The sequence below is a fragment of the Capricornis sumatraensis genome, chromosome 1 (assembly GCF_032405125.1).
Source record: "Capricornis sumatraensis isolate serow.1 chromosome 1, serow.2, whole genome shotgun sequence".
Taxonomy (NCBI): domain Eukaryota; kingdom Metazoa; phylum Chordata; class Mammalia; order Artiodactyla; family Bovidae; genus Capricornis; species Capricornis sumatraensis.
The window spans coordinates 148,863,275-148,935,363 of NC_091069.1; the positions used below are offsets into that span (position 1 = coordinate 148,863,275).

General features: G+C 41.0%; 1 protein-coding gene across 1 annotated transcript; it reads right to left on the minus strand.

Moving 5' to 3' along the window:
- Positions 1-5,422: 5,422 nt before the first annotated feature.
- Positions 5,423-51,611, minus strand: GABRR3 (gamma-aminobutyric acid type A receptor subunit rho3). Its single transcript, XM_068983245.1, has 9 exons — positions 51,487-51,611; positions 42,531-42,643; positions 34,021-34,088; positions 31,779-32,002; positions 26,044-26,126; positions 24,588-24,728; positions 19,305-19,457; positions 11,278-11,474; positions 5,423-5,716 (listed from the first exon to the last, which is right to left on the minus strand). The coding sequence occupies exons 1-9, from the start codon at positions 51,609-51,611 to the stop codon at positions 5,423-5,425; spliced, it is 1,398 nt and encodes a 465-aa protein (XP_068839346.1).
- Between the last annotated feature and the right edge of the window lie 20,478 nt (positions 51,612-72,089).

Here is a 72,089-nt window from a genome sequence, read left to right on the forward strand (position 1 = left end):
GAGTGAAGAGGAAATAAAGAGCCTCTTGATGAAGGTGAAAGAGGAAAGTGAAAAAGCTGGCTTAAAACTCAACATTTGAAAAACGAAGATCATGGCATCTGGTCCCATCACTTCATGGCAAATAGATGGGGAAAAGTGGAAACAGTGTCAGATTTCATTTGCTTGGGCTCCAAAATGACTGCAGATGGTGATTGCAGTCATGAAATTAAAAGACACTTGATACTTTGAAGAAAAACTATGACAAACCTAGACAGCATTTTAAAAAGCAAAGACCACTTTGCCAACAAAGGTCCATGTGGTCAAAGCTATGGTTTTACCAGCAGTCATGTATGGATGTGAAAGTTGGACCATAAAGAAGGCTGAGCGCCGAAGAATTGATGCTTTTGAACTGTGGTGCTGGAGAAGACTTGAGAATCCCTTGGACAGCAAGGATATCAAACCAATCAATTCTAAAGGAAACCAACTCTAAATATTCATTGGAAAGACTGATGCTAAAGCTGAAACTCTAATACTTTGGCCACCTGATGCAAAGAGCTATCTCACTGGAAAAGACCCTGATGCTGGGAAAGATGGAGGGCAAGAGAAGAGAGAAGCAGGCAACGGAGGATGAGATGGTTGGATGGCATCACTGACTCAATGGACATGAGTTTGAGCAAACTCAGGGAGATAGGACAGGGAAGCCAGACACACTCAGTTCAAAAGAGTCAGACACAGTTTAGCGAGTGAACAACAACAGGGCTTTGAAATTAGGCAGGACTTTACAGTTTGATGTAGTGTTTTAAAACAATGTTTACAAGGAGAGAGTGGGTGGCTCCTTCACAAGTGAGGTAGTTGGGAATGTAACTGACTGTTTTGCCTAAGTTCCTGCCAGGAAATAACAGGAACACCAGGTATAGAATTTTAGTTGAAACAGCAATTTCCTTACTACCTCCTTCTCTTGCTTCTTTGAGGATGTTACTTAATCTCATTGAAATTTTGACCTTCAGCATAATAGAATTAGATATAATTATTTTCCTCATTAATCTTCATGTAAAAAAGGTACACGTGCATTTATGTGTGTGTTTATGTGTATGATTTGCACAGGCTTATGAGTGGCACAAAACAAAACAAGAAACCTCATTCATGAAAACTCACCCGCTTGCAAGGATTAAGACAATGTACCATAAAATATGATTTTGTACCAACTCATAGGCAACTATTTGTAATCTCCATTGTTTTCCTACTTACAAAGATGGTTTGTGGCAGCAATAAAATCGTGAAAGGAAGCCAGATTCCAACAAATTGGACTGCTTTGATGTAAGTATTTTATATAATACTGAAACTTATTTTATACATAGGGAATGTCAAGGGATATATGTTCATATATGAGGGCTCTGCTTTGGGGGAAAAAATGAACTAAAAATAAAAAGTTCCTTCAGTGACAGTAATCTATACCCGAGAGTTCCCAGATAGATAGGTGAACCTGACATGGCAGATTCTAATAGCAAACAGGGGTTCTACAAAGAGAATAAAAGCTGACACTTGGATATGGCTAGAAACTTCATTTGTTTCTAAAATAATGTCACATAAATATTTTTTATGTTGCTAATTGCAACCCATCATAATAGCATACAGTGGAAAATAAAGCAAATGTCCCATAGGAGATGGGTTAAGTAAACGGTGGTACACTCATTCAGTGAATTGTTCTGTGCGTATAAAGATTAGTTTGGCTGGCGGGGGGTGGGAGTCGGGGAGGGGGGAGAATGGCATAACTGTCAATGATAAAAATCAAACAAATTGAAAAAAATATTGCTTATAATCCAAGGAAGAAAACCTAGCTAAAAACAGCACAGTTTAGACACATTTTCAAACAGAATGTATGTTTAATAAGTCAGGGAGTATCCCTCTTCAGTTACCGTATCCCCAACAAGTGTTTGGTATGAGGTAAGTGAGTGAAAGTCGCTCAGTCGTGTCCAACTCTTTGCAACCCCATGGATTCATGGGATTCTCCAGGCCAGAATACTGGAGTGGGTAGCCTTTCTCTTCTCCAGGGGATCTTCCCAGCCCAGGGATCGAACCCAGGTCTCTCGCATTGCAGGTGAATTCTTTACCAGCTGAGCCACAAGGTAAGCCCATGACATAAGGGTTTACATTAATAAATGAAAATACATACAAAATATTTTGTTAGAAATATATAATGTTATGCACAGAAAAAAATCTAAGAATATTCATTAAAATAAAAACTGTTTAAGTGGATTTTGTTTGCTGATTGGTATTTTTAATTTTTATAATAAAATTGTATTTCATTTGTAATCAGAAAAAAAACAATAAAGTTAAAATATATCTGCTCATAGGTTTTTTAGCACAATCCTTATAAAATAGCCTGTTTCTATATGTAGTCAGTTTATAGAGCTGGCTGGCTTTTTCCTAAGCTTGGAAAGCAACTTATTTTTGAAATCCTCCTATTTTATCCAAGCTTATCCCTCAGCGAACAATCACACACAGTCTGCTCCAGACTGTAATCAGTAAATGAAGTGAAAATCACAATGAGGTAACCATTGTTATGCTGTCTGTCACTCACAGATTTCCCAGGTAAGTGTGACTTCATTCTTCATGAAATAAGAACCAAATCCAGAAACCCTGTTACTCCCCAGCAGAAATGAAACTCACAGGAACAGCTCTGTCCTCGCTGTTATCAAGAAGTCACTGATCTGAAAAGAAAATGAGCTAAAATCCTAGCAGCTTACTCTGAATGCTCTAATAATTCTCTTGAGCAGCAAATATATTTTAGACATTTATTACTGAAAAATAAAATGTCTGTGTTTCTAGACATTAACAAAAGTTACATTCGGTTAGCCAACAATCGTGTATTAATGGTCCTCAAGAGGAATGCTGCGTGTAAGTGTAGTGTGATAAAGACTCATTTTTCTAGTCTAGATTGCCAAATGTATTCAATGATGCATTTGACTTTAAATTATGAAATGAATATGCCCAAGGGAAGCATTAGATGTCCTGAATGTTACAGTTCAAATAGAAGAAAGGAGGCAATATCTGAAAAACCAGAGTCAGAAGAAGGGAACTGTGTAGATCTGCTTTGTTCATTTGTAGATTTGTCTCTCTTTTTTTTTTGGCATCAATTATATATAGAGCGTATCAGAAGCAGAAATGTTAATCCAGCTATAGTATTTTGCTTAAATAATAGCTACAAATTCTCAAAGACCCACTTAGGATATTAATCTGTTTTACATTTGAAAATATAATCATAGAAAATATTATCCCTTTTAAGTCACACTTAAAAACTATTTAAATTTTATTTATTTTCTCTCTCCAATCAAATAGAGAAAGTTTTAAAATAAATTAAATTAGCTCAACTTTGGACAGTTTCCTACAAAAATATAATCCTTAGAAAATTTTGAAAGAATTGGAGAGTTTTATTAAGAAAATAGAATGATATATCCCCAAATTAGCCTTTCCGTGAGGGAAATCATAATAGAGAAAGAATTTGCCTTTTGCACCCAAGAGGAAAATAAGTTTCTAGAACATTATGTCATTTTCTAGAGAATCAAAACCAATGTTATTGGTAAACAAGTAGGACGTTATTTGTCTCTTCACCTGGCATGAAATAATTCAAATTATTTTATTTCACTTTATGGTAAAAAAATAAATGGCAAGACACCTGAAAGCAATACACTGTTTATTTCCCTTAATTCAATCCCAGAAATCAAAATAGGATGAGAAATATTTCATACTTCCTATCAAGAGCTTATCTCTAAATGGAATCTTTTTCACAAATACTTAACACGAAAACATGCACACTGTCAATCTACAAAATGAATGCTGATCACTGGAGTTTTTTTCTACTTACCAAACATTTACTTAATACCCACCTGACCCTGTTTACTTAGTTCCACCAAAGTTACTAAAGATTGCTATGGGATACATAAATTTTCCACTCAACCCCATGTCTGGAAGTATCTTTGTTTATAAATTAAGAGCCCACATCCCATTGTGGATGTTCCTTTCCTTCTTTTGGCATCCCTTTTACAGAACCTCGGTAGCACGGTACACATACTCTACTTTAACATCCATTACATTTGCTGTTTACTATAGCTGCCATTTCACCGCTCCCACTGTGCTGTGCACTGACTGATGGCAGGAATGTCAGTTTGTATTCATTCTTTCAGTATATCTAACACCTAACAAAGTACCCAGTACATGTAGGAGGTCAATAGACATTTGGTAAACAAAGGCAACTCATTAAATACCTCCAAAAAGGTATGAAAGCTACAAGATGCTATTATTGAAAATTAATGTATAATATCAACTTAATATTAGGATGGGAAGACTGACGTTTAGATTTTTTGTCCTGCTTGGTGTCAGTAATGCATGAAACAATAGTAAAATAGGATAAAAGACTTGATTGGAGACGGAAGAAGGAAGCTCTTCAGGAGGATCTCAGCTGTGTGAGAGTCCATGGTGCCACCCTGATGCTAATATTCTTCCTCAGAAGGATCCAGTGCTGTCAGGGAATCTGACAGCTGGCTAGCACTAAGGAACAGAGTCGCCCTGAATTATTAGCATCGAAAAGTTTTTACTGAAAGTGAAAATCAGTCGTGTCTGACTCTTTGTGACCCCATCGACTGTAGCTTACCATGCCCCTCTGTCCATGGGATTTTCCAAGCAAGAGTACTGGAGTGGGTTACCATTTCCTTCTCCAGAGGATCTTCCTGACCCAGGGATTGAACCTGGGTCTCCCACATTGTTCAGTTCAGTTCAGTTGCTCAGTTGTGTCCGACTCTTTGCAATCCCATGAATCGCAGCACGCCAGGCCTCCCTGTCCTTCACCATCTCCTGGACTTCACTCAGACTCACGTCCATCGAGTCAGTGATGCCATCCAGCCATCTCATCCTCAGTCGTCCCCTTCTCCTCCTGCCCCCAATCCCTCCCAGCATCAGAGTCTTCCAATGAGTCAACTCTTCGCATGAGGTGGCCAAAGTACTGGAGTTTCAGCTTTAGCATCATTCCCTCCAAAGAAATCCCAGGGCTGATCTCCTTCAGCCACATTGTAGGCAGATGCTTTACTGTCTGAGCCACCACGAGCATAGTTGAGCTTAATTTTTCACTCAAATGCAGATAATTTACATTTAGAAACCAAGGAGAGTCCAGATAAAGTAGGCACAAAGCCCTTCCCTATGGAAATTGGTTTTCCGTACTATGCATGCCTGTGACCCTTAATGATAGAGCCAAATTCTCCTAAGACCTTAAACTCTTTCCTTGATGTAAATCAGTCAACTTTCACATTTTCTTTAGGACAGGATAGGTGATTGGCTGACTCCAGTTTAGTCTGGTACCATTCAACTTATAGTTAAGAGTTGGTGGTTTTTGTTGTTGTTTTTAACATAATCTGACTCCAAACACATTTTATCAATTGGGATTTCCTCTTCAAACATAAATACTCCAGTAGAACAAATTAAACGTAATGTACACAGTGGGAAATAAAATCCTTGAATAGGTGTCAATGACATGGTTGTTCTCCAGAATGATTCTACCAACCTGCTCTCCCAGGGATTTTCTCCTCAGTGCAGACTCACTGAGATGGCCTATGCATCTTCCTTGCAAGGCGTCCTCTTCTGAGTGTAGAGAAAAGGAAGTCTGGTCCATGTCAGTCTTACAGTCATGATAACAACCATCAAAGGCCATGGCTTCAGTTGCCTCAATACTGTACATTCTAGAAATCTAACAAAAAGACTTTGTTAGTAAGTCGTGAATATGGTTTTAGGAGAAGGAATTACAATCGAAATCTAAACAATCAGATTTTTAAAACAGTTTTAATAAATACTAAGAATGCTTTGCTTATTTTAAAGAGTAAAATTCTAGTTTTGCTTCTGGTGTCTGATTAAAACTCATTGTCATAATAAATGGAAAATGTCATCTTAGACATCCATTTTTAATATGGATTTAAGGAGCAAGCATTATACAAATATTTGAGCATTATACAAATAAATGTACCACAACTATAATTGAAAATGTTTTCTAATTTAGTCCTGGCCTGATAGACTGTACCACTCAATGTTTGTTTCCCCAAGAGGGACATTGTTTCACATGTTCCTTTCTGTTTTTGAGTGGTGTGAATTGTTTGCTCTCAGTTTGTGAATTGAAATGGAATATGACACATCAACTAAACGGACTTGTTTTTCAATGTAGTTTTCCTTTTTAGAAAAAACAGAGCAGTATGCTTAATCAGTGTTGTTGTTTTGGTTTTTTTTTTGGTCCCAAAACAGAATAATAGCATCTGGTCATGCTTTCCGAGAAAACAAAATCTCTTCTTGATCTATAGGGAGGTTTAAAAAGGAACAAATATACACTGGCTACTGTTGAATGAAAGTACTCAGAATTCAAATCGGAGGCTTCAGAATAAATTCTACCAAAACGTGTATTTCGTTTGTACTGACTCAAAAGCCTAATATTTTACTGAATTCAAGACACATAGGGACAATTTTCTGCAATCAGCAAACTAACCAGTGAACCATATTAGAGTTATGTTGTCCCTTTCTGTTTTAGTCCTGGAAACTTTCCATAGTAAGATGAAAATGGGTAAAATAAACATGAAATAGCATCAAGATTGAATTACTAACCAATAGCCAATAATAACATTAATAATATGTTCAACTCTGGATCAGAGGATAGAATAACTGTGTATAGTCCCCTTGGTGGTTTTGCTAGCCACTCAGAACACTGCTGAGTTGTCTCACTGAACATCCACACTTTTATCTTAATAAAATGTCACTGTGGTACTATGCTCAGTTGTGTCCAACTCTCTGTGACCCCATGGACTGTAGCCGCCAGGCTCCTCTGTCCATGGAATTCTTCAGGCAAAAATACTGGAGTGGGTTGTCATTTGCTACTCCAGGGGATCTTCCCAACACATGGGTCAAACATGGGTTGCATTGCAGACGGTTTCTTTACTGTTTTAGTAACCAGGAAGTCCCCAAAATATCATTAGCATGTTAAGAAAAGATATATTCTTCTTTGAAAAACAAGGGTACCATTCTCTTTCTCCATTATGATAATTTAGATCTCTAAAACTTATTAAGTTTTATAGTGCACAATTTACCAGCAGGCTGCTAATTTCCACAAGTAGGTAAGCTGGCTGTTTCAACAGAAATAGCTTTTGAACTAGTCTTTATTTTTTTCTCTCCAGCTTACAAATAAGCATATAACTAAGGCATATTATATCTAAAGTGTACATTTGACTGTCTTAGACTGAATTCTAAGTCCTAGAATTAGGAAAACATTTGGGTGAAGGAATAAGAAATAAAATATTGATAGTATCCTTTCTCCTTTCTGGGCAAAGGTCAACACTGGGGATGAATTTTCCATGACCCTTGCTGTTCTCCCAGCCCTCGGTGTCTGGGGGCTGCGATGGTGGGTGGTTGGGACAGGTGTGTGGTGGTGGTGATAGGAAATGAGCTTTGCTTGGTGCTAGTGGTGGTTTAGTCCCTAAGTTGTGTCTGAACTTGCAACCCCAGGACGGTAGCCCACCAGGCTCCTCTGTCTATGAGATTTCCAGAATACTGGAGTTGGTTGCCATTTCCTTCTCCAGGGGATCTTCCTGAACCAAGGATCGAACCCGCATCTCCTGCATTGCAGGCAGATTCTTTTCATGGTTTCACAGGGAGGGGCTCTGTAGCCTAACATTCCTGGTCTTTCCCATCATCCCTCAATCACTCCACCCGAGGGGTTTGGAGGAGGGAACTAGCGTGTGTGGCTTAGCCCCTTTGGAGTTACTTTGGATCTGCATTGATGTTCAGGTTTGTTCTCTGAAATGAGCTAAAGGAGACTGTCCTTACAGGGAAATCCTGAAGCATCAAAATTTGCCCATGACCAAGGAGAATAAGTACACTGAATACAGGGATGAACTATTAGTGGGCTCACAGATCTAAGGCACTTTTTCCAAACTACTTTACCAGTAAAGATAAGATCATCACATCCATCTCTCTGGCTGCTACATCTCTCCCTCAAACTGGTTTCCCAACTCAGGTACAGAGAGAAGAGGTATTATAGGTTAACCCCCAAACCTTCAGATATATCTTTCTTCCTTGTGTCTCACCAGAGCATTCCAGCCCTTTAAAGATCTCTTTAAAGATCTCAAACAGACTGTTCCCAAAACTGCTGCTCCTTCAGAGCATATGCTCTGCGCACTAGTCACAATAAGAACGTAACATTTGTGTAGCGCTATACAGTTTGCAAAAATTTCAGATGCATTTATTATAACATTTGATCTTCACAACAAGGTAATAGAGAAGAAATTCCACCATTTTGCAAATACAGAATGAGACAGTCTGGGATACTGAGCCAGGTTGTTAGGTTTGGCATCACTTTTGACTCCAAATCTGTGCTCTTTCCTTTGTCCCACAACCATATGAAGGGCAAGTAGGACTCTTTTTTGAGAAAACTGCAACTTTGAAGGAGGCTTAGAATGGTGGTTTCCAGAGGTTGGGTGGGGGGAGGGGAAATGGGGAGTTGTTTAATGAGTACAGTGTTTCAGTTCTGCAAGGTGAACACTTTCTGGGTTGTATACAACAGTGTAAATATTCTTAATACTACCAAACTGTACACTTAAAAACAATTAAGATGGCAAGTTCTATGTTATGTGCTTTTTACTACAATTAAAAAATATCTTTTAAAGTGAAAGCTGCTGCTGCTGCTGCTAAGTCGCTTCAGTCGTGTCCGACTCTGTGCGACCCCAGAGACGGCAGCCCACCAGGCTCCCCCATCCCTGGGATTCTCCAGGCAAGAACACTGGAGTGGGTTGCCAATGCCTTCTCCAATGCGTGAAAGTGAAAAGTGAAAGTGAAGTCACTCAGTCGTGTTCAACTCTTCGCGACCCCATGGACTGCAGCCCACAAGGCTCCTCCGTCCATGGGATTTTCCAGGCAAGAGTGCTGGAGTGGGGTTTAAAGTGAATAATGCTTATTAACTCAAAAGAATCTCTTCTGTGGTACACAGAAGATTGTTTACAATTTGACCAAGTGAAAAAAATTCAGGTTATGTGATCACAGATGTTTTGGTGGGGGTGGCTAGGGGTACGGGTGGGAAGACGAAGATGTAGGTATTTGGGAGTCAAAGGACTAGAAACAGGTGGCCAAAATCACTATCGTGCCTCTTTTCAGTTAACCACTCCCCATATAAAGACAGAGCAAATTAAAAAAGAACAAAATTCTCTTCCTCATCACAGTTTTCTCTTTCACTTCACAGCTTAGCTAATCATTGCTGTTCACAGTGTGGCTGTGGATCAGTGGAGTCTGGGCCATCTTAGAAATGCAGACTCTTAGCTCCCACCTAGACCTACTGAGTGAGAATGTTAACAAATCCCAGGTGAGGTGCGCATTCTGATCACTGCATGCTTGTCTAAAAGCTCCTGATTGTCTCACACCTGCATAGCAGTCACTGTGTATGTGACAGAGACGCCTACTTCCATGCTGTCGACAAAAGGAACTAAAGAATCCCCGATGAAGCAAAATCAGCTTCCATTACAGCTTTGACTCAAAGGATATGAAATTTAAAAAATGAAGTAGCATTATAGGTGATCTGAATTGCGATTGCAGGTCTGTTAGCTGTGGATCTTTTGGCAAATCACTTCACTCCACTAAAACTCTTCTGTTTCAGTTTAAAAATAGAGATAATAACCACTCTAAGGCCTACATCGTGGAGCCAATATGAGGGTTCAGTTCAAGAAGAGGATATAGAAATGTTCTTTTTAAAAAGGATGAAATACTCTCACGAGAAGTATAAAAAATATTAAATAATGTTTTGGTATGTATAAATACTCATTTAAGAATTTCTTCTTAAACCAGTGTGAATATATCACATTAAAATTATTGCATATATATATACATACAAATGAATATATATATACACTGTATATATATACACACACACACACGCTTTGGCCATATACAATACTTTGGCCACCTGATGCAAAGAACCAACTCATTGGAAAACACCCTGATGCTGGAAAAGATTGAAAAAGGAGAAGAGGACAGCAGATGGTTGTATAGCATCATCGACTCAATGGACATGAACTTGGGCAAACTCTGGAAGATGGTGAAGGACAGGGGGGTCTGGAGTGCTGCAGTCCATGGGCTTGCAAAGAGTTGGGTATGACTTAGCAACTGAACAACAACAATACATATATATGTGTATCAAATTAATTTGTGTGTGTGTATGTGTGTATACACACATATTAATTGGATCCGCTAGGTTTCTGAAGTAAAACGGCATGTTTCAGTTCTCATAACAACAGGAAATTGGTGCCCCAACCCTTTGTGAATGAAGCAGGTAGAGATCAATCAAGCCAGGCTGATAAAGCAATGTCACAAGAAATATGTGACAACACTTAGGACCCAGAAGGCACCTTGTTCCCTGTATTTGGTGAAGAGAAGAACCTTCCTTTATGCTCTACCACTCAGCCGAGTGACAAGAAAGAAAAATAGATCCTAGCTCTTGGTGGAGTTCTATCATTCACTGGTTGAGAGCACAGCCTTTGGAGTCGGAAGGCTCCAGAAGCATATCTTGAGTCCTGTAAAGCTGCGTGACCTTGGTCAAGTTACTCCCCAACTGCTCCTACTTCACCTCTGTAAAATGAAGGTGATAAAGCACTGTCCTCTTCAGGTTACAGTGAGAATTAAGTAATATAACATGTTGAATGGTTAGCACAAAGCCAACAGATAAGAAACACTCATTAAACGTTAACTATCATCATCATCGGGCTTCCCTAGTGGCTCAGATGGTGGAGAATCTGCCTGCAGTGCAGGAGACCCGGTTTAATCGCTGGGTCAGGAAGATCTCCAGAAGAAGGGAAAGGCTACCCATTCTGGTATTCTTGCCAGGACAATTCCATGGATAGACGAGCCTGGCAGTTCATGGGGTCACAGAGAGTCGAACAGGTTTGAGTGACTAACACACACATACACACCATCATCATCATTCATCTACATGAAAGGATATGATTTGTACATTAACCCCTTCTTTTCCAGGGTTAAAGTCAGTGGAGGGGAGCACACTGTGAGAAATTCCTCATACAGAAAACCTGGAAAAACTTTCTTTTGGGATGCCGAGGAAAGCAGCCAGCGCAGAGCAGAAGGAGTAAAGTTCAAGACTGTTTGTCATAAGCTTGCATTCTGCCAAGTTACACGAACTTCATACAAGGGTTGCAATACTGCCAGGAGAGGGCATGGATGAGGATAGCCTTTTTCACATTCCAAAAAGGATCCAGTAGTGAAAGCGAGGAGTACCTTCGCGGTCTTCTTGAATCGTTTCCGCTCTTCCACTGTGGTGAGGTAGTTCACGGCTGCGTACTCAACGACCGACAAGAAGACAAACAGGGAGCTGGCCCACAGGTACACGTCCACAGCCTTGATGTAGGACACCTGGGGCATGGAGGCACTCACCCCGGAGAGGATGGTGGACATGGTCAGCACCGTGGTGATTCCTGCCATTCAAGAACAGTGATGAACAGCTCAGTGACAGCACCATTCAGCTTCAGGTTCCAGAGCCAGAGGACACCAGGGGGGGACATTTCTAGGTCTCTATCTCCTGATCACAAGTGTGTGAGGGCTGTGGAATCTCAGCAGGCCAACCGAGTACAGCTTGAGCCTAAGCCAGAACCTCCCCTTGGGTTTCTCTTCCTGTGTCTTTTTCTTACCCTCAGCCCCACTGTCCATGATGTTCCCCTTCCCTCCAGCTAAAGTTTCCAGAGTCAGACGTGTCCCTAAGGATTCATGGCTCCCACCCTCAGCTGGGCCTCTTTTAACCATCCCGGAAAAGTAAAAAAGTATTCCATTTTTAAAAATTCTCTGAGATTGTCTATACCAATTTTTTCAGATCCTACATATATGCATTAATATACGATATTTGTTTTTCTCTTTCTGACTTACTTCACTCTGTACGACCATCTCTAGGTCCATCCATGTCTCTGCATATGACCCAGTTTTGGTCATTTGTATGGCTGAATAATATTCTATTGTAAGGAGGAGAAGGGGACGACAGAGGATGAGATGGCTGGAGGGCATCACCGACTCAATGGACATGAGTTTGAACAGCTCCAGGAGTTGGTGATGGACAGGGAAGCCTGGTGTGCTGCAATCCATAGGGTTGCAAAGAGTCAGACACGACTGAGCAACTGAACTGAACTGAAGCAGAAATAGAGACCCAGACGCAGAGAACAGACAGATGGATATCAAGGGGGGAAAGGGGGAAAATGAACTGGGAGATTGAGATAGACATATATACACTATTGATACTATGAATAAAATAGGTAACTAGCGAGAAACTACGGTATAGCACAGGGAACTCTGCTGAGTGCTCTGTGTTGACCTAAATGGGAAGGAAAGCCAAAGAAGAGGGGATACATGTATAACTGATTCACTACGCTGTACAGCAGAAACTAACACAACATACTGTAAAGCAACCATACTCCAATAAATTAAAAAAAATTTCAATTGAAGGATAATTGCTTTACAGTATTGTGTTGGTTTCTACCAAACATCAACATGAATCAGCCATAGAAAAAAATTCTGTAAAAGAAATTAATTCTAAAACCATTTCCACCACTGTTCTCCATCATTTCACAACTTATACGGTTAGGAAAGTGTCTTCATGTCAATCTTAAATCTCTCGTTTGTCCAGGAGTGCTCTGTGGTAGCATTAAAGATTGCTGTCCCTGTGCTTTCCTTTCACATAGAATACTTACAGCCCATTGTCATTGCTGTCACTTTGTCCCGTGTTACTGAGACTACAGTTCAGCTGAGACTCATTGGAAGTGTGGTGGTGGAGGCTTAGTTCCGAGTAAGTATTTACTAAGCAGCTGCTGCTGCTAAGTTGCTTCAGTCGTGCCCAACTCTGTGTGACCCCATAGACAGCAGTCCACCAGGCTCCCCCGTCCCTGGGATTCTCCAGGCAAGAACACTGGAGTGGGTTGCCATTGCCTTCTCCAATGCATGAAAGTGAAAAGTGAAAGTGAAGTCGCCCAGTCGTGTCCGACTCTTGGCGACCCCATGGACTGCAGTCTACCAGGCTCCTTGTCCATGGGGTTTTCCAGGCAAGAGGACTGGAGTGGGGTGCCATCGCCTCCTCCGACTAAGCAGCTGCTAAACACCAATTACTTTTTGCCCTGCTCCTCCCGTTACCCTGTCTCCTATTTTTCCCACTTCTTCCCTACTATTCCCTTCTCACTACTTTCCCTTTCATTTCCTTTTCTCTTCTTTTCCCTTCTTTAATCCCTGCAATGGGCATCAGAGGTAATGAAATCAAGATTCTGGGGGACAAGGGAGAAAGGAGCGACTGAGATTTCCTTAATAAAAATGACAACTTTAGGGAGAGCTCTTCTGTGTCTACACTGATTTCTCAGAGGGAGGCTGCAAGAGTACTGCCTGGAGAGAAAGCCTAGTATTGTAAATATTCAAAATATATGCTGGCTGGCATGGTTTTATTTCTTAACTTCCCACCAGGGAGGTGCAAATGGAATCCTTAATGATTTTTATAAGTTGTGAGGACATTTTAATGTCAGCAGACAGAGTCCCAAACAGCAGGAAGAACACTGTGATTTACTCCTAAAATGTACGCACACGGCAGGTGGACAGCTCTCACCCACACATTCCTACCTTTTCAACAAATTCTACCATTCTGTAAGGTTTTCAGCTGAAGGAGGCCCATATCAAAGACAATGACAGTGCTACAGAGCTATTCAATTTCATATTTAGTGTTTTCCTGTGGATGGTGGAGACCAAAGCAATTTGGCAATCTGACAGCCACTGTGGGAGGACCTGAAATCTCACCTTCACATGGATTTGAACTCCAGAACAAGAAACCTAAATGCTTCTCCCGCAATTACCATTACATGCAGGCCACTGACTCATGGGTCTCAAGTCTCCCCAACCATGGTCATGTCAACAGTCTGCATATTGGTGGATACCATTAGCATTCCTTGCCACATAAACATGGAGATATGAAATTTTTATTAAGGTACAGGTGTACATATAGCTGAAGCTGAGATTAATAAATACAACTTGTTTGCCTTTATTGAATGTTTACCCACCACAAACCTAGGTAAATATTAGCCACAGACTGCAGAAAAGAAATATGAGTGAAAAGTGGCTGATTAGCCTGAATTTTGTCAGGAGCAGAATTGAAACTTTCTCTCTGAATATAGAAACACGTGCTTTTTTTCATGCAAACCTGTGGCCTCTCATTCTGAACCTGTAAAGGAAATTTCCTTTTGTTTTTAAGATTATAGACCAGTCTCTATTTATGGAGCATCTCTGAGACAAGATGCTATAAAACTGAGTGTAGAATTATGTCAGGAAGCATGAAGGTATTTTGTGCTTTTCAAGAGGCCAGAAGTCTTATTCTGTCAGGATTTCACTGGTAAAACTATGAAAATCCTAAATGAGCATTCCTGTTTAGTCTCTTACCTCATTTGTTCAAAAAGTTTTAAATGTTTCCTCTTACTGGCTTTTGAAGATATGGAAGATAGAACTTGATTTTTTTTCAGTGACAGTAACATGAGGCTTAGCAGATGAAATAAGGGTTTAGAAAAACACACAAATACATGCTCTTGTCATGTATTTCACATTGATGGCTGTTGAGTCGATAAAAGGGGATTGGATCATTTATATTTGCCAGACAGCAATAAACTGGCAGTCATTTTCTTTAGAAGGGTGCTTAGTCCAACTAACTAATGGTAAGTTTATTTATTTTTAAACCAGCATTCTAGATTTTCCTGTTTAAAAGAAGCAGACGGGGAGGGCGGGGAGTAGGGAAAAGGGAGTAAAGGATGAGAAAACTGATGTATAAATTCCTAAAGCAATAGAATTGAGAGTGAGGAGTATTACAGCTACATTAAACACACTTATTATGTCTTGAGCCGCCCCTTAGAAATACATTAATCTTGACAAATTGCATTCCTTCTAAGCCTATTAAAGTTAACACTGCAATAACGGAGTTTTGAATTATATGAAGTGAGTATTTAGTCAAAGAAAGGGCCTGTGTTGGAATTAGAGAATTATCTTCCCACCTACTGAAATCGCTATGCATAGATAGGAAAGCATTGAGACAATATTTAGTCTGGACCCTGGGACTCAACTTCCCTGAGCCGTGCAGTTTCTCCCCTCTGTTAATTCTTAAGATCACATATGAGATCCTAGGAGCCCTTCAGTCAGGGGAGGATTGTTTAGCTATTTTAATTTCTCATTGGCTATGTTTTGCCATACACGATGAGGCAAATGTCAGGGGTGTGGAGCCCCATGCCAGGAAAGGATGGTGTTTCCTGAACTGGCAGAAGACTAAAGAGGTGGTAACTGACAGACAGCTCAGACCAGACTTCAAGTGCCTCTGGGGGATGGCAGGACAGTGAGAAAGAAAGCTATGAAAGAATGACCTCAGCATCGGAGGGGATTAAATGGGATGCAATGCAAAGACCACTGGATTAGGAGTCAGAGCGGGAACTAGAGAAAGGAAGGAAGCTTTGGTTGAATGCTTTGGCCATTGTAGCCCTGAGCTATGCAGTTTACATCCATGGATCTTTGTGAGGGCATGAGGGCCTACAGAGGACACTTCGAACTACTAGGTCAGTTCACCCCCTCAGTAGCTGTGTTATAGGGAGCTCTATTGAAGGAAAGATGTCTACATTCATCTTTAAATGAGTAACAACATTTTCCCTGTGGGCCAAGGCAGAAAGAAATATGAAGCGATGTAAGGGAGAGAAAGGTAGGCTGGATATCCCAATACTGCTCTTTGGACAGAAAGTAGCAACCATTCTCTCACGGATGTGGTGCCCGTGTCCACTGCATAGATGTTCTAGTCACTGGTATACTGGTAAAATGAATAGCTTCTAAGTATTATTTTCCAGGTATATGGCATATCCTCCATTATGCATTTTTCTTTATGAATAAATACATGTCTGAAAGTTTTAGTTGCCTTCCTCTGGCAGGAAATATCTGTCTATTTCTTGATAAACGACCCCATTACTTCATACATTGTATATGAAGGGGATACCCAACAGGAATGCAGAGGGGCTCAATAGGAATGATAGAGGCAAGCAAGGAAGGAAGAGGATGAGAGAGGGGAGAAGAGAACCCTTCATGACAGTAAAAACATCGTTGAACAGCTTTGTAAGTGTTCTTCACTCTTTCTCCATGTAAAATTGAATGGAATCATAGACTAGTATTTTAACCCAATACATACTCTGAATTATGATTGCTATTATCTCTAGTGATAGAATTGCCTAATCACAGTTGATACTCTGTGCTGTTCTGCCTCTATTGTTCTTTATCTGAAACATGACAGACGTGGAAGGGTTTTAACCAGCAAATGATTCATCCTCAGTCAGCAAATGAACCCAAATGCAGAAGAGTCTTAATGAGAAAGGAATCATCATTGTTTTCAGTTAGTAACTAAAATGCAGCTATTAAAAACATGGTGGGTGAAATACTGGCAGTCTAACAACTATATATTAAGCACAAAATACGTGCAGGGCACTGGGCTAGTCACCATCCTTGAAGAACTCATATTCTAATAGAGAAGACAAGATGAGCTACCAACCCACCCCACAGCTGAACAGGAAATAGATGAAGCAGGTTCCTTAGGATAGATACAAAGTGCTCTGTGGTTCAAAGATGAGAGACACCATACCTTCCTGAAACCATCAGTAAAGGCTTCTGGCTTGTTCAGAAAAGGCTAAATTTGCCAGAGAAAGACAGGTAGGGAGGGCATTCTAGGTAGAGTGGGAGTCAGGACAAATGTCCAGAAGTGAGATAAGCAGAGAGGCACGAGGGCCTGTTTGAGAACACTGAATATTCAAATTGATTGAAGCTTATTAGGGTAAGTCTGATGGCTCAGACAGTAAAGAATCTGCCTTCAGTGCAGGAGACCCACGTTTGATCCCTGGGTTGGGAAGATCCCCTGGAGAAGGAAATGGCAACTCACTCCAGTATTCTTGCCTGGAGAATTCCATGAACAGAGGAGCCTGGTGGGCTACAGTCCATGGGGTCGCAAAGAGTCAGACATAACTGAACTACTTTCACTATTAGGGCAAGTATTTTGGGGCAAGGATATGGCTGAAAATTTGGCAAATAAAAACATAATATTCAGTTATATTTGAATTTCAGATAAACAATGAATAATGTTTCAGTATCAGTGTGTTCCATGCAATATTTCAGATGTTCCTATACTAAAACATTATTTGGTGCTTAACTAAAACACAAATTTAACCCAGTGTCCTGCATTTTATCTGACAAGCCTCAAGGGACACCTTGAAATTCCAAGTTTAGTGTATTTACTACAATCACGTTTCAGATTGAGACTATGATGATCACATTTGTGTCATAGAAGTATCACTCTGGTGGTAGGGTTGAACTTGGGCAAGAAGAAAAGGAGGTGAAATAAGCAATTAAAAGGCTTCTGCAAGCCCAAACTCTATCTTTGTACAACTTAGTGAGAGGTATCCCTTCCTCTGGAGGACGTCACTCCAAACCATGTGCCAAGGAGCTTGGGCTGGATCTCTGCTCCCCACTAGGTGTACCTATAAGTTAGGAGTTTGGGAGTAACAGATACACACTATTATATAAAAGAGAGAACAACAAGGGCCTACCGCATAGCACAGGAAACTGTACTTAATATCCTGTAATAACCTGTAATGGAAAGGAATCTAAATCACTTCGCTGTATACTCGAAACTAACACAACACTGTAAATCAACTTCAATAAGCAAATAAATTAATTAAAAAAAAAACAAACAGAGGGCAAAGTGTCTTTCAAAGAACCCGAGGGTGGGAGGGAACAAAAGCCTGAGAACATAGCAGTGTTCTAGCAATGTTTGTTCTATTAAAATGAAGGAGGGACACTTCTGATTGGTATATTATTTTATATAAACCTGCCTAGCAATTTCCTAACTCTGTAGACCCAAGAAGCACAGAATTTTAGTGTTGCCCATTCAGTCCAACCTGCCTGAGAGCCAGCTTTTATTGCTGTCATTTTCATGATATAAGAGCTAAGCAGTCAGCTTCAGGGATCCCATTGAAACTCATGTCCATAAACCTTTAGAGACTGAATGCCTTTCTCATTCTGTCTCAAGGGCTGGAAATGGGCCTTTAGTCTCCTCTTTGGGTCTATACTGCCCCACTGCCTTGCTGAGGTCAGGGCCAGGCTGGTTTGATATGAAGGAACAGCCACAATAATTTAGTTACTCATTCAGATGGTATTTTCCCCCTTGAAGACATTCAGGACTCAAGTGCTTGTGAACTGAAACTTTTAGTAGGGGAAAGAGGTGAACAAATCATTAATATTAATGACAATTTATATCTTTCAAATATCTTTAGAAGTATGCATATAATTTGTCAACAGTAACTTAGAAATCACTCCTTCTGGAATGAATTGTGTGATAATTATGATGACTGTGAACCACTTATAACAATCTTCTCCCTAAACAGAGCGTTATGGGTGAAGGAACAAAATCAGCCCAAATGAGAGAGTTCTGCCCCAAACCAGCCAAGAAGGCAGGTGGGATTGACTCCTGGGTTCTCATTAAGCAACATGTTGTCTAAGTACTTAGCTTGGCAACTCCACTTTGTAAGGACTCAATCAAAATCCCTAAGTGGGTCTGAAGTGGTTTCCATAAATCTGTGTGTGTGACAGTGGCAAGTGATGTCTCTAGATAGAGTGACAATCATACCTGCTAATGAGGCTGGCAATGTTTTCCCATTTGAAATCTCTGAAGTGCCATGACACCTAAAATTCTGCTGCAATTGATTCTGGTTTTAGTATTTATTAACAGGCTATGCCATAATTTTTTTTAACTAGCACTTATGTTTCCAAATTCAAGCATTCAGCTCTCCAAGAGGTTATTTATTAAGGTACCAATAGTAGAGTGTGAATTCATTCGAACTGAAAACTTCTGCAATGTAAGGGTTTGTTAGGCAAAGTGAAGTGAACTTGGGCAAGAGATAGGGAGGTTTTCCTAAAAGGCAGAAAAGAGACATTTGTGAAGTGAGGTTGTTTCTGCTTCATAACTTCACCCTCCCTCTTCCCTATCCTCCACCTTGGGTCAGCTAGTACAGTCTTCATACTGAATGTCTTGGTTTCTGAGGGAAGAGTCCAGCTACAATTTGCCCCTATGGCTGTCAAGCCAAATACTGTAACCTGAGTGCACATCATAACTATCCCTACTAACCCATCACCCTCTTTCCCTCTCCGCATATCACCAATTCATTCACCGTCCTTGACATTTCTCCCACATTAATGTTTCACAAAGGTACAGAAAGACTCACCCAAGGAAACTCTTGCGGGGACAGCTCTTCGGTCGATCCAAAATGAAACCCAGGAAAGCATTACCATCAACATAGCTGGGAAATAGGTTTGCAGGACAAAGAAGAAAATATGCCTTCTTAGCACAAAGTTGATGAAAAGCCTATTATACCAACCTATGAGGAAAAGTCAAAGTTTTCGTCAGAACAGGCTTTTTTTTTTTTTTTTGGTGGAAATTTCATACTTAGTGATAATAACCTGCTTCTTTAGACTCCAAGCTCTTAGGTAACATGAAACTTAACACACCCTTGTTTACCCAGTACTGAGATAGGACCTGGGCCCCCAATGTTGGATGAACTAACTGAACTCCAGTAGGTTTAATTATCTGACTCAAAGATTCTCCTTTAAATTTCATATCTGCTGTTCAGGGATGAATGGTTATTATATTTTGTGAGATGGCCTTTAAAGACCTTATTCCAAAATGTATTGCATTTGCAGTGTTTCTGCAGGTGAAAAAGTCTTCAATATATGGCTAATGACTGATGCAAGAGCCAGTAAACCATTTATGAGCTATAACAAATGAAATGAAACATTTCATCGGGAGGAAAAGACTCACAGCAGCTCCTCTGTCATTGGATTCCAAGTTAGGATCCAGAGAGCTAGGGATTCAAAGAGGGGCTGGGGGAAGGGAGTATCTGTGAATAGTTTTCAGTATTTCAAAGTTTTAAGGGTACCATTAATTTATATACACTAATCTGTTGAAAAGTAGCCAAATGGTGTTTCTTTGCCTCTTGTTGGAATTATATAAACTCATGTCGGTATTAGTTTGTACTGATCAAAGCACCAGTTGCGATCATGTCAATAGGCACAGTTTGTTCAGTTTCCCATTTCACATTGGCTGCACGGAACCATGTTTAGAAGGTTAGAGCATGCTTTTGGACCATCTGTAGGACTTCTCTGATGCCATTTCCTGATAACTACATGTTAGATTCTATATGATAACTTATGCTTATTTTACATTTTTCTTTTTCACATTTCTCTTTCATATCATCTTGCTTCATTTTACAACTAATGCCAATCTTGTTAAATCTTTTCTAACATAAGCAATGAATAATGAAAAAAATGAAAATATACCTTTTATAAATAAGTGGTAAGATTAATTTTTCCATTATAAATGCAGTTGACTGTGATCCAAATTATTCAGGTCATAGAGACTATAGGTTAAAAATAATAAAATTAAATTATAGGTGTTGCAAAGTTGGAGAACTCTTCTACTTCCTCAGTAGTAATTTCTGAACCCAAGATGGCAAACTTACTAGACAGATTGGGTAAACATTTAGGCAAACATACGCCTAGTCAATCTGCACTGAATTTGCAGACTGTATGCCTAGTATTCTATTCTTAATTAACTGTTGGTTACCCTTCTTTTTCCTACTTGTTTTAGTTTCTCTCACTGTCAGCTGATATGCTTCAGGAACACTAAACAATTTCGTTATCAAAGGGTAATAAAAGATACATGATGTAGTGTACTCTAAAGTCAAAATATGCCTTTTTTTAAAGCTACTCATTGTCTTGTATTACCCATGTTACATCCCACTTTACTATAGTCTGCAGCTGAGAATTTTGATTATGGCTATAGAGTGGAATAATAGCATCTCTGATGTTATAGCTTCATATAATTATTGTGAAATTATAAGGGATAGGAAAAGCTGGAAAGTACTTCATAAAGACACACTTACACATTTGCTTTTAAGTTCTGAAATGTATTTGGGCAATGAGGTCTTTTTCTTAACTCATTCTTTTCTGAATAATGTATTTTTTTTTGGCAACCAAGCAGGAGACATGTTGCTCTATCTTGCAGTTTTTCTGGGAAGGGGAGATGAGGGATAGTTCTACTGAAGTTGTAGCTGGGAAGAGCTCCCTTTACCCACCGGGAAAGATAGTGCTGCTCTGGAAAGGAGTGGAGCTCTCATTTCGGGAGTGGAAAAGAGTAGGACTCTATTTTTGATATTTGACTACTGATAGCTCTCTAGCTCCACTTCTCCTTCTGCTCCACACCTGGACAAGCTAGGAAGAAAGCCAGACGCTCTCTCTTTACTGACGGGAAGATCAAACCATGAAAACATGGCCCCATGCAAGGAGCCCTCACTTGAGTCCCACTTTCTAAGCACCACAGAACCCCAAGTCAGAGGCCCCTTCCTGTTCTCTCAAGACGTTTTCAGATATGCTTTGAAGCCTGCCCTGCTCTCTCTAGAAAACCTCATTATGTAAGTAATAAATCTCTTTATACCCTTTCAGCATCTGTGTGCCATCACCAGTTTTGACATCTGAACCAAATTTTGGGTGGAAGTGTCCACCCACCTCCATCTGGTTGCCACATGGTAGAAAGAAAGGAAATTTATGAAAGAGAGAGAACAGCTGGAGAACTGGCAGCAGGGAAATGGAAGAGGTGGGCAGTAACTGGGCACTTAGTCCAAGACAACGCTCAAGAAGATTTTTATATCCGAAGACTGTCACCTTCAGTGGCCTGTTGATGCTAAGGCTTCATTCTGTGTTGAAAGGCTAAAGATGCTACTACTGCTGCTGCTGCTGCTGCTAAGTTGCTTCAGTCGTGTCTGACTCTGTGCAACCCCATAGACGGCAGCCCACATCCCTGGGATTCTCCAGGCAAGAACACGGGAATGGGTTGCCATTTCCTTTGACGTTGATAAAAATGGTGAAAATGATAGCTACTAACTAGTATTTTTTGAGTATGCCAGACAGAATCCTAAGTTATTGAAATGTGTTAAGTTAGGTACCCTCACAAGTCTACGAGGTAGAAAGTATTATGAAACCAACTTAAAGATGAGGAAATTAAGGCTGAGGGAGATTAAGCAACTTGTCTAAGATTACATTTCTGATAAGTGGTAGAGTCAGAATTGGAACTCATGCAGTCTGTCTCTACAGCGTGTACTTCTAGCCACTACATTATGTTGCAGTAAAGAATAACTGTTCAATGCATCCCCCAAGGGCAGCAGTCATTTCTTTTTCCTTCTAAATCAACAGGGCATGATTCTGAGGGACATTGAGAGGCATGAGGGCCCAGAGGTCCTCATCAGCTTGTTAATATTGACAAGCATTGGTGAAGGCAATGCCAAGGGGAATAAGTGAGGGCCTGGTGGTTCAACTATCAAATGGATGCTAAAGTTTCATTATTGGCACTACACTTCTGACTCCTGTAACTGAGCCAGAATTGTAGTTTTTTTTTTTCTGTATAGCTGATTTAGGAGTAGCGGTTATGGTGGTTGTTTTAATGATAGGCATGAAGACAAAATATAAAATATTTTTATGAAACTAATATGTTTAATTTGAGAAAAACACTTGAATTTGGCTCTCAGGTGACCTTGTTTGGTAATTCATGGATAATGTGAGGAAGAACTATTACCTACTTGTGAACTAAAATAAATTCTAAATGCTGATCTTTTCAAAACCTAAGAAATGCTTGTATGAACTCAGATATCATTAATAACTTGATATTTGAATACAACTTTCAAAATGCTTTATTCTTCTCTTTTAAAAAAAAAAGTAATGTTAGGGGCCCATTTTGGGCTCCCAAGTGGTGCTGGTGGTGAAGAATCTGCCTACAATGCAGGAGATACAGGAGACTTGGGTTTGATCCTGAGTTGGGAAGATCCCCTGGAGAAGAAAATGGTACCCCTCTCCAGTATTTTGCCTGAAAAGTCCTGTGCACAGAGGAGCCTGGCGGGCTACAACCCATGGGGTCACAAGTCACATATGACTTAGTGACTGAACATACACACATACAGGAGCCCATTTTAATCTTTCTCATTATAAAGTATGTCTGTGTAACAACAAAAAAACAAAGAAGTATTGAAATAAAATTGAAAATTTCCCCAATATCTGTACTTACTTCTCATAGGCATATAAAGCGCAAGAACCACTTTACTGACCAAGTCATTCAGTTGCTATTTATTGAGCATCTATCATGCCCCAGGCATGTTTGAGGTGCTGGGAGAGAGACAGCGAACAAGGCAGACAGGTAGATCCCTGCACTCTTTCTAGCCAGGCAGTCAGATAAGAAAGCAGTCAAACAGAGATGTATTTCAGGAAGTGGTTAGTGCTGTGAAGACAAATACACATGGGGAATGGTGAGGAGGGAGGTTTATTGTACGTAGGATGGCTAGGAAGGAACTCTTTGAGGAGATGATACTTGAATAAACTTCTGAGCAAAATGGGGAAGCTGGTCATGAAAAAATCAGGGAAAACGCACCAGGCAAAGAAAGGTGAAAGCAGAACTCCTGCAGGTGGAATGAGGTGGGTGTGTTTGAAGACAAGCAAGAAGTGGGGAGGCCAGGGAGTGGTGGTTGGTGAGATCAGAGCCTTAGGCAGAGAGAGATCATGTAGGGCCTGTGGGGCATGATGAGAAGCTTAAGTTCTGCTGTAAGTTCGGTGGAAAAGCACCGCAGAGTTTTAACAGGAAGAATTGTGCTCTTTATGTTTTCAAAAGAACACTCTGTCTGCTGTGTGAAGAGTAGACTGCAGAGGCCTAGGGACCTGGTGTGCTGCAATTCATGGGGTCGCAATGAGTCGGACATGACTGAGCGACTGAACTGAACTGAACTGAACTGAGGGGAAGCAAGACATCTAGTTAAAGGTGTTTACATGATAAAGACAGAAATGTGTACAGATGGTCTCTGACCTAGGATGCTTTGACTTATTTTGACTTTATGATGGTACAAAAGTGATGCCCATTCAGTAGAAACTGTACTGCCAGTTTTGAATTCTGATCTTTTCCCATGCTAACCACATGTTCTTGCATGATGCTGGGCAGTGGCAGCAAGCCAGCTCTTGGTCAGCCCCATGATCTTGGGCAAACAACCGATATACTTACAATCATTCTGTACCCAGACAACCATTTTGTTTTTTCAGTTTCAGTACAGTGTTAAATTGCATTACAGGAGATAGTCAACACTTTATTTTAAGATAGGATTTGCATTAGATTATTTGCCCAACCATAGACTAATATAAGTGTTCTGAGCCTGTTTAAGTTTGGCTACACTACTTTATGATGTTCAGGAGGTTAGGTGTATTAAACATACTTCAACTCATGATGAGTTTACTGGGAAGTACCCCATCATCAGCTGAAGAAGACCTGTATTGCAAAGATAGAGACGGCTGCTGGGAAAAGAAGGATGATATTATTGGTCAAATGGGAGGCTTGTTTGGACTCAAGACTAGCCACGTGTGCTTTGCAGACAGCAGATGCTCAATAAATGCTCATGACTTGTCCACATAAAATACTGCACCTGTGCTGCTATAGAAAGCAAATCCACTGGATGCACTGAACTCCTCAATGAAAAACTGAGACAGGGAAATATGCTCATCAGTGTTCAGGGACTTGTTTCCATGTTTCCAGTACAGCATTAGATCCTCCTCATTGTAGGCATCTAAGACAAGAAAATAACATCCCTGCAATTAGAATGAGCTCTAGTAAGTTCCATGAGGTCCATGATGGTGTTTTATAAAATTCTATATCCCCAGGATCTGGTCCAATGTCATGGTTCTGAAATATATGTTTGCCAAAAGACTGATAATACCCATATCATAAAAAAAAAACAAAACCAACCTCCCCAAATTAGACCCTGATTACTGACAGAGTGTGGTTGGGTTTTCTCATGCCCACATGATGCTTTAAAAATCTCCAAACAGCTGCTCCCCTGTCTGTGTGCACTGTGATGTCACAGCACCGCCTCTCACTCACAGGCCTGATGCCAAGGCTTTAGGCCTCAAACTTGGGTTTTGTGACCCTCTTGGATGAAATTGCAAAGTGAGCTGGGCTTGTAGAAAATTTTCTTGTAAGATCAAATAGTGTGATAGAGAGTTTCCAATGGGTTTAGGGAGAATTGTCTCTGTGGGAGACACCCATTGAGACTCCCAGCACTTTACCTGCATCATGAAAAATTGCAGTCAAGTTTTAATAAGTCATGTCAAAAATAGCTGGGGAGGAGGTGTGGATCTAAGTAATTGACAGGGCTCTGGCTCAGATGCCCTTTGACTGGGTGATCTAAATCTAGAGCTGGGTTTTTCTGGGGAAACGAGGTATACTTAGTGGAAGGTTGGGATTCACATGAGAACATAAATGGCAGAGTTTTCTAAATTTGCCACTCTATGTTAATAACATTAGCAAGAATACACATTTTGGGGGAGTTATTCCTTTAAAATCATTGTGGGAACTGCAGAATATGTAGTTACCAAAGCATTTTTTTCTCGACTCTTTTATCTGCTCATCTGCAAGACAATTTGCCATCATCATTCTTACCAAAAAGACCAACCAACCAAACAACCAATAAGCTTTTTTGGATAAACATATTTGGTGCTGCTAAGTCATTTCAGTCGTGTCTGACTCTGTGCGACCCCATAGATGGCAGCCCATCAGGCTCCCCCGTCCCTTGAATTCTCCAGGCAAGAACACTGGAGTGGGTTGCCATTTCCGTCTCCAATGCATGAAAGTGAAAAGTGAAAGTGAAGTCGCTCAGTCGTGTCCGACTCCCAGTGACCCCATGGACTGAAGCCTTCCAGGCTCTTCTGTCCATGGGATTTTCCAGGCAAGAGTACTGAAGTGGGGTGCCATTGCCTTCTCCGAAACATATTTAACTTATATCAAAATGTTCACATGCTTGTTAAGAGTCTGTTTATATACTGCAAGTATGTGATGGTGTGTTCAGACCACGGGTACTCACTCCATCGGGAGGTTACACTTACAGCTTTCCAGTTCAAGGGAACAATTTTGAGTGTCAAGAGGAAACCTGCTGAAATCCATAAAGCACATTGCTGAAACAGTTATCCTATAGGAAGAATAAGAAAAAGAAAACTGCAGGTCATTTCACCACACGGTCAAATAAGTAATGTAGCTTAAAGCTATCTGACACTCTGCCTGTTTTGTGCACCTTTCAAGAATAATGCCAAACAGGTGTTACCATCTTCTACCCAAGTAGCCCATAAGGAAGCAAACCCAGGAAGGTGGGTGATTGCTTAAGACCCAGAGTTAATGAGTGAATTCCTGCTGTAAGAATTGCTTCTGATCTCACTATTTCCTGGTCAGCTTCCTCTATACTTTCTGGCTCGGATGTCTTCAGAAGAACACACTTCAAAGCGAGAAGACTTTAAATAGACTTAAATATTTTCTGCTTTTTGGAAGATTCAAACTTAAATAGTTTCCAGTAATAAAGAGCTGGAATGGTAGTATTGAAAAACCTATGAGTAAAGGTTTCCTTCACAAAGCAAGTTTACCTGAGGAAATTATCTTTGCAGGAGTGAGTGGAAAGCCTGCAGCATTTTCAGTTAGAGATCTCTGTGCACAATGCATAATTCAGGTGCTATTAAGTCAAAGGGCTTACATGCTGATGAGGGCTGTTCTGCACATTTTATGTCCTCCTAGCTTTTCCTGGCTTCAGGCAGAGGCTGCTGAACTGTGGTACCCACAAAAGCAGATCAGAGGTTCATAAAAGGCCCCTGAGCAGGTCTGCAAAAAACAAAGGCAACAGCTGCTCCTACCCATGGCACCCCTCAGTTAATCAGAGGGGGAAAACCATTTTATCTGCTGTGCTTTGAATTGTCCTGTCAGTAGTCATGCAGGAAAATGCCAAGCCAGAGGGGTCTGGATAACCTTGCAACACAAAACATACTCATTTTGGCATCTTCCTGGTACTTTAAAAAAGGACTTCTGAAGTCTTTCGGTCTCCTTCCTTCAGAGTACACATAAATAAATTAACAGCCAAGGAGATTAGGTAGACAGTGTTAAGGAAAAAATTATTCACGACACTTGTTTAAAAAATGGTAAGGTAGACTCTATTTAGGAGAGCTACTATAATTTTTTTTTTTTTTTTGTAATTGGGAAGAGAGATTGGGATCAATTCCAAACATAACAACTGGGATTTATAGCAAAGGAACAAGGAGGCCAGGATGGGGGGTGTGCAAGTCAGTGGATGGAAAATTACTAAGAGGAAACATAAGGGGTTGGGGGAACCTGGCTAAATGGACCTAACAAACAGAATTCTTGCTGAAGGAGGGCCAGGGTGGTCAGATGTCAGCTGGGGGCTGGAGAGGTGGATGAGGAACCTTATCAGACATGGAGGGTGATCAGATATTGAGGATGGGGGACTCTGGCTAAACTGACTATGCAGAGACAGAAACAGAAGCTCAAAATCGGGGCCAACGTGAGAAGACAGTTCAGAGGATACTGAGTAGAATTTGGCCAAGGAGAGACTCTTTGTCAGTAGATGGTGTCAGAACCAAGCCTGAAACCAGGTGACCTGGCTCTGGGCTTGGACTGGCTCTGCTGTCAGCTGAAATAGCTGTGCAGACAACAATTCTGAGTCCTTCTGTGTTCGGAGATCTCCAGACCAACCTCAGGTTCAATGTTTCATTAGAAGGACTTATAGAACTTATCAAAGCTCTTATACTAACAGCTAATCATTTATTGCAATGAAAGGGTAACAGTTAAAATCAACAATGAAATTAAGATGCACAGGGCAGGTTCCAGGAAAAACCAGGAGTAAGTTTCCAGTTGTCCTGTTCTAGTGGACAGGGCTTTATGGACAGTGCTTACTTCTCCTAACAATGACATATGACCACATGCATGGAGTATTGCCAACCAGGGAAGCTACATGAGCCTAGGGGTTCAAAGCATTAATTGCGGGTTGGTCACATAGCCATGGCTGATCTTTAGCCCCTCCAGAGGTCAAGTTGATACCATGTGGCTCAGGGTCTTTGGGTAAACAAAGACATACTTATCAGGCAGGATATTCCAAGGACTTGTAGGTTATTTCCCAGGAGCCAGGCAAGAGCCAACTCTTTCTTTGGAATGTGCAGGGTAAGGACAATTCACTGAGCTACTTCTCCAGTGGATATCCCCTCATCAAAAAAATTAATTTAAAACAGTTGATTTCTTGGCCAGATGCTGCTGTTCAGCTGCTGATTTCTACTAAGCCTTGATTCCAGTACTTGTTAGAGTTCTAGGTTACCTCTGATGTGAAAGTTCTTATGGAAAGTGGTACTTTCCTTTCATTTCATTTTTTTAAAAAACACTGATAGCTTTTTATAAAATGTCCGGTAACAGAATCTTTGTACTAGAGCAAGCAAGGTGTTTTTAATGAGTAAAAAGAACATATTTTCACTGTAAACAATTACCATAAACTTGGCGGTTTAGAAGAACAGAAATGTATTCTCTCACAGTTCTGGAGGCCAGAAGTCTGAAATGAGCATCACTGGACTGAAACCAAGGTGTCAGAAAGACCCTGCCTCCTCCTGAAGCTCGAGGGTGAGAGTCATCCTCTGCTTCTTACAGCTCCCGGAAGTCGCCAGCTTTCCTGGGCTGGTGGTTGCGCACTCCAGTCTCTGTCTTCACCATCACACTACTTCCTACTCTTCCTTGTGTGTTAAATCCTCCCCTGCCTTTCTCTTACAAGGACACTGATGATGGAATTCAGTCCAACCCAGATAGCCCAGAATAATTTCCTTGTCTCAAGACCCTTCATTTAATCATATCTGTGTAATTTTCCCCCACTCCCCAATAAAGTCACCTTCCTAGGTTCCAGAGATTAGGACATGGATATCCTCTGGAGAGCTAACTTCTTTTTCAGTTTACTACTGAATCTTTCTGGGATTTCTAAGACATTTGAAAAAATGAATTTCTTGGATTTGCCAAACATTTTTAAGATTACCTATGGTAGATCAGTCAGTAAGCACTGGACTCATTAGGCTAAAAAAAAATGTTATAGTAAAGATGGAGGGATATTATAGCATAGTGTCTGAACAAATATTTTATTAAATTTTTTGATATCCAACAAAATACAGAACTCCTATTTATCATTTGGATAGGTCCATTAGCTCAGATCAAATATTTTAAATTAAAATTTTGTTTTTCATTTTCAACAAGTTTTAAATTAAGAAATTAGGGGTAACGTGCATGATGACTATATCTTCATGTGAAGAGTGAAGGACATACTTAACAAAATTATTTAGTTAATCCAAGATTCCAAGACTGCTTGGTGGGGTGCAGGGTGGGGTGGCATTGGTGAGGAGGAAAAGCAGTTTGGGTACCTATAAAAAAACTGTGGGTTAGACTCTTAAGGCTATCCATAATTCAGCTCCATTTTGTCCAATCTTATTTCCTATTATTCTCCAATATATGCCCAGAGTGGGTACAGTTAGATTAGGAAATCACTCTTTAAAACTTGGAAGTTAGGGGCTTCCATGGTGGTCCAGTGGTTAAGAATCCAGCTTGCATTGCAAGGGACACTGGCTTGCTGGGAGCCAGAGTGAGGAACTCTGCCCATGGCAAAGGTCATGAGGAAGGAGGCTTGGCATACTCAAAGGTGGGGTTGAGCCTCAGGAAACCCCCTGTTCCCAAGCATCTACCCCCAGAACCAGAGTGCCTACTTTACTGTTTTATGCTCTCACCTATACCTCTGACTTTACGGGGGGCTGAACCCCATTACCTCTCTCAGAGAAGGAGTTAACTTACAGCTCCAAGTCAATAAAGATTCCTGGGCGTGACAAGAGTGTTTCAACTCACAAACTCCTCTGAAGGATATCTAGCCTGCCTGTACAGGTTCCTCCGGCCACATGTGATTGTTTACAGCCTCCCAATTGTGAGAGGCACGAGATGTTTTAGACTTACTAAAAGCAGATTCTTTTTGGGAAGTTAGAAATTATTAGTAGAGTGGGTTGGTTAGGAATTATATTGGTAAAGGGTTTTTCATTTGTTGTGCCAATAATTGCTGCTAATTCCCTGCCCTGGGTGTGACAAGGGTGTCTCAGGTCAAACCTCTCTGCTGACAGACTAGTTTGTGTGACAGGATTGTTTACTACCTCTCAACCATAAACAGCACAGAGAGCTTGGAGTATTTTGACAGTCTTAATTAGCATAGGGCTTTTCTCATTGTTGAGTTAGTGATTGCCGCCAGGCCTCCATATCCTTAGGCACCTGGGAATATATTAATCAATGTATTTGGAATATAGAAAAGGAAATATAGTAGTTTTTGATGTTAGCAATACTAGACTTTTTGAGTTAATGAATTTTCTCTTTTGTTATAGATCACTGTACTTTGTTATAAATCACTGTGTCCTTGCTATGTAAAAATGTGACTTTATCACTATCTTAAGACTAAATAGATCTTAAGGGGAATGTTGGTGAAGGGTTTTCATGTGTTGGGCTGATGTTTGCTGCAAAATCTCCATATTCCCTGCCCTTATAATGAATATAACTAGCATATAGGAGAAATAAGTATTAACCTTTAAGGTTAATCATGTTAACCTTAGGTTAAATAAATTCCTTTCTTAGTTGTAACCCACTACACCCTCACCCTATAGGAATGCAACTTTATCTGATACCTTCAGAGCGTGGCACCTGGTTTAAGAAAAAACACCCTTGGAAAAAATAAGTTTTTGGTTATCAGAAAGAAAGGATCATAAAATATCAGCAGGTCTCATGGCCAGAAGATGATGTAAAACCCCTAAGACCTTTTTTTTATACATTTATGTGAAGCACCTGATTTTGATAAAGGTCAGGACTGCTGACCCCCGCGTGACTCCATATTCATCCCTATGTATAACAAAAGGTATATAAGCAAACCTAAAAAATAAAGAAATCGGATCAGTTTCTGGAAAGACTGATTCCCCCGTGTCTTTTCTTTCTTGCTCCCCATTTTTCTGGCTGAATTCCCATCTGGAATGTGGGTACTCACCAAGCCTGCTAATTCTGCCTGGGCTTCTAAGATCGGACTGGGGAGGCCTCAGTGCCTCCTCTCCTTCGGGAGAACGGAAAGACGCCCGTGGCCTACGTAGGTGGTGATTGGTATTCCACGTAAACCAAGTTATTCAGCCTCTTTTCCTCCACTAATTTTCCTACTACACTATCCGTTTCTAATCTCTCTCTATATCTGTAATTAAATAAGTTTTTTCCTAGGACGCCGATTCCATCCCCACCTTCGAATTACCCTGGATCCACCGGGGCTGGACCCCGAGACTGGCTTGATCCCTGGTGCAGGAAGAGTCCACACGTCTTGGAGCAACTAAGCCTGTGTGCCACAACTACTGAGCCCACGCGCCGCAGCTTCTGAAGTCCACAGGCCTAGAGCCCGTGCTCTGGAACAAGAGAAGCTGCCGCAATGAGAAGTTTGCATACCATGGTGAAAAGCAGTCCTGCTCTCCACAACTAGAGAAAGCCCGCATGCGTTTACAAAGACCCACCACAGCCAATGAATAAAGAAATAAATCTTAAAAAGAATAAACAAAATGCTAATTATTAAAAGTCATTACAGAAACAAAACCTGGGATTCAGAATCAGGAAAAAATTCACATCTTCTGGTTGTGTCTGAAACGCCAGCATTACTAAACACAGCAATATTGGGAGTTCAGCCTGCAGTGAGCCCCCCTAGTGTTGGTGTAGGTGGTGCGGTGCAAGGGAGCCCAAGGCAGGAGACAGCCCTCCTCACCTGACACTGAAGAGGACGTTTCCATCAGGGTGGACACGCAGCATGATGTTCTTCACAGTTGTGTCATGGATGAAGGATCTCTTAGAATGGACAAAGAAGATATCAGGCACCCAAATCTTCTCGATTAATCTATGATCAAAAGTCATACTTTTGTTGGTCTTGCTGGGAAAGGCAAGCCTTTCATCTTTCCAGTAATGCCTGAGATAAAAAGTCATTGTAAAGTCCTAGGCAGGGAGAAAAAGAGACAAGTCAAGGCCAGCAGAAATATGATTCAGGATCACCAGTCAGTACTATCAGTCTCCATTGGTTTCCATAGGTGTTAACGGCCTGTGCCTGAATGGCTTATATTATATCTTCAGGTAGATTCAGAATGAAGCTACTGAGCTTCCATCACAGAGCCTCTCCTCCCCTGGACTCTGGTGAATGCTGAGAGTTTCTGAAAATCATCAAGTATTCAAGTTGCTGAGGGGAAACAGGTTATAAGTGGGATGCATTTCTACCTGAGCACTCTGGTAAATCACCTAAGATGATCTCAGAAAAGAGGGACCTGAAACTTCATGGTCTGGTATTTTATTTTGATTTTTTTTTTCTGGTACTTTAGTTCGCTTTTTCTCTCACTGTAAATAAATATTCACTTTTATGATTGATTTTATACCCATATATTTCTACTGTTTTTGTTAAAGCAGTCCTCCCCAAGTTGAATAAACTTACAGTCCTATAAGAACCTGAACACATTTATTGGAGTTTTTAAGCATTTTAATGGAAAGCATGTTGTCAGAGGGGCTTCCCTGGTGGCTCAGTGGTAAAGAATCCTCCTGCAGTGCAGGAGATGTGGGTCAATCCCTGGATCGATAAGATACCCTGGAGAAGGGAATGGTACCCCATTCCTGTATTCGTGCCTGGAGAATCCCATGGAGAGAGGAGCCTGGTGGGCTATAGTCCCTGGGGTTGCAAAAGAGTCAGACACAACTGAGTCACTAAACAACAGCAATATTGACAGAGGTCCTGAGGAAGAGATGGTGATCTTTAGCTTGAGACACAGAACAAATACCAGTAAATGGTGGTGCTGGAACTGTAGTGTGCCAAAAATCACTTGTGCATTTGTTAATATGACACATCCCCCAGAAGCTAGTTCTCAGAGATTCTGATCCGGTATGACTCAGGATTTTAAATTGTTTATATGCATTCCAGTCGTAAGGAGGCAAGGATAAGGGGGAAAAGTTAGATTAACATTATTTTAGCAGAAAAAAATTTGCTTTATCAATTATTTAAGTTTTGTTTGGCTCTCAGGTATGAGTATTTTGTTTGTTTGAATAGAAATTCTCCTATCTTCACCTAAGTTATAGGATGTAGGCAATGACAATGTGTCACTCAAATTCTTCTTGAAATAACACATATAATAGAACTTCAACATGCATTACTCCAACGAAGGACAAATCTCAGCAAACCACAAGCAAGTCATCAAGTAAGGATGAGCTCATTTGTTTTTCTTAGGATCAGAATAGAGGTACATTGTATTATTGCTCTGGGTTAATCTGGGAGCACCAGCCACGTGTAATTTTGAATTAGGGTAAGAGTGAATAAATACAATGGTTCATTCATTACCATAACACCACTCCACAGGGAATCCTGTGGGTTACTGCATGGATTGCTTTAATAAGCATATATTTGTGTTTAGATGCTCAGCCTGATCTGAAGGGCACCGGGCAAACACTGAGCCTATGAAGTCAAATGGCAGACACTGGCACATGTCAGTGATACATCAGCATCACTACTGCTTGGCACTCTCATGGGAAGCAAGTTGAACTGCCCACTGGGAGGAGAGCAGGACAAAACTAAAGAGATTGAAAGTGATTTCAGGGTGAAATAAGGGAGGGTTGGAAAATGATAAATGATAAGCAAAAGAAGCCAACTCTGGGGATCACTTGATTGGGCATGGAGAATGCAGACCAGTTTTTTGCTGATACTGAGTACCAAGGTTCAAGTCACATAGCTAAGCATATCCTGTCCTTTGGGACACTGTAAAGCCAATAGAAGAAAAGGAGAAGAGAAAGAAAGGAACGAGAATTATAATCCAGGGCAGAGATAACAGTTAGAAAAGAATAAAGCAACTTCAACTTTATTAAGCAAAGCAGGAAAAATAAATAACATCCATAATTAAGATGATTTATTAAAACATCAGTGATTTGACACTACTGAGAATCTATCCATTCAGAAAAAAGCATCTCAAGGAGAAACTTACCATGTCGACCTCTGAAATGCTGTCAATACTTTCAACCTGGACATCTATACCCACTGGCACTGGAGACCCTTCAGAAAGAAGAATGAGAATATAGTGAGGAGTCAGGATTATTTTTGGAAACATTTAAAGTGGAGAGAGATCAATGCTGCAAATGAATTACTTTTCAAGTTTAAACGATACATTTCTCACTTATCTATTGATATATTATTACATATTCAGGGAGCAGACTTGCATGAAGTTCATGATTTTGGCAAATGTGGGAGCCTTTCCTCTCTTGCCTAAAAATCAGTCTCTTCCACGTGGGCAGGCTAGAGGGACACAGTGACAACAGTGCTACCCAGGGATGCCGCACATTCAGAAATGTCCCTTTCCAGATAAACAGAGACCATAACTTGCATTGGGGTGAAGCAGACATCCTTAGAAATGTGAATGCTGAGAGTATTCTGAAAATCAGAATGGGAGCAACTTCAGACAGGCAAGTTCTAGATTTGTGTGCAGTTGGGTCTCACAGAATCAGCCTTACGTGCCCAGAGAACAAACTGAGACCAAGACAGTCCCTTGTTACACTCTGCAGAGGGTTTTGTCTGTTCCTGTGTGAGGGGATGCTGATGCTACTAACTGCATTATTTAGTACTGTGTATGAAATGTGATGCATATATGTGTGTGTGCGCAGTCGTGTCCAACTCTTTGCAACTCCATGGACTGTAGCCCGCCAGGCTCCTCTGTCCATGGGATTATCCAGACAAGAATACTGGGTAGCCATTCCCTTCTCCAGGGGATCTTCCTAACCCAGGGATTGAACTGGGGTCTCCTGCACTGCAGATGGATTCTCTTACCATCTGAGCCACCAGGGAAGCCCCAGTATAATACATTATAAAACAAGACCTGCCTCACCAGTCCCTGTGCACCGTCTATGCCTACTCCCCGCCCCCCCCCCCCATTAACTGGCTGACATTCAGTTCAGTTCAGTCGCTCAGTCATGTCCGACTCTGCAACCCCATGAACCGCAGCACGCCAGGCCTCCCTGTCCATCACCAACTCCAGAGTCCACCCAAACCCATGTCCATTGAGTCGGTGATGCCATCCAACCATCTCATCCTCTGTTGTCCCCTTCTCCTCCTGCCTTCAATCTTTCCCAGCATCAGAGTCTTTTCAAATGAGTCAGCTCTTCACATCAGGTGGCCAAAGTATTGGAGCTTTAGCATCAGTCCTTCCAATGAACACCTAGGACTGATCTCCTTTAGGATGAACTGGTTGGATCTCCTTGCAGTCCAAGGGACTCTCAAGAGTCTTCTCCAACACCATAGTTCAAAAGCATCAGTTCTTCAGCACTCAGCTTTCTTTATAGGCCAACTCTCACATCCATACATGACTACTGGAAAAGCCATAGCCTTGACTAGATGGATCTTTGTTGACAATGTAATATCTCTGCTTTTTATGCTGTCTAGGTTGGTCATAACTTTTCTTCCAAGGAGTAAACGTCTTTTAATTTCATGACTGCAATCACTATCTGCAGTGATTTTGGAGCCCAGGAAAATAAAGTCAGCCACTATTTCCACTGTTTCCCCATCTATTTTCCATGAAGTGATGAGACCAGATGCCATGATCTTAGTTTTCTGAATGTTGAGCTTTAAGCCAACTTTTTCACTCTTCTCTTTCACTTTCATCAAGAGGCTCTTTAGTTCTTCTTCGTGGCTGACATTACCTTCACTTTATCTACACAGATTCCCTCTTTTATAAATCGAAACCCTCGATATCATTCCTTACTTACAAGGATTTCAACTAGCCAGGCACCAGCCTGTCACTAGAATATATTTCTGTTTCAGGCTATAGGAATACCTTACTTGCATCTGAATTGCTAACTACTTCCTGCCATATTGGACCAATCACTTTCAATAGTATTAATAATGACAATTCTATTAAAATATTGTTTAGTGATAATTATGATTAAGCATTAACTTGGGAACAGCTCAGTATTATCCCTTTTATCAGGTTTAGCTCTGATGCTTTTGTTTTGCCTTTTTTCTTTAACTGACGTGTCTGTGCGTAGTCACTTCAGTCATGTCCAGCTCTTTGCATCCTTGTGGACTGTAGCCCTCCAGGCTCATCTGTCCATGGGATTTGCCAGGCAAGTGGGATGAAGTGGGATGCCATGTCTTCCTTCAGGGGATTTTCCCAACCCAGGGATCAAACCCACATCTCCTGCATTGCAGATGAATTCCTTACCACGGAGTCACTGGAAAAGCCCTCTTTAACTGGTAGAGCTATCAAAATATACACTTAATGCAAAGATCTCGTCCCTGGCCCTGTCTGGCCTTTCAGGATGTGTAATTCCTCCCACTAACTCCAATACTCCAAAGGACTGAAGAGATGGGAGCGGCCTTGGAGAGGGAACAGAACATCCTGGAGAAAATTTTGGCATTAGAGTCCCGACCAGAGCTTGAATCCAGCTCCATGACTCACATGAGAACTAGGGTCAGTAAAATCTCTAAGCTTCGGGTCCTCAACTATCAGATCCAGTAGTAGTCTCACCAAGGAGACTTATGTAAAGACTAGAAATAATACAGTTGATAAACTTAGTGGATACTCAATAAATAGCATAGAGTACACGTTATTGTTACTGTAATTCAGCAGATTTACAGAGGATGACCTACTGGATGGACATGAGTTTGAGCAAGCTCTGGGGGTTGGTGATGGACAGGGAAGCCTGGTGTGCTGCAGTCCATGGGTTGCAAAGAGTTGGACATGACTGAGCAACTGAACTGAACCGAATTCAGAAAAAATGTGAATCTATTCTTCAGACTACAGACCACAATTTCCAGTCTTACATTCAAACATTGAGACAATCAGTCTATTCTTCACTAAAGAATGATCCAGTGCTTCTCATACAGTGTTTATTTTATGACAAAGTGTGAGCACAGCTTGGATTCAGGATGTTTATGACTTGTAAGTAGGACCCAGTTACTGATGAGTATCTCTGCAAGCCAGGGCAGTCTTCTAACACCACCATACAAGGACATTCGTGCCACCACTGGACAAGCACTGGGCCCTCAGGGTTGTCTGAAGGCTGGACTGACAGCGGGGTAAAAACATGGCTTGTCCATTAGGAATGGTTCCTAAATACGTCTTAGATTTCTTCTTTCCTCTCTCCCATTTATTCTATTTTTGTCAGGATGAGCTCTTTCATCTCAAAGGAAAGTATTTGTCCTCAGATGCTATCTGACCTCATTTTTGTCTCCTTTGCATTTGATGCCCAAGTGCATCTTCTCCTGGATCCAGGACTATAAACTCTGCTCTGACATTCTGAGGACAGAGTGGAGGATGAGGGTGAGTAAAAGCAAGATGTAAAATCATAGAATTTGGGAGCTTCTTAAAAGCTCCAAAAAATCATTCTTTTTTGCAAAATAGGAGCTGAGTCTCAGAGAAAAGGTGATAATAAAGCAAAAAGATTAAAAACTATGAAATTTTAACCATATAAACCTGAGTTTAATCTTATGTAATCCTTAACTCCTCTAAGTCTCAGTTTTTGCTCATCTGTAAAATAGGGGACATACATATACGGTCTGTGCCTAATGGGGTTGCTGTGAAACTAAAGAAAAAAATGCATATCAAGTCCTTAGCCTAACCTAACATTAAATGTCTTAACCAACTTATTCAGTATATAGTAATGTGTGATACAGAGAACACGAATAATACCAGTTTCATAAATGCTCTTATTAATTCTCTATATAAAGCATTTGGAATATAGTAAAAATTAAATAACTATTAGGTATTACAATTAGGTGTTGATTTCCCAGGATCACTAACTAGGTAGTAGCACAGACATTTATACTGCCATGTATATTATACTATATTATATTATACATATAAAAATCATCAATCTTTTATGCATGCTGGAATAAGGGGATCTAAATAAAAGTTATTCATCTTATTTGTGTAGTACATTTAAAATACTTGATATATATCATGTTATCATTACAGCCACTTTGTTAGTTAGGTGCTGCTGCTGCTGCTAAGTCGCTTCAGTCGTGTCCGACTCTGTGCGACCCCATAGACGGCAGCCCACCAGGCTCCCCCGTCCCTGGGATTCTCCAGGCAAGAACACTGGAGTGGGTTGCCATTTCCTTCTCCAATGCATGAAAGTGAAAAGTGAAAGTGAAGACGCTCAGTCGTGTCCGACCCTCAGCGACCCCATGGACTGCAGCCCACCAGGCTCCTCTGTCCACGGGATTTTCCAGGCAGGACTACTGGAGTGGGGTGCCATTGCCTTCTCCATGTTAGTTAGCTAGGTAGAACCAATTTAGCTCTATTTGACATATGAGGGAACTCATGCCCAGCAAGGTTGAAGACCTTGCCTGAAAGCTAGAGCTGGTTAATGCAGGAATACAGCCAGTTCCCCCTGGCTCCCAATCTGGTCCTCCTGTTTGACAAGCAAAGCCTACACAAGTGGCTTTTACAACTTCAGCTTTTGTTTTAACTCAGTAGCCAGTATCTAGATGCTGAATTGATTTCACTTTAAAGAAACAAAGAAATCATCATCTATACAACTAAAACAGAAAAAGCCCTTAGTTATGGGAGATGTGAAGGGTAGGGAAAGCATAAATAAAGAAAATGAGCTGCAATTTATAACCCAAGTTAAACAAAAGGCTCCCTTAAATTTATATCCTCCTGTTTCCACATAATGAGTCAATTAATCTTCTAATGCTTTATAAAAGTAAAAAACACTGCAGTAGCAGCTGGTTTTAATGTTAAAGCTAATTAGGAAAACATTAAGGCAAGAGAAGTGCTGAAGTTACATTTAGCTCAAGAGGAAAGAAGAATGTGTGTGTGCTGTGTTATGGACAAGTATAAAGAAAGAGAAGATAAATTTAAGCCTGTCTTTTATATTCTGCAGCTTGAGTTTCCCAGGAAAGCAGGCTTGAGAGAACGGAGAATGGGCCACCGGTATAAAAAGCTGTTCTAACCAAGACAAGAGAAGGTTAAGGACTATATTTCACAGAGCTACCAGACTGACACTTCTGACTGAATTTATGAATTTTTTCTGCCTGAACTGACTGAATACCCAAGCCACTTGGATACCATTTAGCCCCAGTCCATGACTGTCAGAAAAATTTCTTAATCGTGGGATGATTTGCCACCTGCCACTAAGCAGTACATTTCCATTGCATTTTTAATGACCCCACAAAGTAGCCTCAGGGAAAAAAAAATTGTTTTAAAAATTCTTAACACGTATCCCTAACAGATCAAGAGAAGCGGAAATTTAAGATCAATATTATGTTTTTCTGGGGGATGGGGGTGATACAGAGGAGAGAGAAAGAAGGCATAAATGTTTTAAGATAAAAGCTTTGGATCGGCTCTTGGTAATTTATGACGGTGCTTCTCAAATTGTAAAGTTATAGTTGAATCACCTGGGGATCTTGTTAAAATGCAGATTTTTATTCAGAAAGCCTGGGGTGGGGCCTGATCTTCTGCATTTCTAACTAATTCCCAAGCGATTCTGCAGCTGGTCCTTGGAACACTTTGAGTTACAAAGTGTAGAGTGCTTGTTTCAAGGTCCAAATTCAAGGGCATCAATTTTTCTCTTAATCTCTCTGGCTTTCAGTGGTCTAAAATAAACCCATAAAACCCTTTCCTCTAGGATAGGAATTCATTAAATTGACGAACCTAACCTAACAGGAATTAGGGCAGCTTTTTGAATTCGTATAGAAGGGAATACATCATTTTGGGCTGCTAATCACTACTCCAGAGAGGCCAGTTCCAAGCTATTCCTGTGCGTCTGGAGCCCCCTAATGGCTCCAAGCACCCACAGCTGGTCAAGTTTAAATTCAAACAAAAGTTCTCCAGCTAAATTGTGGGAGGGGAAAGATTTTAGAGACTCTTTAGAATTGTGGAGACCAATGTCCAGAATACCTGCCTAACAGTTGCAGAGTATATTATCCAAACTTTGGGCAAATTGTGTTGGGGGAAATAAACTGTCTATTGGGAATGGCAGTTAAGAGTACATCTTCAGGAGAATTATGGTAAGGATGACACATTTGAGTAGTGATGTAAAAAAAAAAAGTTATAAAACAGATATAGGTAGTAAAAAAAAAAAAAAGCATACATCTTTGAACCTGACTGATTTTGAGTCTTCTAAAAATCTTAAATTAGGTTCAATAAATGTGACAAATGCTCCTGAAAAGCAAAATATTATCAATTCAGTTCAGTTCATTCGCTCAGTCGTGTCCGACTCTTTGTGACCCCATGAATCACAGCACACCAGGCCTCCCTGTCCATCACCAACTCCTGGAGATCACTCAAACTCATGTCAATCGAGTTGGTGATGCCATCCAGCCATCTCATCCTCTGTCGTCCCTTTCTCCTCCTGCCCCCAATCCCTCCCAGTATCAAGGTCTTTTCCAAAGAGTCAACTCTTCGCATGAGGTGGCCAGAGTATTGGAGTTTCAGCTTCAGCATCAGTCCTTCCAATGAACACCCGGGACTGATTTCCTTTAGGATGGGCTGGTTGGATCTTCTTGCAGTCCAAGGAACTCTCAAGAGTATTCTCCAACACCACAGTTCAAAAGCATCAATTCTTCGGTGCTCAGCTTTCTTCACAGTCCAACTCTGACATCCATACATGACTACTGGAAAAACCATAGCCTTGACTAGATGGACCTTTGTTGGCAAAGTAATGTCTCTGCTTTTGTATATGCTATCTAGGTTGGTCATAACTTTCCTTCCAAGGAGTAAGCGTCTTTTAATTTCATGGCTGCAATCACCATCTGCAGTGATTTTGGAGCCCCCAAAAATAAAGTCAGCCACTGTTTCCCCATCTATTTCCCATGAAGTGATGGGACCAGATGCCATGATCTTCGTTTTTTGAATGTTGAGCTTGAAGCCAACTTTTTCACTCTTCTCTTTCACTTTATTCAGGAAGCTTTTTATTTAAATGTGATTCTCAGACTGCAGAATCAACATCACCAAGAAATGTATAAGACATGGGAATTGGTGACCAACAAATCTACTGAATCAAAGCCTCTGTGGGTGAGGCCCGTGATCTGGGGGCTAAGGAGCCCCCGGGGACTCTGACGCCTGCTGAAACTTGCATCATCAACCTAATAAAGGGCTTCCTGGTGGCTCAGACAGTAAAGAATCTGCCTACAGTGTGGGAGACCCGGGTTTGATCCCTGGGTTGAGAAGATCCCCTGGAGGAAGGCATGGAAACCCACTTGAGTATTCTTCCCTGGATGGACAGAGGAGCCTGGCAGGCCACAGTCCATGGGGTTGCAAAGAGTTGGACATGACTGAGCAATTAAGCACACACACACCCCCTAATAAAATCACAACCAGACCCTTAGAATTGCAACCCAATGGGTTCCAGAAAATTAAAGAACAAAACCCAAACAATCCTTAACGTAAGAGTTACCTGATGTACGTTTACATTTTACCAGTTAACACATTAGTTTTCTGTGGTACCCACCTGTGTGTTGTGCTTCCCTTTGTCATAACCACAATATGATGAGTATCGAGTTCTTCCCACCGACGCCAAGTACTTGAAGTGTTAATTATCAAAAAGTGGTACCTATTCTACTTCTCTTACCTCCACGTCTCTAGCATGAAAAGTTGTCAGTTCAGGAAATTATGGGTGTGGGAGACCTTAGGTCAGGAGCGGGAGAGTCAGGATGCATGTAGCTCTAAGGTGGAGAGTACAGCTTAACTGGGTGATTTTGCCACGCCCTGTGTATCTTTGAAAAGCTTGGTACCCCCAGGGATGCAACGATATGCACATGAAACAATCTGACAGGAGGAAAGGCTTTTTTCCAAGTAATATATCCTCCTACTGTGGTTTGCTTCTGTTCTCCTTACCAGTCATTGCATCTTGGTTCTACCACATTACTTTTTCATGGCCTTGAGAACATTTCTTAATTTCTCTAAGCTCTAATTTCCACATTGTAATATTAGGGTTGTAACACCTACTTCATAGGGTCACTGCAAGCATGCAATGAGACAGTGCATTAAAGGGCTTAGCACAGTGCCTGGCACTCCAACATTTCAATCAACTTTTATTGCTAGGTGCAATTAAAAGAAATACCCTCAGCAGAGGTGGTTCACAGGGAGTCATGGCACTTGGCAGACTAGTTCTTCAACAAAAGTCAGGCGTTCCAGCTCATAAGTATGTTTCACAAGATTTTATGAATACCATCATATAACTCAATAGATTTTGATTAAAACAATATGCTGTATGGGCAAGATATATACATTCACTATTTTTGAACACGTATTATTTATTGAACAAACTTTTTATGATAATGTATATAGTAAACAATGGGTCATTTTGGTTAATTTAAACTGCATAAATTATCAATTGCTCTTATTCAAGAGAAGATCATTGTAAAAGGTCTTCTTTGTTTCTTTTTCTTTGTTAAACTGATGGTATTGTGTTTTGGTCTTAATGGCTTCAAATTTTCAACTTAGTTTTGACAATGCAATGGATTATAACACAGGAGTTTTGTGAAGATAGTGCTCACCTCCAAATCCAGGTCTCATTGCAAAATCATGGTCCTCTATGTGGAGGATTTGCTTATATTTCAGGGGCCACACTTTGGTACTGTCTTCCTTCCTCATTCTACTTTCTTGTTTGCTGGACCTCCAAGGGAGAAAATTGTTTTTGAGATACATGTGCTTCTGGATATTTTGATTTAGTTTAGCTTTCTGTGCTCAACACGGTATGCTCCAAAATATACACATAATGCTCATTTTCTCAGTTCATATTACATACACACAAAGATCAACCAACATTGACTCTTTCTTTCACAAGGGTGGGACAGGTAAGGTAAAGTACCTTGAATGACACACTTGAGTGTGGATGTGGTCCTGACAATGTGGTTTTTAGTAGGGAAACCTGGTCACTAGCACCTGGGTGGAGATGATCAACATTCAGATCCATGGACCTCAACCCAGATCAACTAAACCAGAATCAGAGGACACAGGGCCTGGGAATCTGCATTCAACGTGGTACCTGAGTGATTCTTGGAGTCACAGAAGTTAAACTACCTCTTGCACTAAGATAATGTTAAGAAAAAACAAAACGAAAGACCTGAACATTGTAAACTGATGAAAACAGTGTTTTACAAAATGTGCAAAAAGTATAGGTGCTGCTTCGGATTCGAGGAAGAATGCCTGTAGAAGATTCTGGAACTGAGGGAGGGCTATGGGCATGGAGAGGAATCCCAGGGGAAAATGGGTGATCTGACAGTTGACTGGACCTGAGATTGGTCCCGTGGTGAAGCAGGCGCACTTCCTAGGGCCAAGGCAAAGTGGGTGGCCTCTCCGGTGTGCGTGGAGACCTGACCTGGGAGCGAAGCCCGTGGCTCCCTGGGCTCTGAACTCAGGCAAGTTGCTGGGTCTCCCTGACTCATTTCCTGTGCCACATACTTCCCAGACATGTTCTAACTCTGTAAGTGACATGCAGCCGACTTCTTGTCCCAGGTGCCTGAGACCTTGCTCAGTCCCTGTTCCAGAAGAACATTCCTGGGCTCCCCTGGTGTCTCAGTGGTAAAGAGTCCGCCTGCCAATGCAGGAAACACAGGTTCCATCCCTGGTCCGGGAAGATCCCACATGCCGTGGGGCAACGAAGCCGTGCACAGCTATTGTGCGTGGAGCGTGGCAACTGCAACAAGGGAAGCCACCGAAATGAGGAGCTTGCAGCTGGAGAGTAAGCCGGCTCGCTGCAATTAGAGAGAGCCCACATGGCAACGAAGACCCAGCACAGCCATAAATAAATAAATGCAATTGTTTTTTTTTAAAAAGAACATTCCTGTCACCATCAATGTCATCGTCAGCAGCAGCAATAACACAAGACGCTGAGGGCTCTGCTAGGCAAGTTCTAGTTACTCTTTCTCGATTGGCTTTTGCATTGATCCGTGTCTTCTTCAGGAAATACACATCAATTTTTAACATAATACTTGTGGACACAGTTTCTTAACTTAATACTTTGATGGTGAGAATTTCACGTCCTGAAACAGCTGGTTTAAGAAATATGTCCAGGTTTATGGGCTCCGGAGAGCACCCACTATGATCTTTAAGTACAGACGTTTCTGGCTGAAACCCTCAGAGATTATGTATGCATTTTTGCCATTGATAGAAATAGGGAAGTTGGAAGAACAAATCTGATTTTGTGTAGAAGACAAATGAGTTTGATTTTAAATACAAGTCATTTTATCCTATGAATAACTGACACAGAGAACTATTTCTTCCAAAGATCTCTTAACTAGAAAACGTCTTTCAAGGAGCTAGAATGATCCATTGATTGCACAAGTAATAGCAGCTAGTTTTTATTAAGTGCCTGTTGTGTTCCAGGCCCCCTACCACACGTTTTGTAAGTACTATATTCTTTGGTATGAATCTCAATTACCAGGTTTGCTGGGCTCCATGCCCAGAGTTTCTAATTCCATAGTTTTAGGGTATGAGAATTTGCATTTATAACAATTTCTCAGGAGAACTACCGGTCTGGAAAATAATAGATGTTTTATAAAAGCTAGCTGGTTATTATTTTAAGAAAAATTAGAATGTTACCTTGGGTGGAAATTCATGGAAATTTGTGAACTTCTTTAGTAATATGACACAACAGTAATCTCTAGTACTCTTTTCAAAAGCATAGCCCTCCAGAGACTGGAAGGGATGAATCTTAATTAAGAATCCCCAGAGTACCCATCTCAGAAATTCCATCCAGAGGAACAAAAAAAATTAAAAAATTAAAAGTAGAACATAGGAAAGCAAAGACAGAATGCCCTTCCCCCAAATACCACCCTGTCCCTGTCTGGGAGTTGTGTTATTCTGTATGTTGTATCTTTCGCATGTAGCTTCCCTAATGGGCAAAAAAAAAAAAAAAAAAAAATCCTAATAAATTTCCAGAATTGTAATCCTCAAAAAAAAAAAAAAAAGAATCCCCAGAACAATGAACATGCAGCCTGCTACAAAAGGCAAGAGGCTTCCCAGGTGGCACAGTCGTTACAAATCTGCTTGTTAAGCAGGAGACAGGGTTCGATCCCTGGGTTGGGAAGATCCCCTGGAGTAGGAAATGGCAACCCACTCCAATATTCCTGACTGGGAAATCCCATGGGCAGAGGAGCCTGGCAGGCTACAGTCCATGGGGTCTCAGAGCTGGACATGGCCGAATGACTGAGCATGCATGCGTGAACGGCTCTCCTGGCAGTACCTGCAAGCACACACACCTCTTCTTACCTGAGGGCTCTGCTTATGTGTAGTCAGATGTCCTATGTTTACTAATTTTTGACTTTATACACCATCTATTTCTCAAAAAGTTTTCAGAGGCTTAGACACCCTCTGAAATAATTTTGAAAACCTCACACATATTTAAGTAGTCATCTTCAATTTTTTCATCATAAAATTTAATATTAAATATTGATAATTTAAAATAAAACTTATATTCCTCCTTTAAATGTATCCAATGAACATGAAATACTCAAAATATGCATTTTAAAATACACGAATAAGCTTCTGTTTAAAAACCAGTTTTGTCTTCTCATTCTTTGTTTTCTTGAAACTTGCATTTCCATTTTTCTTCATTGAATTATATCACCTATCATACTTCTTTCCGAGAAGACGTGTATACACATTGAAAGAAATTCTTTTGTAACCTCTATGACTATTAAAAATGGGGCAAAACATAACTCATATAAGTGTTGATAAATAATTATTAAAATTATGATTATATTTTATTGGAGAAGTATTTCTTAATATAGTGATGGTACATTTTCCCTATTTTGTGTATCTGTGTATGGATATTACTCATTGCACTTGTTATTTCTTGTCTCTTTTGATAAAGCCCTTCTAATAGCTGTGAGGCGATATTTCACGGTTTTGATTTACATTTCCTTGATCCTATTTTTCACTTCTATAGATGAAAATACAGAAAAACTTTGCTCATGGACATGGAATTGGAAGAAATTATGTTTCAGGACTATAACTTAAACAACTCCATCTTACTTATTTTTCAAAATTCACATTGTGGTGTATCATCAAGAATTCTTTCTAATGATTTGTAACCTGACAAATTAAGTGGGTTCTTTCTTCAATATTGTTGAAAGCAAAAAAAAGGAAAACCAGAAAAAAGGAAAACACTGTTTGGAAAAGGATGTGTTATTTAAACTAAAGTCATCAGCTACCTTAACAGCATCTGTAATGGATTCTTTGTACCCAGGCGGGTTTTATCCACTCGTGTAACACACACAGTTAAGATTCAGACAAAGGAAGAGGTGTGTGTGCTTTTATTTTGTTAAATGGGACAGAGCAATCACTAAAGAGAGGCTACAGAGAAGACTGCAGGCAAATTTTCAGGAGGATCCATTTTAGGAAAGAGGTCAGAGGAAGTCAGAGATCCAGAAATAATTATTTTAAAACTTTCCATGCTCACATGTGCCTCTGAGAGCTTGCATGCACCCTTAGGGAACCATTATACTCTAGTAGCGTAAGTGTCCTATTTGAAGACCCCTGACTTGAAAAAAAAAAGCATACAAGTAGAAAGTTAATCAAATGAAGACAAATAGAACAGACAAAGGCAAGAGAAGCAAATGTGCTTAATAAGGGAGGTTAATTTATGACAGAGAACCAGATTTAGCTCAGAATTTTCTGGTCTGATTCCATCTAAGAATCATTTGAAGCCCCTTTGTCTTCTGCCTTCTTCCCTTTCCTAGAAAAAATGATTCTGCTTTTAGTCATTACTGAAAGAAAACTTTTGCACTAAAATGGAAAATTTTGCATGAAAATCTGAATACTTCTTTTGAAAAATCGGGAAATCTAGTAACACCGGGCTGAAGTTCTCTTCCAAGAAAAGTCTTAACCTGACCAGCCTCTGCCCCCAGAGGAACATTGAGCCTATAATTGCCTCAGTCTCTGCCAGTCACTTCTATATTACTTGCATAGCAGTTTGAATTGGCAGTCTCTAGGACACTCCAGTCCTCTTGCCTGGAAAATCCCATGGGCAGAGGAGCCTGGTGGGCTGCAGTCCATGGGGTCGCTCAGAGTCAGATACGACAGAGTGACTTCACTTTCACTTTTCACTTTCATGCATTGGAGAAGGCGATGGCAACCCACTCCAGTGTCCTTGCCTGGAGAATCCCAGGGACGGGGGAGCCTGGTGGGCTGCCGTCTATGGGGTCACACAGAGTTGGACACGACTGAAGCAACTTAGCAGCAGCAGCAACAACATCAGGACACTCCTGGCGTCTACATTAGGTTCTCGATGTGCTAGTAAATGTTTAACAAAAGACACCCCAGGAAGAAAAGCCCTGTTTGTAGTGTTTGCTGATTTCCATACTGTCATCGTAGCTGATTTCAAGCTATGGATATGACAAAGAAGGGTGTAGCCCGTAGTATAGTATAGTACGATACAATACAATGTAATATAAGTTTTGTGTACAGTAGTATACTACAGTTTGTATGATAAGATAGTATTCTATATTAGTGTAATACACAATACCACCTGTACAGTGGTATAGTATACTATAAGTTGTATACCACACAGTATATTCCACACTCTACTATATACTCATATATAGTATACACAGTACTAGTATACCATATACAGTTACACTATAGTATGTAGTATGTACTATAATACATTGAATGCAGGAGGAGAAGGGATAACAGAGGATGAGATGGTTAGACGGCATCATCGACTCAGTTCAGTTCAGTTCAGTTGCTCAGTCGTGTCCGACTCTTCATCGACTCAGTGGACATGAATTTGAGCAAACTCCAGGAGATAGTGAAGGACGGGGAAGCCTGGTGTGCTGCAGTCCATGGGGTTGCAAAGACTTGGACATGACTGAGTGCCCGAACAACAATAACATAGCATAATATATTACAGTATAGTGTAGCATTTCTTCCAGACATAAATAGATCTAAATAGTGGAGAGCAATACATGATAGTAACATGTAGTAAAGTAGTTAGGAAATGGTGAACCTTAAGTATTTATTACTTTCATTAAAAATAATTTATTTAACTGTATGTCTCTATAAGTTTATTTTTAATAAGTTTATTTTTAGCAGCCTTAAAATTTCACAACTGGCACTTGCAAGCTGATTTACACAGACCCTGGGCACTCTGCTGATTACTCTTAAGGCTGAGACAGTATGTTCTTCTTAATTCCCAACCCAATACTTGTCATTACAGAAGGCACTCAATACAACTGCTGAAAGGATGGATAAATATTCAGTAAGTCTGGATGCCTAATCTTCTTTGCATCACTGGGGAGCCAGATCTCTCCCCTAAGCCAAACAGGAACATTTTCCCCTGCCATACCTAATTTATTCACCAACTCCTCCTCTCCCCTACTCTGTTTTTAAGAAATAAAGGGATGAATCTTTGGATGAAAGATTTTTAAAGTATTTGGATAAAAAAGAGAGTCTTTGGGCAAAGGGCAAAATTATATTCTGAATGTAAAGAGTTAATAGCCTAAGGATAAACGGCCTGACTGTAGGAAAACTGGCTCAAAATAATGTACATAAATGTGACCTAATTTATACAAATATATTTCCTAATTTTCAAAGAAAGATCAAGTCGTCTTTCCACGTTCATTCTATTAGTTCTTTTGCATTATGAGCTGGCATTACTGACTCGACGGACATGAGTCTGAGCAAGCTCCGGGAATTGGTGATGGACAGGGAAGCGTGGCTTGCTGCAGTCCATGGGGTTGCAGAGTTGGACATGACTGAACGACTGAAATGAACTGAACTGAACTTATGAAAGTGTGGATTATTAACTCATTACTTATTTAATTATTGATAACCAGATCATGTGTGGGGTAAAGAACCTCACAGCGTTTATTCATATACTAAGGTCTAAATTATCCTGGGTTCCTTACTCTATAAACTATCTTACATGGTAATTTCTGTATTTTTGTCAAAATGCCTTAAAATCTGCCTGAAAGGGTGTTGAGTGACAGCTCAGAAGCTGGCTGGCTGCATTACTCTGTCCACTGGGGAAATGCATGGCTTTCATCTTAAGTGGCTGCTTCTGAACCAGGGTGTATATTTTATGCCATCCCTGGAGTCCTAGAGGGTTTTTCTTTGAAGAACAAAAGAGGTAGGCATAAATTTTAATGAATCATATTGTGGCTTATCACTTAGGATATAGAGAAGTGAAAACAAACATTCTTGGCCCCATAGAGTAGAAAGCCCAGGGTTCCCTCTTCATTTAACTGGAGTCTAAAAATGAGACACTTCACATAAGAGGGAAATTCTCACACCACCACAAAGAAAGATGTTTTCTTCTTGTCCATTAAATGACACCTACAAAATACACATGCCAGATTTTTCTCCAGCAATTCTCCCACCAATAGAGGGCTGGTGAGACTGGTGAATCCCTATGACTATCTCCCTTCTTATCTGCACATCCACCAAACAAACTGGGCAAACCCCCTGCTGTTTAAGTCACAGATGATATTTTAAGCAATCTCAATTTGTTTCAAAATTAGATACATTATACTACTAAAACATACTAGACGTTATAAGCAGCTTGAAAAAAACACACAGCCTGGTTGGATAGCCTCACATTTCTTGAATATTGCTTGCCTAATTGCCTCAGGGAAGACAGAACGTGTTTAAGCGGGACAAGACTTCATAACATCATAGATCTGAGTGTGGAAGCCAAGTCTGGAAGGGAAGTATGGGAGATGGTTTTTGATTTCTAAGAGCAGAGCAGGAATCAGGATTCTAGCGACCCCTCCTCCCCACTCCCCTACAGTGCTTTTGTTTTTGGTCATTAAACCTGAGGCTTCAGAAGGATTTATTAAATTTTTATGTTCCCTTTCCTGATCTTATAGTGAATGCTTCATAAATATTCAAAATGTGAGGGCAGTCTGGCTGAAACATATGTCACCAAGGTTGGCTGGGTGATCGCAATCACTTTCATTCCTCAATTTCTCCTACTGGGTCTTTTTGGGAATCTTGCACTTGGTGAAAAGGAAAGACTTTCCCTAGGACAGGAGGTTATTCACTGGTTATTAAAGTTACCTGGGTGGTACTAGGCATTGCACTGGGCTGCGTGCATGCTCAGTTGCTCACTTGTGTCTGATTCTTTGCAACTCCATGGACTGCAGCCCCCAGGCTCCTCTGTCCATGGGATTTCCCAGGCAAGAACGCTGGAGTGGGTCGCCGTTTCTTTCTCCAAGGGATCCTCCTGACCCATGGATCAAACTCTGGTCTCCTGCATTGCAGGCAGATTCTTTACCACTGGGTCACTAGGGAAGCATTACCTGTGTACTACGGTGACTAGTTGTTCTAGTTTGCCTGAGACTGAGGGGGTTCCTAGGACTTCTAGCACTGAAGACCATGGCTGCTAAGTCGCTTCAGTCGTGTCCGACTCTGTGCGACCCCATAGACGGCAGCCCAACAGGCTCTCCCGTCCCTGGGATTCTCCAGGCAAGAACAATGGAGTGGGTTGCCATCTCTTTCTCCAATTCATGAAAGTGAAAAGTGAAAGTGAAGTAACTCAGTCGTGTCCGACTCTGAGCGATCCCGTGGACTGCAGCCCACCAGGCTCCTCCATCCATGGGATCTTCCAGGCAAGAGTACTGGAGTGGGGTGCCATTGCCTTCTCCGAAAGACCATGGAGCCCCAGGCAAATCAGATGAACTGGTCATTCTAGTAGAGAGCTATGCCCCTTCACTAGCAGATCCAAACATACCCTGATTATTGATGACAGGATAATAATGACAATGTATTGACATTCAGGATGGTATTTCAAAGACAGTTTACCAAATGGAAAACGAATCTTGAAAAACAACAAATGGCTTTGATGTCTTTCAGTACTGTCTCATCAATATACAGAACTATATACACTCTGCAAGTACTTAACATCAGAAATCGGTACTTAGACTAATTTCTACTCCAAAATTTTTGATGGAACATTAAACTCATGTCATTATTAATAATAAATGCATTGCTCATTGGAGAAACACAATCCCTGAGAGAAGACTCATACAAGAGCCCTTTAACTACTTTGAATAAAATTAAGCACGTAAATGCCAGCATGGACCCCAGATTCTGTTCTTTCTATGATAACCAGAAGTGATTTATTTTGATGAGTGAGCACTCTCTCTAGGGACAATCACTGCCACAAATGTGTGCTACCATTAAAGGTATATTTCCATAGGTCTGAGAAGGCAATGGCACCCCACTCCAGTACTCTTGCCTGGAAAATCCCATGGACAGAGGAGCCTGGTAGGCTGCAGTCCATGAGGTCGCTAAGAATCAGATACGACTGCCTCACTTTCATGCATTGGAGAAGGAAATGGCAACCCACTTCAGTGTTCTTGCCTGGAGAATCCCAGAGATGGGGGAGCCTGGTGGGCTGCCATCTGGGGTCACACAGAGTCGGACAGGACTGAAGCGACTTAGCAGCAGCAGCAGCAGCAGAGGCAGCCGGAGAGAGAAATTGGGACTATAGTTTGGCTGTCTTACCGAGTCTGTTCCGTTGAAGAGGAGCAGCGTGGGTCGGGTGTCTTGATTTCAGCAACAGCAGAAGCATTTGGCATCAGTGTGATCCAGATGCAGGAGAAGAAAACCAACTGGGAAGCCAGGATCATCTCTTCCAAAAGAAAGAAATGTGGGCGGATACAACCAATGCTGTTAGCAATACTGCTTCTTCACGTGTCCTCTTAAAAGTAATTAGAGTGCCAGGTAAAAAGGTATCAAGGAAGAAAGAGAGACATTGCTTTCAGGGCTGTGCCCTTTGTTTTAGTAGGTTAAGTGGATTGACATGATTTAGAGGCAAACATCTGTCTGGATCATCAGCCATTCAAGAAAAACAAAGCAGATTTTTTCCTTTTCCGTTCCCATCCTCTAGTCCCTCTTTGCAGGGAAGGTTCTTAGTGGGATGCTTGATCCTGGACTCAATAAACTCGCATCGGCGGTAGTATGCAGACAAAGAAGTGAGGTTAGGCTTTAAGTCCCCTTAATCCAACACAATATCATTTGAATATATTTAGCGACTCAGCAAAATAATATGCTTAATGAGAACAAAGATGATTAGTTTACTCCAGAAAGGAATCTTTTCCTCTCCAAATGTGTACAGATTGCCAGAGTACAAATAAAATTCAATGATTATTTTGTCAAATAAATAATCATATTTTAAGATCATGGTTTATTCCATTGATATCAATCAAGTGGTTCAATTTAAGGTTTAATATGGTGAGCAGCCAGATAAATAAGAGAATAAATTAGCCTTGGGCCAGGGGGTAAGGAATTATGCTAAATTATGGCCACATAGGAGGCTAAAGATACTTTGCACATCCTGAGTAGAAATAGTCCCTCTGTAATGCAGAGTGCCAATGCGCGGGTATGATAGTGAAATGCAGGTTCTTCAACTGGAAAATAAAAGCTGAGCAAGTCGGTGACAGCCGACTGTTTACGAGGACTGAAGGAGAATGCTGTTCTCTTCCCAGGAATACAGTGCGAAGGAAATTCCTAAATTTCCTCAAATTGATTTGTCTCCTTGACACCGCATATCTTGTGTTATTGCTTGATTCTTCTCATTTTGACTTGGGTTTCCTCTTCTCTTAGCCCATGTATTAACACCTCCTATGTTTTTTGGGGCAAGTATTTCCTATTTAAAATATGTGTTTAATATAAAATATTATAAATATTACAAATATACAGAATAAAGTCATAAATCTTTACCTTTCCCTTCATCCCCTATTCAGTGTTTATCACTGTATACAGTTATGCTTTTATATTCGTAAATAATCGACAATTTTTTTTGCACATTTCAGAAAACATTATAAAAATGGTGTTAAATTATGCCTTTACGTCTGCAAAATACTTTTTTCTCTCCACATTACGCTTAGATTTATTATATCGATAGATATAGTCCTAGTCAACTCATTTTTAAGTGCCATACAATACTTCAATGTGTGGACAGTTAACATTTTATTTATTTATTCTCTTGCTGATGGACATTATTTCTTATTTTCCTAGGATAAATAATCTATTATAAGAAATTCTGCAGTGAATTTTGGTCAATATTTTCTTGTGTTCATACGTACCAGTTTCTTTAGGATAAATACTTAGGAGTAAAACCTCTAGGATGAACAATTTTCACATCTTCAAATTTATAGGGGACTACCACAATACTCACAATGGTTGCGCCGATTTACAGCCTCACTAACAGTGAATGAGAGCTCTTGTTTCTTAAAATCTTTTTTGACTTTAATATAATCAGGTTTCTAAATGTTACCCAGTCGATCTTTTAGGTTTAATTTTAATTTCCCTAATGGCTAAAGAAGTTAGAGCAATTTTTTTCATGTATTTCTGGGCCAGTAAGCTTTCTTCTTCTGCAAAGAGCCAGTCAATAGAAGAAACATGAGAAAAGTTGCTGGCCTTTTTGTTCGTTTCCCCTCAAAGTGTACGTATTTTCTCTCTGTCTCTCTTTTTCTTTAATTGGAGGATAATCGCTTTACAGTGCTGTGGTGGTCTCTGCAGTACATCAGCACAGATACTGGGCATATGCCCTGAGAAAACCATAATTTAAAAAGACACAAGCACCCCAGTGTTCACTGCAGCACTATTCACAATAGCCAGGACATGGAAGCTACTGCTCGTAAGTAGCTGTCACTTTGGCTGCTGAAGGATGCCATCATGGTCAAAGTTTGTGATCTCATGACATCCAGGGCCCCGGCTCTTGGACTCACAACTACCTGAGCCTGTTCTCTTTGTTAGGTACCATTATCTACATAAGTATTTCCTAAAGCAATTCTTGGCTATGTTTTGTGAAAAAAGAATTCTGTGCTACGTGAGTGTGGAAAACACTATATATATATTTTTCTTTTGGTGTGTGTGTGTGTGTGTGTGTCTGTGTAGCAGTAAGACTTGCTTGTTGACACTGATATTTGAATTTCTTAGTGTTTTCATGTTCTCATGAAACCTGTCCCTCCCCCGCCCCTCAATTAAACACTGTAAAAACCATTTGGCGGGATGAATACAGCCCACTGGGCGTACTTTTCCGACCCCAAGTCTAGGCTGGGGATCCACAGTTCACATCACACGGGTCAGTGAAAGTGCTCTGGCCCTACAGCAACCAGGAGGACGTGATTCCAAAGGCCTGGTATCTGCTTATCTTACTAGGTCTGTTGTAAACAGCGACACACCTGATTTCTCCCTCCTACTTGAAATCTTTTCTTCACCTGCCCTCTGGGTTCCTGGACTTGCTTGTTTTTTCTTACATCTTGGTTATTCCTTGTTGGTTGTATTATGTGATCCCCCTTCCTCTGTCAGATTTCACAGGACGTGAGCGGTTCTATGCTCAGTACTTTGGTACTCCTTCCTATCCTCTTGTGATCTCAGCCAGTCTCAAGGTTTTGAGAACTATGCGTATGCATGTGTGGCTCAGTTGTGTCTGACTTTGTGACCCCATGGTCTGTAGCCTGCCAGGGTCCTCTGTCCATGGAATTCTCCAGGCAAGAATGCTGGAGTGGGTCGCCATTCCCTTCTCTAGAGGATCTTCCTGACCCAGGGATCGAACCCAGGTCTCCTGCCTAGCAGGCAGATTCTTTACCATCTGAGCCACCAACCGTGTGCTTAATGTTTGTACTTGGACTTCTGATAAGTATCTCAAGCTCAACACATCCAAAAGTAGGCTTGTTAATATCCCTCCCCGCCAGCTCACCTACAGCCTTCTCTGTCTCAGCTGATAACAACACTGTCCCTTCTTGACTCCTCTCCCTGACATTCGTTGTCCAGTCCACCTTAAAAACACGTCCAGGATCCAGGGACTTCCCACTTGCTGCTCAGCTGCTGCCCTGGCCTGTTAACCATCTTTATCCTTTGCCTGAATGTTTGCAGTGGTGCTGTCTCCTCGCCTCTCCCCTTGCCTTGTTTCAGTTACTTCTCAGCACAGCAACCAGTGATCTTTTAAGGATAAAAGTCAGATCGAGCTACTCCTCTCTTCAAAACTCTGCCATGGCCCCTTTTCTTCTGTTTGAAAGTCTTTATGAAGGCTGGGTAATCTACAGCTCCCCATTCCTTCTGCCTTCCGGCTTCTCCACTGTCCACTCCACTCACCTGGGCTGTTCCACAAACTCTGGTCTCTTTGCTGTTCCTCCAGCATACCAAACACACTCACACGGCAGGGTCTTTGCATGGGTTGTCATCCTCGCCTGACCCACTCTATACACAAGAATCTATGTGACTAACTCCTTTAACATATTTAAATCAAATGTCAAATGTCATTTATTCAATGAAGCACATCCTGCTGCTGCTAAGTCACTTCAGTCGTGTCCAACTCTGTGAAACCCCGTAGACGGCAGCCCACCAGGCTCCCCCGTCCCTGGGATTCTCCAGGCAAGAACACTGGAGTGGGTTGCTATTTCCTTCTCCAATGCATGAAAGTGAAAAGTGAAAGTGAAGTCGCTCAGTCGTGTCTGACTCTTAGCGACCCCATGGACTGCAGCCCACCAGGCTCCTCCGTCCATGAGATTTTCCAGGGGTGCCATTGCCTTCTCTGGAAGCACACCCTAACCTCCTTTAAAAAAAAAAAAGCACAGTATGTTCCCTTTTCTCCAAAACTTGTTACCAATCTACATATACCCCACTTAACATGTCTTACACAATTTACTTATCATATTTACTGTTCATTATTTGTCTAATCCTGCTAGAATGTAAGCTCTACAAGGAAACATCTTGTGTCTGTTTTGTTCCCTGGGGTATCCTAAGCACTTCTAACCATTTTTGGCATATAATCAGTGTTTAATAAATATTTGCTGCATTAAAAGCATCAGTAAAATGTCTGTTTAGTTCTGCCGAATTCTGTGTTTCCCAAACTTGGTTGACCTCAAATCTCCTTAAAAAAAAAAAAAATCCACCAGACCTCCTAACATTCCTAAAAAAAAAAAAAAGAGTGCTCCTCCAGAGCACTCAGCTGGGAAATTCTGGTTTATAGGTTTATCTGTGCTTTACATGCCCTCTTTATCAGAAGTCTAGGTCGCAGCATCTTGAGACTACTTTTGTACACTTTTACTTGTTTGCTTATTTATTTTTGGCTGTGACAGGTCTTCATTGCGGCTCTGGCTCATCTCTAGTTGCAGTGAGCCAGGGCTTCTCCTTGTGGTGGCTTCTCTTGTGGGCACGGGCTCTGGGCACGTGGGCTTCAGTAGCTGCAGCATGTGACCTCGGCAGATGCCCACAGCACAGGCTCAGTAGCCCGCAGCTCAGACACGAGGGCTTAGTTGCTCCTTGGCATGTGTGATCTTCCTGGACCAGGGATCGAACCTGTGTCCCGTTCACTGGCAGGAGAATTCTTAATCACTGCACCACCAGTAAGGCCCCTATTTTTGACGACTATTAAACTTTTAAGTTCATAATGAAATACTGGTAGCCAATGAAGGGTAAGCAAGGCACTGTGCTTGTGCTGAGTGATTCAGCCATATCCAACTGTGTGACTCATTGGACTACAGCCTGCCAGGATCCTCTGTCCATGGGATTTTCCAGGCAAGAATACTAGAGCGGGTTGCCAACACCTTCTCCGGGGATCTTCCTGACCCAGGAATTGAACTGGAGTCTCCTGTCTCCTGCATTGCAAGCGGATTCGCTACCTGCCTAGCCGAAGGGGAAGAACTAACAGGGGGGTTCTTAAAGCAGGACTCTGTCTTTAAGGAATGAAGCATTAAAGCGGAACTCACCCACCTGTCGGGTCAGCACTGGAGCTTCTGGGGGCACATGTGTTTCAGAAATATCTGGCAGGTCATATACCTCCTCACCACCACTTAGTCATATCAGGGTGCCCTACGTGCCCCCCTCCACACTGTAGAAATGACGCAAGTCCATCTGACCTCTTTATTAAATCATCTTTGCTAAAAAAATCTCTGCATATCAACATCAACATTAAGGGAGAAATAAACACAGTTTAAATACTGTCAGTTTGAATTTAAGTTTGCATAAAAATAAAAATGAGGCGATGGCCTAGGCTACAAAGAGTTAGCCTACAGAAGGTCTTAGGGTTTCAATTCAATTACAGCGAAACATCTGTCTCTGTTGTTGCTGAATCTGCTCCTTATCCCTTTAGTGCTTTCTTTACAAACGCAGTAAGCTTCTTAAGAAAAAAAATAAAACAGGAAACCACATCTGTCAACATTAGAAAGAGGTAACTACCAGGGAACAAAATTAATCACAGGGTCAGTGGAGACTTCTGTAATGGTTTAAGCTCTCGCTCACATGTACTGCCTCCTGTTCTCTCTGCTTCCGCCCTGATGGTGCCAGCTAGTTTCTATTCCTTTGGCAGGAAGCCAGAGAGAGCACTCGGATAGTGCGGCTGTGTCATCATTATTCACCTTGGGGTATGCAGCTATTTTGCTTACAAATAGAAAACACAAGGAAAGTGGAAGTCTTATTTATATTGAATCAAAAACATCTGACAGAAACAACAAAAAATTCCAGGTCCTCAGAAATTCCCCACTGTGTCTGCATGATGCCAGGTAGGCAATATATCTTAAGTGGGAAACAAGAGTTCTAAAATATGATATGGAAAGGCTGTTGGAGATCATTTATCGAAACCTTTCTCTTTTTTATATATGAGGAAACTAAGACTGGAGAGATTAAACACACAATTTTGCTTGTTTTTTTCATTTGCTTTTGCTTTATTTATTTTTCTTGGGTACATTGGAAATATTGACGTATTATAATATAACATGGCTATGCCAAGAGCAGCCACTAGGTGGCACTTGTTATTCCTCCAAAAAAAATTGCTCACTTAATGGTGGTGTCTCTTGCGTTTCCCCGAACGACCAGAGCATGGATGGAACTTCTTTGCGTCAAACTGCCTCTTTCATTCCTCTCTCACTTTATTCCTGAGTTACAGAATCAACAGGGAAGGGAGCGGGGACGCCGCATTAGTGGAAAGTGGGTGAGAGGAAAATGATCTTAGTCATAGTGTAATAATACAATATAACCACGAGATGGCAGCATAGACTACACAATACTGTTTAAGCAGTCCCTTAGGAAATTGATACTATAAATAATTAAATGAAACGATGAATAATATAATGCCAAATGATTCAAACAAAAGAGTAAGATGCAATTATTTACCCTGTATGGAGATTGAGCATTGAGCATATTTTAAAGCATTTTTAAAATAGATATAAAAACATTTCTTTTTATCTCTGGCAACAGTAGGCTTAAGAGGTGAACACTGGAAAAAGAAACTTTCCAGAGAAAGAAAAATATCACATGACATCACTTATATGTGAAATCTAAAAAGATGATAGAAATGAACTTATTTACAAAACATGAACAGACTCATCAGCATAGAAAACAAACTTACACCAGAGGGAAAAGCAAGGGGAGGGTTGTATAAACTAGGAGTGTGAAATTAGCAGACACAAACTACTACACGTAAAACAGATAAACAACAAGGTCCCACCATATAGCAAAGGGAACTATATTTAATACCTTGTAATAAATTATAGTGGGAAAGAATCTGAAAAAAAAGAGAGCCTATATATAGGCTGAATCACTTTGCTGTATACCAGAATATAACACAATATTGAAAGTCAACTACACTTCAATAAAAAAGTTTTCCATCAAAGTAAAGTGCTGCCATGAGTGATGCATTGCTGGCACATGAGACAGTGAGCTAGGAGATTTGGCTCTGGGATGGGAGGTGGCACTTACTGTACGACTTTTAGAAAGCTTCTTAACCTCTCTGGGCTTCTATTTCCTTTTCTATATTCATTATGCAGATGGATTTGGATGATTTTTTTAAATCCCTGAGGAGACAATCAAATATAGTGGTTAAGAATGTGAACTTTGGCAACAGATTTCTGAGGAGCAAATCCTAATTCTTCCACTTACTAGATGTGTGAACACTGGCAATGGTTTGGTGTTTTTGTCCGAGTCAGTTAGCTCCTGTGTCAATCAGGGATGATGTCACTAGGACCTATCTCTTAAGATTACAGTCAAAACTGATGGGATAATACCATGTGTTCAGTACAATGTCTGATAGATTGAAAACACAAGAAAATAATTAATGTTAACTGCCAATCTTATTCATCTCTATTAATGTAGTCTTTGAATTTCCAACATCATGATTGATCAAAACTACCACCATTCTCCCAGTCTCCCAGTGGTGAAATTTCAAACTCATGTTTGACCTCTATCTTTTCAAGATTGAACTTTTTTTCTTCAAAACTTTTAAAGAAAAGTTCCCTTGTCTCTCCAGTGCCATTAGACTGTTATCCTCTAACATAAATAAATACTTCAGTCAGCCTCCTTGCCTCAAGCCTTTCTACTTTCCTCTCTTCTATTTGCAGTTGCAAAATTTCTGTTGGTGATATTTCTTTTTCTAACATCTTTTCTCTGGTTAAAATGACTTCCTATTGCCTATGGGAGAAAACCTATTATGTTACATTGGCCTATGTTACTACACCTTTGCAAACAGTGTCTTATCAGTAACTTTAGAGTAAATAAATCTTAAAATCCTCCACTTTATTTTTCTTATTCAAAGCTGTTTAGTTATTCTAGTTCCCTTATTCTTTTTTTATACACCTTGGGGTCAGTTTTCTACATCTGCAAAATTCTGCTAGGATTTTGATTGGCATTGCATTAAATATGTATGTAGGTCAGTTTGGTGAGAATAAACATCTTACGTTGAATCTTCCAATTATGGAGCATGGTTTGCCTCTAGTTAGGTCATTTATGACTTCTTTCAATAGTGTTGTGCAGTTTTCAGCATCTACATTTTGAACATTTTTTTTAGACTTAATACTCAAGTATTTCATGTTTTGGGAGTAATTATAAATGGCATTGTTTTTAAATTTTTGGCTTCAAATTATACATCACTAGTATATGCAGACAGAATTAATTTTTTCCTCAATTAACAAACTGTGGGAAAATACACAATCTAAAACTGACCATTGTAATAATTTTTCAGGGAACAGTTAGGTATGTATTAAGTATATTCAAATGATTGTGCAACCATCCATTCATCTCCAGAACTTTTTCCTCTTTTGTTTTTAAGTAAGACAATGTTTAAAGAGAAGAAAATTGTTCAGAGCAAAACTGAGAACAAGGTACAGAGAGCCATCATTTACCCTCTGCCCTACACATGTATAGCCCCTCTACCATTATCAGCATCCTACACCAATGTGGTACATTTGTTACAACTGATGAACCAGCACTGATCCATCATAGTCACCCAAAGCCCACAGTTTACATGGGCTTTCACTTTTTATGTTGTACACTCTATGGGTTTGGACAAATGTATAATGACATACATCTATCATTAAGGTATCCACAGAATATTTTCACTGCCCTAAAAATCCTCTGTGTTCACCTAGTCATCCTTCTTACGCAAACGCTAGCAGCTTCTAATCTTTTTACTGTCTCCATAGTTTTGCCTTTTCCACGGTATCAGCTAGTTGTAATCAGAGAGTATATAGCCTTTTCAGTTTGGTTACCTTTGCTTAGTAACATTCATTTAAGTTGCTTCCATATCTTTCCATGGCTTGATAACTCATTTCCTTTTGGCACTGAATATTATTCAATTGTCTGGAGGTACCAGAGTTACAGACACCTGGGGTAACAGGCAAGTTTGGCCTAGGCGTACAAAATGAAGCAGGCCAAAGGCTAACAGAGTTTTGGCAAGAGAACACACTGGTCATAGTAAACAACACAAGAGACAACTCTACACATCAGTTCAGTTCAGTCGATCAGTCGTGTCTGACTCTTGGCGACTCCATGAATCGCATCATGCCAGGCCTCCCTGTCCATCACCAACTCCCGGAGTTCACTCAGACTCACAACCTTCGAGGCAGTGATGCCATCCAGCCATCTCATCCTCTGTCGTCCCCTTCTCCTCCTGCCCCCAATCCCTCCCAGCATCAGAGTCTTTTCCAAGGGGTCAACTCTTCTCATAAGGTGGCCAGAGTACTGGAGTTTCAGCTTTAGCATCATTCCCTCCAAAGAAATCCCAGGACTGACCTCCTTTAGAATGGACTGGTTGGATCTCCTTGCAGTCCAAGGGATTTTCAAGAGTCTTCTCCAACACCACAGTTCAAAAGCATTAATTCTTTGGTGGTCAGCTTTCTTCACAGTCCAACTCTCACATCCATACATAACTACTGGAAAAACCATAGCCTTGACTAGATGGACCTTTGTTGGCAAAGGTCCGTTAGCTTTTCAGTATGCTGTCTAGGTTGGTCATAACTTTTCTTCCAAGGAGTAACCGTCTTTTAATTTCATGGCTGCAATCACCATCTGCAGTGATTTTGGAGCCCCCCAAAAATAAAGTCTGACCCTGTTTCCACTCTTTCCCCATCTATTTCCCATGAAGTGATGGGACTAGATGCCATGATCTTTGTTTTCTGAATGTAGAGCTTTAAGCCAACTTTTTCACTCTCCTCTTTCACTTTCATCAAGAGGCTTTTTAGCTCCTCTTCATTTTCTGCCATAAGGGTGGTGTCATCTGCATATCTGAGGTTATTGATATTTCTCCCAGCTATCTTGATTCCAGCTTGTGTTTCTTCCAGCCCAGCGTTTCTCATGATGTACTCTGCATATAAGTTAAATAAGCAGGGTGACAATACACAGCCTTGACGCACTCCTTTTCCTATTTGGAACCAGTCTGTTGTTACATGTCCAGCTCTAACTGTTGCTTCCTGACCTGCATATAGGTTTCTCAAGAGGCAGGTCAGGTGGTCTGGTATTCCCATCTCTCTCAGAATTTTCCACAGTTTATTGTGATCCACACAGTCAAAGGCTTTGGCATAGTCAATAAAGCAGAAATAGATGTTTTTCTGGAACTCTCTTGCTTTTTCGATGATCCAGCGGATGTTGGCAATTTGATCTCTGGTTCCTCTGCCTTTTCTAAAACCAGCTTGAACATCAGGAAGTTCACGGTTCACGTATTGCTGAAGCCTGGCTTGGAGAATTTTGAGCATTAGTTTACTAGTGTGTGAGATGAGTGCAATTGTGTGGTAGTTTGAGCATTATTTGGCATTGCCCTTCTTTGGAATTGGAATGAAAACTGACCTTTTTCAGTCCTGTGGCCACTGCTGAGTTTTCCAAATTTGCTGGCTATTGAGTGCAGCACTTTCACAGCATCATCTTTCAGGATTTGAAACAATTCAACTGGAATCCCATCACCTCCACTAGCTTTGTTCATAGTGATGCTTTCTAAGGCCCACTTGACTTCACATTCCAGGATGTCTGACTCCAGATTAGTGATCACATCATCATGATTATCTGGGCCGTGTCTATGGCCATACCACCCTGAACACTCTACACATAGACATCATTTTATAATCAATCAAAATCAGATTGATTATATTCTTTGCCACCGAAGACGGAGAAGCTCTACATAATCAGCAACAACCAGACTGGGAGCTGACTGTGGCTAGATCATGAACTCCTTATTGCAAATTCTGGTTTAAATTGAAGAAAGTAAGGAAAACCTTTAGACTATTCAGGTATGAACTAAATCTAATCCTTTATATGATGGAGGTGACAAATAAATTCAAGGGATTAGATATGGTAGACACAATGTCTGAAGAACTATGGATGGAGATTTGTAATGTTGTATATGAGGTGGTGACCAAACCATCCCCAAAAAAAAGAAATTCAAGAAGGCAAAGTGGTTTTCTGAGGATGCCTTGCAAATAGCTGAGAAAAGAGAAGTTAAAGGCAAAAGAGAAAGGGAAAGATATACCCAACTGAATGCATAGTTCCAGACAATAGCCAGGAGAAATAAAAAAGCCTTCTTAAGTGATCAATGGAGGGAAATAGAGGAAAATAATAGAATGGGAAAGACTAGAGATCTCTTCAAGAAAATTAGAGATGCCAAGGGAATATTTCATGCAAAGACAGGCACAATAATGGACAGAAATGGTATGGACCTAACAGAAGCAGAAGATATTCAGAACAGGTGGCAAGAATACACAGAAGAACTATACAAAAAAGATCTTCATTACCCAGATAATCACGATGGTGTGATCACTCACCTAGGGCCAGTGATTCTGCTATGTGAAGTCAAGTGGGCCTTAGGAAGCATCACTACAAACAGAGCTAATGGAAGTGATGTAATTCCAGTTGAGCTATTTCAAATCCTGAAAGATGATGCTGTGAAAGTGCTGCACTCAATATGCCAGCAAATTTGGAAAACTCAGCAGTGGCCACAGATGGGAAAAGGTCAGTTTTCATTCCAATCTCAAAGAAGGGCAATGCCAAAGAATGTTCAAGCTAATATACAATTGAGCTCATTTCACATGCTAGCAAGGTATCACTCAAAATCCTACAAGCTAGGCTTCAGCAATATGTGAACTGAGAAATTCCAGATGTATAAGTTGGATTTAGAAAAGGCAGAGGAACCAGTGATCAAATTGCCAACATCTGTTGGATCATAGAAAAAGCAAAGGAATTCCAGAAAAACATCTACTTCTGCTTCATTGACTATACAAAAGCCTTTGTGTGGATCACAATAAACAATGGAAAATTCTTAAAGAGACAGGAATAGTATACCACCTTACCTGTCTCCTGAGAAACCTGTATGTAGTTCAAGAAGCAACAGTTAGAACCAGACATGGAACAGTGGTTTAAAATTGGGAAAGGAGTACATCAAGTCTGTATATTGTAAACTCTGCTGATTTAGGGAACACAAACACTTCTCTCTCCTGGAAATGCGGGGGACTGCCCGTGAAGGGTTAAGTCTTGGGAGCTGCTCGGCAGGTATGCAGAGCCTTAGGCATGTTCCTAAGCTCCGTGTCCCGCCCCCCTTGAAGAATTTTTATAGCCCTTAAGGTCAGGATGTCCTGCAACATGTCATAGAAGATAGATTACTTAGTATACACTGTACACAATGGTAAGGGTCTAGTGATTGTATCCTGAGGTTAAAAAATAATCCTGTACATGTCTTAAGTCACGTACATTATCCTATAAATACTGTAGCCTAATAAAGAAAGGCATCAGCCATTTTTGGTCTGATCCTCTCAACCCCATCTTTTGTCTCTCTCTCTTATTTTTCTTAGCGGGGACGCTCCGTTCTCTCCCTGTGCAGGTGCAACTCTTGCTTGTGCTGGCCGCGGCAGGTGGCGCCCAACATGGGGCAGCTCGACAGTTTTCCTCGCCACTACTCTTATTAAGCTGAAAAGAGTGAGTATATAAGTATACAAGTGATTTAAATTAAGGAGGAGTAGTAAGGTATATAGTTGAGAGTATAAATATGGGACAGACGCATAGTCGTCAATTGTTTGCACATATGTTATCTGTAATGTTAAAACACTGGGGAATTACTATTTCCAAACCTAAATTAATCAATTTTCTTTCATTTATTGAGGAAGTTTGCCCTTGGTTCCCCAGAGAAGGCACAGTAAGTTTAGAGACGTGGAAGAAGGTAGGGGAACAAATTCGGACTCATTATACTTTACATGGCCCTGAAAAGGTTCCTGTAGAAACTTTATCCTTTTGGACACTAATTCGTGATTGCCTGGACTTTGATAATGATGAATTAAAACGTTTAGGAAATTTATTAAAACAGGAAGAAAATCCTCTTCATGTTCCTGATTCGGAGCCCAAGTATGCTGTTCCCGAGGGAATTGAAGGTGACCCTCCGTTTTGTAACTTATCGCGTCCGCCAGATAATGATGATTCACTTTCCTCCACAGATGAGGCGGAATTAGATGAAGAGGCTGCTAAATACCATCAGGAAGATTGGGGTTTTTTGGCACAAGAAAAAGGGGCGTCAACATCTAAAGATGATTTGGTTGAATGTTTAAAAAATCTCACTGTTGCTTTACAGAACTCAGGAATCAAGCTTCCTAGTAACAACTCAAAATCTCCTTCTGCTCTGCCTCTCCCTCCTGCCTATGCTCCTTCCGTAGTTGCTGGTCTCGATCCCCCTCCGGGGCCTCCTCCTCCGCCATCTGAAAATGTGTCTCCGCTACAAAAGGCATTGAGACAAGCACAACGACTTGGTGAGGTTGTCTCCGATTTTTCTCTTGCTTTTCCTGTCTTTGAACATAATAACCAGCGTTTCTATGAAGCGCTGCCTTTCAAGCAATTGAAAGAGTTAAAGATTGCTTGCTCACAATACGGTCCTACCGCTCCATTCACTGTTGCTATGATAGAAAATCTGGGTACTCAGAATCTAACCCCAAATGATTGGAAACAAATAGCTAGAGCTTGTCTTTCGGGGGGAGATTATTTATTATGGAAATCTAAATATGTTAAACAGTGTGCTCGTATAGCCGATGTTAATCGGCAGCAAGGTATACAAACCTCCTACGAAATGTTGACTGGTGAAGGCGCTTTCCAGGCTACTAATACTCAACTTAATTTCTTACCTGGTGCGTATGCACAAATATCAAATGCAGCCCGACAGGCATGGAAAAAACTCCCTAGCTCCAGTACTAAGACAGAAGATCTTTCAAAGGTCCGACAGGGACCTGATGAGCCTTATCAGGACTTCGTGGCACGACTCTTAGATACTATAGGTAAGATAATGTCAGATGAAAAGGCTGGGATGGTATTAGCAAAACAATTGGCTTTTGAAAACGCTAACTCTGCCTGTCAAGCTGCTTTATGACCTTATAGAAAGAAGGGAGATCTGTCTGATTTTATTCGTATTTGTGCTGACATTGGACCCTCCTATATGCAAGGCATTGCCATGGCAGCGGCATTACAAGGAAAAAGCATTAAAGAGGTACTTTTTCAGCAATAAGCCAAGAACAAGAAAGGATATCAAAAGTCAGGTAATTCGGGTTGTTTTGTTTGTGGTCAATCTGGCCATCGGGCTGCAATGTGCCCCCAAAAACAACAAATTCCTGTTAACACTCTTAATTTATGCCCACGATGTAAAAAGGGGAATGAACTGTATAGCCCCTCACCGCATAATGCCTTAAATCACGCTCTTTATGTTCTAAACTTTTTAACTTTAGACGCAGAAGGCAATTCAGCAGCCCAACGTTTTTGGGGAGAACGGTCTTCATGTAAAAAACCACTTGTACGATGGAAGGATCCACTTACCAATTTGTGGTATGGGCCAGACCCTGTATTAATATGGGGGCGGGGACATGTTTGTGTTTTTCCACAGGATGCCGAAGCGCCGCGCTGGATCCCGGAGAGGCTGGTACGCGCGACGGACATATCAAATGAACCGCATGACATTGGGCGAGCCCACGAGTGAGCTGCCTACCCAAAGGCAGATTGAGGCGTTGATGCGATATGCTTGAAATGAGGCTCATGTACAACCTCCAGTGACACCTACAAATATATTGATTATGTTATTATTATTGTTACAGAGGATACAAAACGGAGCGGCTACGGCTTTTTGGGCATACATTCCTGACCCGCCTATGATTCAATCATTAGGATGGGATAAAGAAATAGTACCTGTCTATGTCAATGACACAAGTCTTTTAGGAGGAAAATCAGACACTCATATTTCCCCTCAGCAAGCCAATATCTCCTTTTATGGTCTTACTACGCAATATCCTATGTGCTTTTCTTATCAATTACAACATCCTCACTGTATACAGGTGTCAGCTGATATATCCTATCCTCGAGTGACTATTTCTGGCATTGATGAAAAAACCGGAAAAAGATCGCACCGTGACGGAACTGGACCTCTCGACATTCCGTTTTGTGACAAACATCTAAGCATCGGCATAGGAATAGACACTCCTTGGACTTTATGTCGAGCCCGGGTTGCGTCGGTATACAACATCAACAATGCCAATACCACCTTTTAATGGGATTGGGCACCTGGGGGAAAACCTGATTTTCCTAAATATCGAGGACAGCATCCACCCATTCTCTCTGTAAACACTGCTCACATATATCAAACAGAACTGTGAAAACTTTTGGCTGCTTTTGGTCATGGCAATAGTCTATATTTACAACCCAATATCAGTGGGAGTAAATATGGTAAATGTAGGAGTTATGGGGTTTTTATATCCCCGAGCTTGTGTCCCTTACCCATTTATGTTGATACAAGGTCATGTGGAAATAACATTGTCATTGAATATTTATCATTTAAATTGTTCTAATTGCATACTTACCAATTGCATAAGAGGTGTTGCAAAAGGAAAACAAGTTATAATAGTAAAACAACCTGCTTTTGTAATGTTACCAGTTGAAATAACGGAAGCTTGGTATGACGAGACTGCTTTAGAATTGCTACAACGCATTAACACGGCTCTTAACCGCACTAAAAGAAGTGTGAGCCTGATTGTTCTGGGTATAGTATCTTTAATCACCCTTATAGCAACTGCTGTTACCGCTTCTGTATCTCTAGCACAATCCATTCAAGCTGCTCATACTGTAGATTCCTTGTCATATAACGTTACTAAAGTAATGGGAACACAAGAAGATATAGATAGAAAAATAGAAGATAGATTATCAGCTTTATATGATGTGGTTAGAGTTCTAGGAGAACAAGTTCAGAGCATTAGCTTTCGCATGAAAATTCAATGTCATGCTAATTATAAATGGATTTGTGTTACAAAAAAGGCTTATAATGCATCTGACTTTCCGTGGGATAAGGTGAAGAAACATCTACAAGGAATTTGGTTTAATACTAATGTTTCTCTAGACCTATTGCAATTACATAATGAAATTCTTAATATTGAAAATTCTCCTAAAGCTACTCTAAACATAGCTGATACTGTTGACAATTTTTTACAAAATTTATTTTCTAACTTCCCTAGCTTGCATTCACTGTGGCGAAGCATAATTGCTGTGGGCGCGGTTTTGATTGTTGTACTTATCGTGATTTGTTTGGCTCCTTGTTTTATTCGTAGTATTGTTACAGAATTCTTACACATGAAAATTCTGATACATAAAAACATGTTGCAACACTGACACCTTATGGAGCTTTTAAAAAATAAAGAGAGGGGAGCTGCGGGGGACTGCCCGTGAAGGGTTAAGTCTTGGGAGCTGCTCGGCAGGTATGCAGAGCCTTAGGCATGTTCCTAAGCTCCCTGTCCCGCCCCCCTTGAAGAATTTTTATAGCCCTTAAGGTCAGGATGTCCTGCAACATGTCATAGAAGATAGATTACTTAGTATACACTGTACACAATGGTAAGGGTCTAGTGATTGTATCCTGAGGTTAAAAAATAATCCTGTACATGTCTTAAGTCATGTACATTATCCTATAAATACTGTAGCCTAATAAAGAAAGGCATCAGCCATTTTTGTCTGATCCTCTCAACCCCATCTTTTGTCTCTCTCTCTTATTTTTCTTAGCGGGGACGCTCCGTTCTCTCCCTGTGCAGGTGCAACTCTTGCTTGTGCTGGCCGCGGCATGGAAAGACCAGGGTCATCTGTCCAGAACTCTGCCAGTGGACTCCAGTCTCCAAAACAAGGCTCTTGGATAAGGATAGTGAGACCTGGGTCATGCGGCATTACCCACCATAGAGTCACCAAGCAGACAACCCACAAACTGCAGAACAATTATGCCAAAGAAATTCTCATACTGATAGGAGAGTTCAAAGACCCACAACACATTTCCCAATCTGGGGGTCTTGCAAAAGGACTGAGAACCCTCAGGGTATTTGACTTTGGAGGCCAGTGGGATTTGATTACAGAAGTTCCGTAGGACCAAGTAAAGAGATTCTTGGAGGGTACCACCCGGCATGCACCAGGAGAAAGGAGCAGTGTCCCCACAAGAGACTGAGTCAGACTTGCCTGTGAGTCTCCAGGAGTTTCTGCTGGGGGCATGGTTCAACAGTTTGGCCTCAGGCCAAAAAACAGGGATGGAACACAGCCCCACCCATTAACAGAAAATTGGATTAAAGATTTACTGAGTAGAGTGCCTGATGAACTATGGAATGAGGTTCCTGACATTGTACAGGAGACAGGGATCAAGACCATCCCCATGGAAAAGAAATGCAAAAAAGCAAAATGGCTGTCTGGGGAGGCCTTACAAATAGCTGCGAAAAGAAGAGAAGCAGAAAGCTAAGGAGAAAAGGAAAGATATAAGCATCTGAATGCAGAGTTCCAAAGAATAGCAAGAAGAGATAAGAAAGCCTTCTTCAGCGATCAATGCAAAGAAATAGAGGGAAAGAACAGAATGGGAAAGACTAGAGATCTGTTCAGGAAAATTAGAGATACCAAGGGAACATGTCATGCAAAGATGGGCTCGATAAAGGACAGGAATGGTATGGACCTAACAGAGGCAGAAGATATTAAGAAGAGGTGGCAAGAATACACAGAAGTACTGTACAAAAAAGATCTTCACGACCTGGATAATCATGATGGTGTGATCACTCATCTAGAGCCAGACATCCTGGAATGTGAAGTCAAGTGGGCCTTAGGAAGCATCACTACGAACAAAGCTAGTGGAGGTGATGGAATCCCAGTGGAGCTCTTTCAGATCCTGAAAGATGATGCTATGAAAGTGCTGCACTCAATATGCCAGCAAATTTGGAAAACTCAGCAGTGGCCACAGGACTGGAAAAGGTCAGTTTTCATTCCAATCCCAAAGAAAGGCAATGCCAAAGAATGCTCAAACTACTGAACAATTGCACTCATCTCACACACTAGTAAAGTAATGCTCAAAATTCTCCAAGCCAGGCTTCAGCAATATGTGAACTGAGAAATTCCAGATGTACAAGATGGTTTTAGAAAAGGTAGAGGAACCAGAGATCAAATTGCCAACATCCACTGGGTCATCAAAAAAGCAAGAGAGTTCCAGAAAAACATCTATTTCTGCTTTATTGACTATGCCAAAGCCTTTGACTATGCGGATGACAATAAACTGTGGAAAATTCTGAGAGAGATGGGAATACCAGACCACCTGACCTGCCTCTTGAGAAACCTATATGCAGATCAGGAAGCAACAGTTAAAACTGGACATGGAACAACAGACTGGTTCCAAATAGGAAAAGGAGTGCATCAAGGCTGTCTATTGTCACCCTGCTTATTTAACTTATATGCAGAGTACATCATGAGAAACGCTGGACTGGAAGAAATACAGGCTGGAATCAAGATTGCCGGGAGAAATATCAATAACCTCAGATATGCAGATGACACCACCCTTATGGCAGAAAGTGAAGAGGAACTAAAAAGCCTCTTGATGAAAGAGAAAGAGGAGAGTGAAAAAGTTGGCTTAAAGCTCAACATTCAGAAAACGAAGATCATAGCATCCGGTCCCATCACGTCATGGGAAATAGATGGGGAAACAGTGGAAACAGTGTCAGACTTTATGTTTTTGGGCTCCAAAATCACTGCAGATGGTGATTGCAGCCATGAAATTAAAAGACGGTTACTCCTTGGAAGAAAAGTTATGACCAACCTAGATAGCATATTCAAAAGCAGAGACATTACTTTGCTGACTAAGGTCCGTCTAGTCAAGGCTATGGTTTTCCCAGTGGGCATGTATGGATGTGAGAGTTGGACTGTGAAGAAGGCTGAGCGCTGAAGAATTGATGCTTTTGAACTGTGGTGTTGGAGAAGACTCTTGAGAGTCCCTTGGACTACAAGGAGATTCAACCAGTCCATTCTGAAGGAGATCAGCCCTAGGATTTCTTTGGAAGGAATGATGCTGAAGCTGAAACTCCAGTACTCTGGCCACCTCATGAGAAGAGTTGACTCATTGGAAAAGACTCTGATGCTGGGAAGGATTGGGGGCAGGAGGAGAAAGGACAACTGAGGATGAGATGGCTGGATGGCATCACAGACTTGATGGACGTGAGTCTGAGTGAACTCCAGGAGTTGGTGATGGACGGGGAGGCCTGGCGTGCTGCAGTTCATGGTGTTGCAAAGAGTCAGACACGACTGAGCGAGTAAACTGAACTGAACTGAGCATGGCCCATCATGAGAAAAGCTGGGCTGGAAGAAACACAAGCTGGAATCAAGATTGCCGGGAGAAATATCAGCAACCTCAGATATGCAGATGATACCACCCTTATGGAAGAAAGTGAAGAGGAACTAAAAAGCCTGTTGAGAAAGTGAAAGAAGAGAGTGAAAAAGTTGACTTAAAGCTCAACATTCAGAATACTAAGATCATGGCATCTGGTATCATCACTTCATGGCAGATAGATGGGGAAACAGTGGAAACTATCAGATTTTATTTTTTTGGACTCCAAAATCACTGTAGATTGTGATTGCAGCCATGAAACTAAAAGATGCTTACTCCTTGGAAAGAAAGTTATGATCAACCTAGATAACATAGAGATATTACTTTGCCAATAAAGGTCTGTCTAGTCAAGGTTATGGTTTTTCCAGTGGTCATGTATGGATGTGAGAGTTGGACTGTGAAGAAAGCTGAGCACCGAAGAATTGATGCTTTTGAATTGTGGTGTTGGAGAAGACTCTTCAGAGTCCCTTGGACTACAAGGAGATCCAACCAGTCGATCCTAAAGGAGACTAGTCTTGGGTGTTCATTGGAAGGACTGATATTGAAGCTGAAACTCCAATACTTTGGCCACCTCACGTGAAGAGTTGACTCATTGGAAAAGACCCTGATGCTGGGAGGGATTGGGGGCAGGAGGAGAAGGGGACGACAGAGGATGAGATGGCTGGATGGCATCACCGACTTGATGGATGTGAGTTTGAGTGAACTCCGGGAATTGGTGATAGACAGGGAGGCCTGGTGTGCTGTGATTCATGGGGTTGCAAAGAGTCGGACACAATTGAATGACTGAACTGAACTGAGCATGGCCCCACCCATCAGAGCAAGACCCAGTTTCCTCCACAGTCAGTCTCTTCCATCAGGCTTAAGCTTCCATAAGCCTGTTATCATTATTCATCAGAGGGCAGACGGAATGAAAACCACAATCACAGAGAACTAACCGAACTGATCACATGGACCACAGCCTTGTCTAACTCAATGAAACTGTGAGCCATGCTGTGTAGGGCCACCCATGGCAGACAGGTCATGGTAGAGAGTTCTGACAAAACGTGGTCCACTAGAAAGGGAATGGCAGATCACTTCAGTCACCTTACCTTGAGAACCCCATGAACAGCATGAAAAGGCAAAAAGATATGCTGCAGTTCATGTGGTCGCAGAGTCAGACACGACTGAATGACTGAACTGACTGACTGCTTATTTAACTTTTATGCAGATTACATCATACGAAATG

Coding starts and splice junctions, on each gene's coding strand:
- GABRR3 (XM_068983245.1), bottom strand. CDS start 51,611: ATGATCCTGGCTTCCCAGTTGGTTTTCTTCTCCTGCATCTGGATCACA. Junction 42,644..51,486: donor TCTTCAACGGAACAGACTCG/GTAAGACAGCCA, acceptor TTGGAGGTCCAG/CAAACAAGAAAGTAGAATGA. Junction 32,003..34,020: donor GCATTTCAGAGGTCGACATG/GTAAGTTTCTCC, acceptor CTCCCTGCCTAG/GACTTTACAATGACTTTTTA.